The sequence below is a fragment of the Notolabrus celidotus genome, chromosome 1 (assembly GCF_009762535.1).
Source record: "Notolabrus celidotus isolate fNotCel1 chromosome 1, fNotCel1.pri, whole genome shotgun sequence".
NCBI classification, from domain to species: Eukaryota; Metazoa; Chordata; class Actinopteri; order Labriformes; family Labridae; genus Notolabrus; species Notolabrus celidotus.
In genome coordinates, this window is record NC_048272.1 from 42021524 (window position 1) to 42088843 (window position 67320).

Genomic DNA, 67320 nt, shown 5'->3' on the forward strand with positions numbered 1-67320 from the left:
TAATCCTTGATCTCACAGCCCCCTTCATGAAGCTGCTCCTCATCTTCATCACTAGTTTTTAGGATCAACTGAAGTTTTATTTCCTAACATTTTGAGCTGCCATGAACGTAGAAAGATTTAAAGACCAGCTGAGGTACGTCTGCTCCACAGCTCCCGCTAAATGGGAGAGTCCACCTTTAATTACCAGGGGAGATTTAATTACCACTTTAAGGAGATTTAACACTTCAAGAGCTGTTCTCAGAATTACATTAATAAGTCTATATTTATATCAAAATCGGATATATGAGACACTATTTTTAAGGGAAACAGGAAAATAATGTAAAATTAGACATTGAGCACCCCCATGGTTTGAATGGAATGATCCACGTTTCGACGTCCCACGAGGGACTTCCGGTTGACCGGCACGCGAGTGATGTTGCTGTGAGAGAAGCTCCTCACAGAAAACCTTTATGTCTCGAAAAATTGAGCTAAATTATAGTTGAAAGATGTCAAGTTATTAAGTAAATTTGAGCGATGACATGAATCTGAGATCAGGAGCGCACATGCAAGAACTCCGGGGTAAAAACAAGACAAAGAAAACGCGCGTGACAAACAAATCACAGCAAGAAATGGAAGGGAGTATTCTCGAACAAAACCTCAAAATTATGCTGACGGACTTCAAAGATGATATCTCTAAGCAAATCGGCGAACTGCAGCTGGGTTTTGAAAACTTTTCGTTGGAATTAAAGCAAATACACAAGGATGTGAAAGAAATCCGCTCCAATTTAGGAGAGGCCGTCAGTAATATTGAAAAAGCTGAACGAAGAATCCACCAGCTGGAAGAGAGAGAGGTGACAAAAGAAGCGACTTTAAAACATATGCTGCAGGAGCAAGAAAGGATGAATGAAAAGTTGGAATTACTTGAAAACAAATCCCGACAGAACAATATACGGATATATCAGGTGAAAGAAGGAGCAGAAGGGGACAATGCAGAGGGCTTTATTAAATCACTACTTGTGGAAAAGCTCGGTATTCCTTCTGACATACTTCAGATCGTCGCAGCGCACCGCTCAACCACTAAAAAGCCGACAGGTGCAGACGCAACACCTCGGTCCTTTGTGGTCCGCTTCTTGCTATGGAACACCAGGCAAAAAGTTCTGCAAGCAGCTTGGTCGAGAAAAGAGATAAAATCAGGAGGTAATCGAATTTATTTCTCCCAGGACTTCTCTAGCAAGATCCAGAAGGAAAGGGGCAGGTATGCCCTTATAAGGAAACAGCTGAGAGGAAACAACGTGAAATCACATATAATATACCCAGCTAAACTGAGAGTCTTTGGAGATGGAGGATCCACTACATATGACACCCCAGAGGAGGCAGAAGAACATCTACAGGAGAAAGGACTGATCTCTCGCACGGAGTTGAGGCTACCTCAACACGAGCAGGTGCGCGAAGCAGAGGTCCACTCCACCGCTTTCCAAAGAGCGTAAGTCAGAAAGACTGCTGAGAGGACAATCATAGCCGAGCTCCTAAAGTAGCAGAAGGTATGGCTATAAAGTGAATTGTTATATCGTTTCAACTAATTTACACTTGAAGTCAGTGCTGTATTACTTTTGTTATTGTATCTTTTTTTTTTTTTGGTGGGTCTTTGTTTTGTTTGTTTGTTATCTATCGCGATATCCTACCAAAGGTATGGGATTTATATATATATTTTTTTAAATCACCCCCCACCCCCGCACGTTAATCAATCTGAGTTATCATTATTGGATTGAGTTCAAATGAATTAAAACACATGAACGGCGCGATGCTGAAATGAAATGAATATTCTAGTTATGTTAAGGTAAGAAGAAATGAGTTATGCTTGGGAACCTTTCTCCAGGTCTCCAACCTTTCTCAAACTTACGACATGAACTGAGTTAAGGGGGAAGTGTGAGGGGGGGAAAGTAAATAAATGAAATAGTCCAGATACGTTTTGTATTATGGTTTTTTTATTTTTGCATTACTTAACTGAAACGGTACCGAACGGAGTCCTTGGTTGGTTTCTTTATGTCCATGGGGCTTAAAGGCTATGTGTACTTCAAAGGAACACTATGTCCCGATGAACAATAGTGGTGTTTCATGAAGATGAGCAAAGAGGCAATGGGTTTATTTTGCCTTTTTAAATTATTATTATTATTATTATTATTATTATTATTATTATTATTATTATCATTGCCATTATCATTGTCATTATTATTATTATTATTATTATTATTATTATTATTATTATCATTATTATTATTATTATTATCGTCATTATCATTATTATAATTATTATTATTACTATTACTTATTATTATTTTGATTACTTTTTTAAAATTATTTTTATTTTCTCACAAAAGTCTCATGGGTCAGAAATGGAAACCAGAGGTAAAAGTGGGGAGGGGCAGAAAAGGAGAACGTTTATAAGAACTTCGATCTGACGACAAATTGGAACTTAGAGACAGAATACAAGGTTGTTTTGTTATCTACTCACTCGACAACGGTCCACCATGCAGATATGGGCATTTATTTTTCCTATATCAATAGCCGCATTTACCATCATGTGGCTGGGGTTACTAAATGGTAGCTCCTCCTTCCACACAATTTCAACAAGGTGGAAGCACTCTTGCAACCCTATAGGGGTTGCAAAACTTGGAAGTTCACCACTGGGTGTTTTTTATGGTTTAAATGTTCTTTTTTTGGGCAAAAGTGATGTTGAATACATCTTTTTTTCTTTCAGGGGCTTTAGATTTAAAGTGGAAAAAAGTCTACTAAAGTGGCACAATGGGGAAGCTTAAACTCATCTCACTTAATACAAATGGATTAAACAACCCAGTTAAAAGAAAGAGATTACTTCAAAAACTCAAGAAAGAAGGGGGGGGAATTATTTTCCTTCAGGAAACACATTTAAGTAAAGTAGAACATGCAAAATTAGAGAAATTAACTTCAGCCCAAGTTGTTTTCTCCTCCTATACATCAGCTAAAAGAGGAGTGGCAGTTCTTATCCAAAAGAATATCATGTTTAAAAAAGAAAAATGTATTAGAGATAAGGAAGGGAGGTATGTCTTTATTATTGGGGAAATAAATGAACAATACATAACCCTCGTTAATGTATATAACCCTCCGGGAAAAGAAACAGAACTCCTAGAAAAAATCTTATCCTTGATAATGACAGAGGCAAAGGGAATAATAATAATGGGTGGTGACTTAAACATAGTTATGAATCAGAAAATAGATACTCAAAGTATCATAAAGCATAAATCAGAGCAAGCAGCTAAGATGTTGAGGAAAGCCCAAATAGAGCTGGGGTTAATGGATGTATGGCGAAGTTTGCACCCCCAAGAGAAAGCCTACACTTTTTACTCTGAAGCACATAAGATATTTTCAAGACTAGATTATTTTTTTATGTTTAAAAATGACATCTCAATGGTTGAAAAATGTGAAATATTGCCTATTACGATAGCAGACCATGCACCACTCGTAATGGAAATAAACTTAAGAAGGGAACAGGGGGAAACATTGTGGAGACTAAATAATGCCTTGCTTTTTGACCAGAGTTTTAATGAAAAAATTAGACATAGTATGGAAATTTATCTTGAGATAAACGATAACGAAGAAGTAACACCCATTATACTTTGGGAAGCTGCGAAAGCAACTTTAAGAGGAGAAATAATAGCATTTTCATCCTGGAAAAAAAGGCAAAGAGAAAGTGAAAAGATAGCTTTGGAAAACAAAATTAAAAAACTACAAGTAGAACAAGAAAAAGGGATCAACAAGGATGTAAAGAAACAATTAAACACAGCTAAAAAGGCGTTAGAAACCATAGAAACACAAGAAGTGGAAAAGGATCTCATGCTCTGCAGGCAAACCTATCATGATAATAGCCCAAAAGTATTAAAAAAATTAGCGAATAAATTAAAGAAACAAAGGGAAAAAACTGCAATAGTTACAATTAAGGACGGAAACTCTATACACCAAAGGGGAAAATTGAAAATAGCGTCATGCTTTCACGATTATTATCAAGATCTCTACACCCCAGAAGGATTAGAGGCGAACACTCAGAAAATTAAAGAGTATCTGGATTTCCTAAATCTTCCCATAGTGACAGCTAAACAGAACCAAGACTTAGTACGATTAATAGAGGAAAAGGAAATACTAAAAACTATCCAGAAAGCGAAAACTGGAAAGAGTCCTGGAAGTGATGGATTTACTTACGAATTTTACAAAGAGTTTAAATATCTTGTTTCTCCTATACTGTGCCGAGCTTTCAATGCAGTCCTGCAGACTGGGAACTGGCCAGATACATGGAACACGGCTATTATTAGTGTTATACTTAAGGAAGGGAAAGACCCCACAGAATGTTCATCTTACAGACCAACATCTCTTCTGAACGTAGACCAAAAATTATTCTCATCAATTATAGCAGACAGGCTATCAAATATACTACCCAATTTAATCAACCTGGATCAAACAGGATTCCTAAAGGACCGGAACTTAAATGATAATGTACGGCGCACCCTTGATATAATTGATTATGCAATAAATACTAAGCAACATATGTTAACATTGACTTTAGACGCTGAGAAGGCTTTTGATAGGGTGTCATGGCCTTTCTTATATGAAATATGCGAGAAAGTTGGTTTCCATCAAACATTTATTAAACTGATCAAAGGAATATATAAAGAACCAAAAGCAAGAGTAAGAGTGAATGGAACACTTTCGAAAACATTTGCAATAAAAAGGGGAACAAAGCAAGGGGATCCATTATCCCCACAAATGTTTGCTTTATGCATAGAACCCTTAGCTGAGCGTATAAGGAACAATAAGATAATTAAAGGCCTCACATTAAAGGAAGAACATAAACTGGCATTATATGCAGACGATATTATAGTATACCTTACAGACATAAACAAATCTTTACCAGCGTTAATAGAAGAAATTGCAAACTATGGAGCTCTATCTGGCTATAAGCTAAACTCAAACAAAACTGAAGCTATGGAAGTTGGGAGCCATTTGAAGGAAGATTTTAAAAAACTTTATAACTTCAAATGGGGCCGAAATAAAATGAGATACCTAGGGGTAACCATACCTAACAATTTAAATAACTTGCATCATAGTAATTATGGAAAATTAGAAAGCTTAGTGAGGCAAGACCTGAGTAGGTGGAAAATATTACCACTCACTCTACTAGAAAAAATTAATATTATTAAAATGAATATTTTGCCTCGTTTCCTTTTTTTATTTCAGAACCTGCCACTCTATATAGCACCTACTTGTTTCAATGTATGGGAAGGGCTACTGAGAAAATTCATATGGGATGAAAAGAAACCAAGAGTAAAACTCAAAATACTACAGCAAAGGAAAGTAAAAGGGGGACTTGCATTACCTAACTTAACTCATTATTATTATGCAGCACAAATAAAATCAATCTTAGTGTGGATGAATAAAGATCTAAACCCTAAATGGAAACTCATTGAGACTGAACAGGTGAGTACATTGAGTACATTACTTTTCTCAGAGTTTAAAAAAATCCAGTTAAAATTAAATAATTTATTTACTGTAAATAATATATTCAAAATTTGGAGAAGGCTATGTAAAACACTACAGGTCAGTGAACAACAGATGACCTGCCTAAGAGAAATAGCGTGGGACCCAGAGTTTACCCCAAATACATTAGACAACGCTTTTAAGATATGGGACTCCAAAGGACTTGTAAGATTTTATCAAATGTATAATAAAGAAGGACTTAAAACTTTTGAAAACATCACAACACAATTTGGTTTAACCAGCAACTATTTCTATCGATATCTGCAAGTGAGGAGCTACTTGAGAGACAAGGTTCAAATTGGAACCCTGGGAGATCTACATCCCCTTCTGGTATGCATGGTAAACATACATCAAAGCCACAACTACAAAAATGTAATCAGACAAGTTTACAGAATTCTCCAGGAAAGTAGCTTTGAAAACTTAAACCATATTAAAGAAAAATGGGAAAAGGAGCTGGACAGGATTGTACCTGAAGAAGAGTGGAACCAGAGTTTTGAGGACTTTTATCATTATATAAGATCACCCTATTGGCAGGAATATGCATGGAAAATAAATGTAAGGTATTTTACAACACCATCTATAATATCAAAATATGCACAAAACAGTGGCAGTTGCTGGAGAGAATGTGGGGAAAATAATGCAGACCACACACATATATTTTTGACATGCAGAAAAATTCAAAGTTATTGGTCAGAAGTAATAAGCGAAATTGAACAGATGCTAGGCAAAAAGAGCAGCGTTGGAAAACAAAATATACTCCTGGGAACACGTCCTAAAGGACTAAAAAACCAGTTATACCTCTTCTGTGTATTGAGAATAACTGCGCTCAAGCAAATTACAAGAAACTGGAAAAAAAAGGAATCTCCAAGCGCATTCAAGTGGTTAGGAACAGTAGAGAACTTTTACTCAATGGAAAAAGTAACCTATAGAATAAATAAAAATGAAAAGTTACTTGAAAAAAGATGGCTACCTTTCAAAGCAAGGACAGGATATCAATGAATATAAAGTTATGTGCCTGTAAAAAAGAAAAGGTTGAAGCTTATGCCCCTTATATGTATGTATGTATGTATGTGCGTGTGTATGTGTATGTGTATGTACATATATGTATGTATATGCATATGTATGTGTATGTCTATGTATATATGTGTGTATATGTATATATATATGTATATTTATTTTATTCTACTGGGTTATTTATATATGAATTTATGTATTTTCAATTTTTGTGTTTTGATTATCTTTAGATAACCCTTATTATTTATTTTTCATTTCTATATAATTTACTTTCCAATTTTGTATGGGTGGAGGGTCACAATGTCAAAAAAAAAAAAAAAAAAAAAAAAAAGTGTTGTGTCCAAAAATGTTTGAACCTGTAAGAAATGTATATCATGTATATATAACATTGACACAATAAAGTATAAAAAAAAAGAAAAGTTAAGTTTAAGCTATTTAAGTAAAAAAATAATCCAACTTTAAATGTCAGATAATCATAATATACAGACCTTATGAAATACATGGTATTTTCAGAGTCTGTAGCAGTTACTTCTGTTGTTGGGAACTTCAAGTGCATTGCATACTTAACCCCAGAGGCCATGCAGTCAATATATTTTCTAGGGGTGAGCCCGACTAAGGATTTGCTTAGTTGAATCTGATCATCAGATTTTGCCCATAGTCGACGAATAGTGGAATGTTTGTTGTTTTTCCTTATTGACCCAAAGTCTGCATGATGGTGACCACATGACAATATTACACATAACCCTTTACAATTATGAGACTCATAGCTTAAAGTAAAAGGGACAACAGAATATTATAAGTATAAAACTTAGATTTTTTAAATCTATATTGCAAAAACAACGAGGTGATGAAGGAGAGAAAACTCAAATAAGGCCACCATCAGTTAAACATGGAACAACGCTCCACTATAGAATAAAGAATCAGGAGATATTTAAACAGTGTTCACACAGAGGAGAGCAGCACTGCAGAGGGTAGTTTGTCCAACTTAAGACTAAACATTTGTATAATGTTCAAAATCAAACCTGAACCAGCTAAAGGGTTTTTAAATCTCTTAACAGAACCTTTTAAAACAGTCTTTCATCACGTCTTTGTCCGCTTGAGTCTTTTCAAATTGTACGTGAGGAAAACCATCGTGTGTACGGGCAGAAGTGCGCTCCTGTCTTTGTTGACTGTAAATCCTGTCTTTGAGAATATCCTCTCTGATGGTGTGGAGGTGGATGGGATGCTGTGGATTGTTTTTGAGGCTTCAGACAGTTTTGGGTATCCCTCCTGGTTCTTTTGGCCCCGTACAGTTTTTGTGTGGTCCGGTAATCCTTGATCTCACAGCCCCCTTCATGAAGCTGCTCCTCATCTTCATCACTAGTTTTTAGGATCAACTGAAGTTTTATTTCCTAACATTTTGAGCTGCCATGAACGTAGAAAGATTTAAAGACCAGCTGAGGTACATCTGCTCCACAGCTCCCGCTAAATGGGAGAGTCCACCTTTAATTACCAGGGGAGATTTAATTACCACTTTAAGGAGATTTAACACTTCAAGAGCTGTTCTCAGAATTACATTAAATAAGTTTATATTTATATCAAAATCGGATATATGAGACACTATTTTTAAGGGAAACAGGAAAATAATGTAAAATTAGACATTGAGCACCCCCATGGTTTGAATGGAATGATCCACGTTTCATATGCAAATATTCCACTATGAGATTGGCAGTCGACTAAGGCTCGTTAGAACGAATCGTCCAATATTCGACTATTTGGGGTCACCCCTAAAAATAAGTAAAAATAAAAATAGATAAAAAAAGCTAGAATACAATTTAGATATATACAATGTTACAAATGGAATTTAAATTAAATAGAATGAATTACAGGCAGTATTAAAAAAATCACCATCATATAAAAAATAACTGTGATGTATTTTGATTGAGCGCTCGATTGTGTGTGTTTATTGTAATCAGATGTTGGCTCGTAATTGTTGTTGCCATGACTACCACCAAAATACCGGCAGTCTCTCTCTCTCTCTCTATATATATATATACATATATAATTAACATTAAATATCCATCATTCGGGAGTGAAATCACTACAAGAGGGTTCATATATAACAAACTACTACAAACTATAACTAAATGACTGTAAAATAGTTATCATGAAACAGACTTAAATGGACGTATTTTAATTTCATGTGTTGCATGTCATATGAAGTGAATCATCATTGATCCGACCTCTATCCTGTTTTGCTGTTCAAACAACAATGAATGTAAACACAGAGGTTGTGAGAGGACTGGAGCACAAATGAAACAATAGTGTCTCTCTGGAGGAAATGAAAACAGTCAAGATCATTACACTAAACAGAGGTGCCCACCAATGTTTGTCGTGTTATTGAAGACGTGTATTTTATACTTTGTTTTTTCAATGTAACACTATTGAGGAATCAGGTTAACCAAGTTAATCAAAACACAGAAACACTGAGAGGGGTCCAGCTGCAGACCTCCGCTCTCTTCATCCTGAAGTCACTGAATTCTGACGGTGTGAGTCGAGGTTGCAAGAGAGTCTGCTGAGAGTGGAGGTCTGCAGCTGGACTGTGTTTTTGTTTTTTGTCATTGAGTTTCAGTGTTCAAATAAAGTATTTTTCACTTTTATCTTTCAATGTTCACCAATTCAGAGTCAAAAATTTAATGTATAAAAATTCAAGTACTTATTTTCAATGTCCAAAATGCTAAGTCAAAATTCAGTGTTAAAAAAAATCACTGTAAAGAGCTGATTTACCAAGGGGAAAACAATCAGTCATCTCACATCGAACCCAACGGCCGGCCAATCAAGTCATGCTCCAGTGGTCATGTGATGACGACAGTAGGACATGAGTTGTGCTCTGCTTCAGTCACAACATTCTCCACACATTCACAAACAAAACAGCAATATTCAGGTCTTATCTCTAATCTACTGCAGCAAAGATGGTTGGATCAGTGAGCAGTACTTCACAGCTACTGACAAAAGTCATGGAATATGTAAACATAAAGTATTTACAGACACGGGACAAGTCAGATTTGATCCCAAGAGGGCAAAATGTGATCATTTAAACTCTGCGACTTCTAGCCACCAAGCATACAATGAATTGGTGTGTCAGACAGGTATCACTCATCTACATCATGATCCAGGTTACAGCCAGGGAACATTTTGGTTTGAGCTCATCTGAAATAACTGGTTCCCTTAAGTTCATGTTATTTTTTTTTTTTAGGGCCTCAAATGCAAATATCATTGTACATCCATGAAACAATGGCATACATGATACTGTATTCCATGTCATATCAGTCCCTCCAGGATTTCGCGGGATTTTTTTGTGATTGTTGCGGCCCAAAATGCCTGAATTTGCGACAGCTTATTGAAAACATTGCGGTGAAAGTTGCGATTTTTTTTTTTGCTTTTGTCCCCCAATAACATCTCAGGGGCAAGTAAATATGATAAATTACAGATGTTTTTAGAAAACATTCTTGATGTGGCCACTGGCTGTATTTTGATTCTCTTGATTCACAGAAAAATGCCATGAAAGGGCTGTATTGCACATTTACGACAGTCCCTGAATGCACCTCGCACTGACAGAGGCACTTGACAGGCAGTTCACGCACTCTGAAGTGAATCTGCATCTTTGATGACGAGGAGTTGATCCAAACTTACTAAATGTGTCTGATGTTTCACCAAACTGGATTAAATCAAGCTGTAGATGCAGAGCTTTTTACGGTGAGAGCGGCAACAACGTCAAACCTCAAACAGTAAACAGACGTCCCCCGGTTGTGTCTGTGTCACTAACGCACACCGGGGGTAAAAATCATCAATGAAGATGAGACAGATGCATGGAGGTGAGGAGAGCTGGTTCATAAAGCACACCTGCTGCAGGTAGAGACCAAGCTAACACTGAGCCCCTCAATCTATAAATAACAACGTTGTCATGGTCACTTGTCCTGCCTGCTGTCCCCTCTCTTCACCCGTTCTCTGTGCGTGTTTTGTTGTTGAAAAGTGCCGATCAAGTGAGGACTTACGTTTATGTTCCTAGGAAGTGAAATTGATGACAAACCCGATGGCGTACAGGGGATGAGATTAAGGTAATTGGTCAAAGTTGCGGGAAAGTTGCGGTGATTGTATAAAATTCATATCATGGCACTTATACATACAGTCCAATTATTTTCAGAAATAAAAGCTATCATTTTATTTAAGGTGTTTTATTTTGACACTTTCCTCTACAAGTTTTGATTTTCCTGTTCCTGTTTATATTCCTCTCAGGAGCTAGTCACCAAATGAATGTCTGTGTACATTCAGACTTCAGGTGAGGGAACCTATCAGTGTGCTCGTTTCAGTTCGCTGTGTCGTGATTGGTCAGCAGCGCAGCTTATATAACCCAAGTTCACGGTCTACCCAACAACCCTCTTACAGGACCTACAGCTGCATACCCCAGAGTGAGCCTAATAGCCAGCATTGTTGCTAGCTACCGCGTGACCCCTTCTGAGATACACAGAGATTTCCCCTCCATTTTCTACAGACTTTCCACTTTCCAATGACTTTGTGCACCTTTATAGCTTCTCTTGGACGTTTCGGGACAAACAGTGAGTAAAAGAGGGGGGGGGGGGGGTAGCTTGAATCAATGGGAAAATGGAAGATGAGTTACTGCCCGCTTTTCAGATCCAGTCTACCTCAAAGCAGCAGTGTTGGATCCAGCCTTTTCACTACTTCAGAGGTCATGTGGGTGTGGTCAAGTTGAAAGCTGACCAATCATCAGAGGGTCAGTGCGTCACTTGGTCTCCGCCTCCAATATGTCAAAGGTAGTTTGACTTGCGCGAGCAGAACTCAGCTTTGAGAGCAGAGCAATGCCTGCGCGTACGCCTATGCCTCGCTGCGCTCTCTCGGACAGAAACTTTCCTCACAGAGCTGATTTGTGCTCGAGCAAATTGTTGTTCACAAGCAAGTGTCACTCCCTCCCTCCGTCCCTGTGCTTTTATGCACGCCTGCATCTGCCTAAATACCTCCCGGTTGTTGAATTTCCTCGCGAGGAGCACATGTGAAATATTATTATCTTCTTGTGTATATGTTTTTACGAGCTGGCCCATTTTGGCATAAATCTAAAGCCTTACTACATGCCACAAAGTGGAGCACCATCAAAGAGCAAATAAGTTCCACACTTTTAGCAGACAAAGTTTAAACCAAACAGGTAAACTAAATTAAAAAAGAAAAAAAACTATCAAAATAGTTTTAAAAACAATACTTATAGCAGTGGATTATTATAATTGTTGTTTGTATTATCCTAAATCTGTGTAATATATTAAATAAACTTAGATGTAGCAAGCTTTGTCATTTTTACTCTCCTTGTGTAGTTTTTGTGGCTTTTAAAGTTGACATATGCAAAATGGACTTTTTAATGGTTCTCTACCTGAAATATGTGTCCCTGTCTACAAACCCCCCGAAAATAAAAAGAATCCATTCTGCCCCTGTTCTGATTTCTCCACCTTTCTGTAAATGTGTGCTGAAACCAGCCGTTTCAGTTTTCAGTGTTTTTCATACGTCACAATGACATCCGGTCTGTAACAGAGTCAGAGCTCAGAGCTTGTTCAGTCCATAGACTGTAAAAAATACAACTCAACCCCTCCTCTGTTTTTCATTCCCTGCACACATGTGTGCTAACAAGGAGCTTAGGAGGGAGGCATGCTAGTTATAGTCTGTCTTAATAAACACAAAGGTCGGTTTTACTCCCCACGTCTGCAGATTTGAAGATCTAGTGGATGATTTTTATTTTTCAAGGAAAAGTGCTAGCGCTAGTTAGCATGGCTACATAGCTACATGTCGTAGCTGTGTACCAAGACACACGTCTACATACTGACAAATAAAACAATAAGAAACACTAAATCTGTGACCAATGGTTCAGAAAGGTCCTGCTGCAGGCGCCTCTCCGTCAGGATCAGATTCTGGATCAGATTCAGAGGGTTGAAGTAACACGGGTCTGTGAGCAGCCGTGTATATTCAGCCAACATGTAAACATTAGATCAACCTGCTGGAGAGCCGAGGGCACATCCACTTCCTGAGGGGGCGTGGTCACAGAGCTCATTCTCATTTAAAGACACAGAAAACAGCCTGTTCTGAGCAGGGCTGAAAAAGAGGGGTTTTCAGGCAGACCAAAATCTGATTTCAAAGTGTTTTTTTGAGCAGTAAACTTTAAAGACATGTTTTGGGGACCTCTTAGACCAATATATTTCAATGAAATAGAGCGGAATATGTTACCTTTAACACTCTGAAAATGAACTGTATTCCCAAAATTAACTATCTTCTCCAACCTCTCCCGATAAATATTCCTATAAAGTATTTTAAACAGTTTGATCGATTATGTAACAAATTTCTTTGGAATGGGAAACGACCAAGGAGTTAGAAAAATTTCAACTCCCAGTAGACAGATGTGGTCCGGGACTTCCTAAATTATTATTCTATCACTATGCATTTAGCCTCCGACACAGAGCTCAGTGGTCTATTCCACCAGAGGGGGCTCCTCCATGGTCTAGCATCGAAAGGGAGGTGTGTTCACCCCTCACCCCATTAGCATGTTTGTCCACCTAACTGTTGAAAGAGAGAAGTCCCACTCAGTCATCTCTCATTTGCAGAACGTATGGAAAAAGGTTGCCAAGATATATATATATATGTATATATATATATATCCTCTATATGTATATATATATATATATATATAGATATAGAGGATATATATATATATAATCTGCTTGCTGACTGAAGCAGATACACAATTGTTTCCTGTTTTGTGGGTTTATGAATATCTGTAAATGTATGAATGTTGCAAAAAGATGAAAAAAGAAATACAATTGAAAATCATAAAAAAACTAATAATTACATTTGAAATAACATTAATACCTCAGAGGAAACCCATGCTTGTTCACAGCTTCATTCAGTCAGAGAACATTACAGTAACATGAAGGCTGAATCTATGTGTAACATTAAAGCACACTGGACTTTACATTTTCTGTTTACGCTGCATGTAATGTTAAACATACCTGCACAGTTCTTCCATTGAACATTTTGTGTTTAATTTATAATATTATTTTATCTATTTTCTAAAATGATCTATTTGTATGTTGATTGTTTAGCACAGAAGAACACCAAGTCAAATTCCTTGTATGTGTAAATGTAAATGACAATAAATACATTCTCAATCTTTCAATGCATAACAGGAAGCTCATGAAAACTCAGACAAGTCTCATGGCATGAGAAATCCTGAAAGCAGCAGTTCAGCACTGATAAACTGAAAACCTGTGAAGAATAGTTGCAGGTCAAATCTCACTGAAAAGGATAGCTTTCACTTGAAGTTATTGAGGGAGTTGTTGAAGGTCACAAGCACAGCCTGAATGTACATATAGGATGTGTTACAGATGGAGGTAGTCTGTGACCTCCAGGGCTCCTAACGAGCCCATCATTGAGAGCACCTGCCCTCATTGTACCCAGCTTGAGCTCATCAGCCTGGCTGCTCAATAAAAGGAGCTCCTTTCCCTCAGTTAGGTGTGTGCAACAGAGAAGACAACACCTTCAGTTGTTTTCTCTGGGTTTGTTTGGAAGAGTGTGTTGTGAGAGAGTGTGTATGTTTGTGGATGTATTGTGGAGGGAAGGAGGGTAACTAAAGGATCATTAAAAAGAGGATTGATCTCTCAGGAGAGTTTTTTTCAGATTACAGTTGGTTTAGGCCTGTTCCTTAGTTTGTCTACTCTTTATAGTATTAGTGGGTGGCTGTGGAGCTTTGCACCTCCACTCCACCTTTTAAACCCCAAAGGCCTTACATCTGTTTGTATTTGAGGGTTTGAAGTTTCTTTTTGTTAGTGTCCCTGTCCATGACCTCTGACCTTCATGTCATGCTACTTGCAGACACGTAACAGAGGGGAAAGGCACTACTGCCATACTGTCAATAAAGGTTGAGAGAAGCAAAAGAGGTAAAATGTCACTAATTCAAATGTATATTATTTACCTGAGGACCACCACCATTGTGTAGAAATTCAAGTGAAACCTATAAGGAGGAAAGTATACTACCTGCTTTAAAGGTTGCTTGTGTGAGTGACTGCTCCTATCAAAACTACATTATTAATCTTACATACACTTTGACGTCATTTTAATAAATAAATAAATGCATACATACAATAGATACATGATTCACATGAGCACACCTCCAAACTGCAGCGTGTCCCCTGCCACAGAGCAGAGGACCTGTTTAAAATACCAAACCTGCTGGAAGGAGTCCAGATCTCCTGTCGCCTTGTAATACTTAAAGTCAATCAGGAGTCTGGACTTCATCACACACACACACACACACACACACACACACACACACACACACACACACACACACACACACACACACACACACACACACACACACACACACACACACACACACACACACACACACACTCTCAGTCTGTGGAGCAGAGGCTCCAGGGCCAGTGAATACAACATCCCAGAGAGAGAGCAGCACTGCCTCACCCCTCTCTGGATCCCAAATGGAGCACAGAGCCTGCCATTAATTTTCAGAACACTCGCGATGTCACTATAGGGAGCCTGGATCATGGCTATGAAACCAGGGCTGAACCCAAAAGCAGCCAGAGTCTGCCACAGGTACTGGTGTTCAACCCGGTCAAAAGCCTTTTCCTGGTCTATTGAAATCAGACCAGTCTCTACAGCCAATGAACCGGAGAGCTCCAAAACGTCTCGAATCAAAGTGACGTTGTCACTGATGAACCGGCCGGGCACACAGTAAGTCTGGTCAGGGTGGACGTAGGACGCCATCACCTCCCTCAGTCTAAGGGCCAGAGCTTTGGACAGGATCTTGTAATCCGTGCACAGCAGCGAGACCAGCCTCCAGTTTTTCATCTCCTGCAGGTCCCCCTTCTTTGGCAGCAGGGTGATGACGGCCCTCCTGCAGCTCAGAGGCAGTCTGCCGGTCCTCAGACTGTCTGTGACCACCCCGAACAAGTCTGGTCCTAAAGTGGACCAGAAGGAATTATAGAAGTCTGCAGGAAGGCCGTCCATCCCCGGAGCTCTGCCGCTCTGCAGGCTCATGGTGGCAGTGTGGAGCTCCTGCAGAGTGATCTCCACTGCTAGCTCCCTGTTGTCTGCTTCGCTATCCTGAGGGAGACCCGCGAGGAAACTGCTGAGCACATCTGGATGACTTGACCATTCACTCTTATAGAGGTCTCTATAGAAACTGGCAGCATACTTCCTGATCTCAGAGGATTCTGAGACTTCGGAGCCGCCACCCGTACGTAAGCTGTGAATGATCTTCCTTTGTCCGGTTTTGCGCTCCAGCCCACGTGGGCCACGTTCATAAACCTGGACCTGACCAGAGCTCCCTATGCCGAGACGCCCAGCAGGTTGGCTATGGCTGACTTTTTGGACTTGAGGGACTCCAAATGCCCTCGATTTGCCGTAGAGTCTGCTAGAACTTGCAGCTCTATCACCTGCGTCTCCAGATCCCTCATAGACCGGGCCAAGTCTGTAGTGACACCTCAAGTGAACTGCTGGCAGAGCTGTCTAATCTGGGTCTTCCCAACATCCCACCACTGCTGTATGTTAGTGAAGGCAGGCCTGCTCTCTCTGTGGGATGACCCAAAACAGTTCAAAGCATTTCTAAAAGCCTGGTCGGTTAAAAGGGCTGTGTTAAAATGCCAATAGGCACTCTTTAAACGAATACTCTTGATAAAAACACGACAGGAGACTAAGCAGTGATCACTAAAACCCACAGGCTGAATAAAACACTGTTTAAAAATATTTAAGTGGTGTTTAAAACAATAAAAGCGGTCCAGTCTGGCCTGAGATAAAACCCTGTCCCTACTGTGGCTCCAGGTGAACTGTCTGTGCTGACTGTTAAAAACCTCCACACGTCAGACTGCTCCTGACTCTCCGTGAGCTGCCTGAATGTGTGGGATGAAGGCGGGTGTGGCTCAGGATGGTTTCTGTCCAGGGTTGGGACCTCTGTGCAATTAAAATCCCCCCCAAACAACATAAAACCATCATCCTCTGTTTCCAACACACTTGTTTAAAATGTTTAAAAATGCCACCCTTTCCACCCCATTGGTGGGAGCATAGACATTTAAAAACACAAGTCTGACATTCTCGAACACAGCTTTCACTTTGATTAAAGCACCTGGAACAACTTCCTCTACAGTGAAAGAAAAAGGTAAGAAACTCCTGGAGAATAAAATCCCCACCCCCCCACTCAGACTGGACCTGTGGCTTAAAATCACCTCCCCATTAAAAGCCCTCTTCCAGTCACTCTCATTGTCTGAGGTGCTGTGGGTCTCCTGTAAAAACAGAATATCAACATGCTTAGTCTCCATCAGTTTAAAAAGAGCGGCGCGTTTAAAATCAGACCTGGCCCCGTTCAGGTTCAGGGTACTGATAATAAAATCCCCCATGGGTACAAAATAAAAAACAACACTAAGAGCGGTCAGTAAAAAGCACCTAACAGTCTTCATCATCATCATCATCATCATCATCATCATCATCATCATCATCATCATAACCAATCTGAGCTTTCACCCTACCAATGTGCTTCTTGAGTCTGTAATCTTCCCTCTCTGAGAGCACCTTCACGCCTTTCCTGGTCAGGGGCTGGGCTGACCTGATAAAATGCCTCAGGTCGGGGAAGTTCCTCCCAACCTTAGGCAGCCTGGACCCTTTGGTCCGTATAAGGAAGGACTTAATGTCGGCCGGGGGGTAGGCGGGCCGAGAGTCCTCCTGAGTCAGTGAGAAGTCGCTCTCTGAGTCAAATGACACCCTTCTGTTTCTGCTCACTTTTTTTGAGGTTTTTGTTTTTCCTTTGGTCTCAAGATTTTTCCTTTTTTGGGAAACTTTCGTCAGATCTTCATCTGACATGTCCTCATCCCCCATGCTTTCTAACGTGCTCCTGGCACACTCGTCAGTGCTTACCGTGGCCTGATCTTCGAGCATCACAGCCATTACTTGAACCCCCCGCACCTGAGAAACCGGCGCCACGGAAGATCTCTGCAAGCAGAACTCCCTGAGGCAGCCGGAGCCCCCGAAGCCGCTGAGCCCATCGCCACCGGCGGGTACCCCCGGTAGCCGCCGGCAGTGCAGTGGTCATGGTTCAGTACGCCCTATGAACCGAACGATACGCAATTTTATATTTATTTGATCAACTTCTGACGAGGCGCTCCGTGCTTAAAGTTCAGAGGATCTGTGCTCGACTCCTCTGGGCTGCATTGTCAAGCAGTCCACTGAACTGCGCGCTCCTCCCACATTCATTCATTCAGGCTGGTCACATTTGTTTTAACTGTGCTTCATATGGAAATATAGATTTCACCACACGACGGTCTGCTGGGTTCATATGTTCACGTATGTGTGTGTGAGCGCCCGCACGAGAGGGAAGCAGAGCAGAGTTGTTCCGTGGTCCTGTAGTGATGCTAGTCTGGATGACATGTTTTTAAAGTGCGTTTATGCATTACTTGTGGTCTTATACTGCATGCTCTGTAGACTTCAGCCTGATACCGGACAGTGTTTTCCTGCCGTTACATCGGGGGCGCACCCGTCGGGTCCCGCGCCCCTTGGAAGTCAAAGCAGAAGTGCTTTAAGGTTCCCTCTCTCATAGATCAGGTCTATACCTTGTTCTTTTATTTAACAGTGTACAGTCACAGTAGACAAAATAATGCTACACTATACTTCCATCAGCAAGGAGTATCAGTCCCTCTGTGTCCTCATCAAAGTAGGACATCAGCAGCTTGATGACACGGAGGGTGATCTCCACATCCTCCCCCTCGGATACGACAGACTGTTCCTCTTTTTTCTTTGACTTTGTCCTGAAATACTTCTCTATTCTTTGTCCACATTCTGATATGGATAACTCCAAGGCCCGCAATACGCTAATGTCGGTAAGTTTCTCAAAGTGACAGTAGATACCCCTTTGGGTGAAAAGGTAAGGCCACTGGATTCTAAAATCTTCAATGGTAGGTGCTGGAGACTGATTGATTTGGTTACACTGAAGACAGAATGTTTTTTTCATGAGGTCTATCACTTCTGCCCTCTCACCACCCTGAATACCTTCCTGCCTGTAGATGTTCACCAATTGTTGATGCTTCTGATCCACTGTATCACTGGTTTCTTCTAGTGGCAGTTCCGGCTGAAATTGTTTGCATCCGTAAGAATCACTTGGCTTCAGCAGTTGTCCAGACGGTCTGTATGATCTGTGTCGTTTGAATGTGCCTGCACGGTTCAAGTTCTCAATTCTTGTTTGGACTTGAGAAAGAAGTGAAGTAAAACCACCGCTAATGATGACACCTCCTGGTGTCATATCGGCAAAACTATTGGGTTACTGTTTAACGATGTTTCGGCAGATGATGAGACATTCATTGCGTGTGGGGTTAGCCTCATGCTTTCTTATTTCATCCACAAGGATTCTAATCATCTGGCGTCGCTTGTCAGGAGCAGGTCTCTTGCTGTTGGCAATGGCTGACTGCACTGCATCTGGCATTTTATCCCACAGGATTTCATTTGTCTTGCCATGTACTGGCTGATTGTCTTATCCTGCTCGAAGAACAAGGTGATGATGCTCGTGAAGAGCTCGACAGTGAAGATGAAGAGGAACAAGGCAAAGGACTGGAGAGCGAAGACAGACTTGGATGTGTTTTATCAACTGGCAAAACTTCAAGATCAAGTGTGACTGTGGTAGTTTCTTATAGCTCTAACATATCGTCCCTGTTTCCTCTACTGGTCTTCCTTCCATTTCTCAACTCCAACTTTGTATTTCTACATGAAGAAACAACATTTATTAATGGATTTATTCATTTAGCGTGAGTATTGGAGCACACATGGACCAAAAAAAGGAGTGGGATAGAAGAAAATAAAGCGTCATTGACATTTTTTGTAACCTTTTTTTTTACCATGTTCCACTGTATCAAAAAACTCAAACTAAAACGCTGTATAGGTGAAACATTACTTTCTTGATTAGTCATTGGCTAGATTCTGGTTGTGAATTTTTTTTTGCATTTCCTGACTTCATATCCTACATTTCACTTTTCACCCTGGTCATTTCAACTTTGGCCAGGGTGTTAATATGGAAGGTGGCAAATATTTGTAGAGCACTGATGCACAGATGTGAGAGTGCGATACAAAGACAATTTGCTGAAAGTACGTAGTCCTTTTCTCAACATCTGAACATCTTTAAACATTTTCAGCTATATGTTTGATTTAACATTCTGACAAAAACTCACTTTTTTGTTCAATTAGAATAATACATTACTATCATAGCCTTACACTTAAAAAAATAAACATGCTGTCAATTTTATTTTATATGTAATGATGAGACTCCAGAGGATTGATGTTAAGGAATGATTACAAAATTCTACAAAAATCTCAAAAATAGTCATTACATCTTTTATAATATTATCAATTAAATGTTCAAACCTTCTGTTTTTGCACTCTTTTGGAGTCCTCAAACTCCAATAGGAGGGCATTGTGGGACTTCTGGTACTGGACCACAAAATGGTCCAGTCTTGTGAGCCTGTGGGAACTGACTGAAACGTATCTGTTTCAGGTCTCACTGGCTCTTCTCCATTATTCCCTGAGTGTTGTTGTCCTGTGTAATGTTCTGGGAAGATAATTACACTTTCAGAGTTATTTGGAATCTTAAGAAACAGTAAAGCACTATAAGAATAATATAAAAGTACACTTAGGAATCAAAATTTCCAATTACTTGTCTTGTGAGCTTTCTCAGGGCATCATGTTTGCGCGTGTTCTCTTTGTACGCCTTTCCTTTTCCATGTCGTCCAAGGTTCCCTAAGTATTGGAATGATTATTGATCTGTTTTATTAATTTTTCATCAGACATGCATGTCATTTTGGTAATGCTGAAAAGAGATGTTCTGCTTTTTTAAATACTACTTACCAAGCATTATCCCGCTCCACAGGGCTGCGTAGGGCAGAAGGTAGGTTGTCATGTGAGCCACAAGTCCTTCACAATAAAAGACATGAGGCTCACCAGTGACGTCCAGCGGGGCTGTTGTTACAACTTTGCAGTGAAGTTTTGCAAAGTTGTTTGATCCCTTGATTGTTTCCTAAATTCAAGAATGAAATTTCATTAGTGGTTTGTTTGGAATTGTTAAGTGTCAGAGAGCTAATACACAGAAAACAATGGACAATGTGGTATCAATGTGGTTGTTTTGGGTTTTACTTCGTGTGACTTTGTGGGTGTGTGGTTTTCTACAAAGAAAAAGGGACAACAAATATGTCTTAAAAATATGTAAAGCAATATGGCACACTTCTTTATACTATAGCTTAGCTTAGCAAGAGAGTCTGCAAATCTACGAAATGAACACATGGAGAACATCTACACTCTAAAAGGGGACTCAATAACAGTTTACAGTGCAACATCAAATTAAATCAACTCTCCTATTACAATTATCCTTTAGATTAATACTCACTCTTTCATTCACGCACATCCAGCTTCTTGTCACTTGTCTGTCACTGCACCAGCTCTCATCACCGCATGGCCTCACTCACTCACAGTCAAACACTAGCTGGGGAAGCCCCTCCCACATTGAAAGTGAAAGCATAACTTAAACATAACTGAAATCAAACAGGATTTAACATAACTTTGGAGCCTTTTCTACACACTGATCATATCAGTATTTTCAGTGAGTGTAATTAACTAAATAAATAAGGTGTAATATCAAATAAATTAAGTGTTTATGTATCTTTACTAATGCATTGAGCAGTTATTCTAAAATACAATGCACTAAATCATAGCTGCATTCATTTTTATTATGCATAATTAGAAATACAAATATAACTGTACTATCACTACCTCAAAAAGCATTTACCTTTAAGTCTTCAGTGCTTTTTTCTGACTTGTCAGACTCCTCCACTGGTAAGGTAGCTCTCTGCAGCCACAACTGAAGGTTTTGAAAATGTTTTTCAACATTTTCCCCACTTGATGGACTAGAAAACACGACTGCTGTACTTTCTACCAACCCATCAAGTACCTCCAAGGAGGTGGCAGTAGTCAGGAGCCCAAGAACATGCATTGTGAGATGGTAGTGTTTTGGTGCACTGGGGGTTTTAACCAAATAAAATAATGTTAGATGATTCAGAAATGTTCTGTTTGAACAGCAATGCCAATAATTCCAGTGTCCTTTTAATACCTGTTAATATATTAACACTAATTAAACTATGTAAGGGTTTTAATACATACTTTATAAAAGGTAAAAACATTTGCCCTGTTAATCAATGCTTTTGTTGCAGTGACTTAATACAAAGTAGGAACACTTTCTTGTACAGTTTTATGATATATTTGGGGTACTGTGACCAAAAATAGATATTTTTCACAACTTGTAATATATGAAGCCACCCACATGCAAATACACACACACGAGTTGAGCTGTTGTTACTATTTTTTTTATTTTTTTTTATTTAACCTTTATTTAACCAGATAAGTCCCATTGAGATCAAGACCTCATTTTCAAGGGCGACCTGGCCAAGAGGTCAGCAGCACACGTCAGAATAAATGGCACAACTCAACAACATGGAACATATATGCAGACAGTATGTAGAAGCAAACAATAATAATTTAAAAGTGCAACTTATTTTCAAGTAAAGTGCAGATTATGATTACAAAACAGCATTTAAAAACACAGGCACTGTTCTGGGGTCTGTCTTTCATTTAAGATAGACTTAAAGGTGTCCAGAGAGATGAGATCCGACAGATTCAAGTCCTTCTGGAGTTTATTCCAAGCAGTAGGAGCAGCAAAACTGAACGCTCTCTTACCGAACTCTGTCCGAACACGGGGAACACACATCCGCAAAGTGTCGCAGGAGCGCAAGGCATAGTGACTTCCTGATCTCTGAAGATAAACACATAAATACATTGGGATCAAGCCAAGTAGACATTTGTAAATTAGATGAAGCCAATGTGTTTGCCTGCGCACACTCAGGGATGGCCAGTCGGCTCTGACATAAAGCTCACAGTGGTGAGTGAGGCGTTTGCAACCTGTGACAAACCTCAGAGCACAGTGATATACACTATTTAAAGACAACAAACATTTAGCCGAGGCTCCCAAGTACAAGACATCACCATAATCAATAAGAGGCAAGAATGTTGCAGAGACTAAAAGTTTCCTCGCTCTGAGGGAGAAACAGGATTTATTCCTGTACAGGAAACCTAGTTTCACCCTAAGTTTGGAGACCAGGCTGGATATATGAGTTTTAAATGAAAGCTCCCTATCCAAAATAAAACCCAAGTATTTGTAATTAGCGACAAGTTCTACGGGTTTCCCTTGTGAGGTTACGATCAAGGGGACGTTTTCTTGGGACTCATTTGAAGTAGAAAAAAGCATCAGTTTGGTTTTGTCTGCATTCAGGACTAGTTTTAGTTTCAGCAGACGAGACTGAATAATATCAAAGGCAGACTGTAAAAACTCAAAAGCTTGAGTAATTGATGACGAACAACAGTAAATAATGGTATCATCAGCATACAAGTGATACCAGGCATTTGACAAGTTATCACACAGGTCATTTACATAAATTGATTATAAATTAGGTCCTAAAACGGAACCTTGGGGCACGCCCTTTAGGAGCTCTAAGGAGGAAGAAGAGCTGGCTCCAGCCACCTGTACACACTGTGTTCTGTTTGACAGGTAATTGGCAAACCAGGATGCTGCACAATTTGATATGCCAATGCGTTGGAGGGCATTAATCAGTAACCCATGGTCCACTGTGTCAAATGTCTTTGACAAATCAATAAACAGAGCTATACAGTGTTTTTTACTGTCAAGAGCCTCAGTTACATCGTTTAAAACCTTAAGTGCCGCTGTAATAGTGCTGTGTTGTTTTCTAAAACCAGATTGATATTTGGATAAAATATTATTTAGGTCTAGAAAGTTCTTTAACTGGTCGCTGATTATCCTTTCAAACACCTTTGCCAGGACACACAGTTTAGAGATCAGCATGTAGTTATTTACATCTGAGGGGTCGTCTCCCTTTAACAGGGGAACGACAAACGCAGCTTTCCAGACTTTAGGGATCTCATTACTAACAAGACTCAAATTGAAAATTTGCGACAGTGGCTCAGCAATAAAATCAGCAGCTAGTTTGATAAAGAACGGACAGAGTTTATCAGGACCAGCTGCTTTCTTAGAGTCCAACTTCTTTAATGCTCTTTGGACCTCGATGGAAGACACCGGCATAAAATGAAAAAGACTATGACTGGGTCTACTGATATCCGGAGATGCCTGAATGACTGTTTGACTATTAGTCATATCAGGGTGCAAAGAATCAAATAGGAAGCCTGCCGTAGTAAAGTGTTCATTGAAATAATTTAGCATGGCTGTTTTATCAGTCAGGGTACAAGAGTCTTTAACTAAGGAGTCTGGAAGATCACTGGTGGACACATGACCAGAAGAGGACTTTACAACTTTCCAAAACTTCTTTGGGTCGTTTAGATTTTTAGTAGTTTCAGACAGATAATAATCTGATTTGGCTCTCTTAAATAGGGAAGTACATTTGTTTCACAACTGTCGAAAGGAGAGATTGTCTCCCTCTGTTTTAGACTTTCTTGCCCTGGACCAAGCGTCATCCCTTTCTTTAAGAAGATTGCCGATCACAGGGGTAAACCAAGGATTGTTTCTTCCTTTCACCCTGAATCTACGAAAAGGAGCATGTTTATCAATTAAGCCCAACAATCCATCATAAAAATAGTTCCAGGCCATCTCTACATCATGAAAGAGAGAAACTCTGGTCCAATCAAAACGAGCTACATCATGCAGGAAAGCCTGCTCATGGAAATGTTTAAAATCTCGTTTGACCAGCAGTCGAGGCTTACTCTTTGGGAGTTTGGTGCCTCTAATAGCTGCAATAGCACAATGATCGCTCAAGTCATTTGCAAAAACGCCAATATCAGTGTACTTATGGGGGCATTTGTTAATATTAGGTCAAGAAGGGAGGATCTTGTGGGTTGTTTAGTGTTTGGCCGAGTCGGACTATTAATTAATTGTGTTAGGTTAAGCGAATCACAGACAATTTTGAGGCTGTCTGATGATGGGGTCAACCAGTCACAATTCAGGTCCCCAACCAGGAGTAGCTCACTTGAATTTAACCCATCGATACACTTGGAGAGGGAGGCAAATGCCTCATTGCAGGCTGAGGGTGGTCTGTAGCATCCTACGACTGTAAGAGACTGGCCCTGACAGAATTCAAGCTTCAGGGCAAGAAGTTCGAACTGCCTGCTGAGAGACACAGAGGATAACATGGAGGCGTGATACTTGTTTTTAATATAGATAGCGATGCCTCCACCTTTCTTAGGACGATCACAACGAAAGACGTTGTATCCTTTAATGGAGATACCTCTATCTGAAACAGCCTTCTTAAGCCATGTTTCAGACAGAAACAGAATATCAGTGTCAGTTGCCTGAATCCAGATTTTAACTAAATCTAATTTTGGGAGCAGGCTTCGAACATTTAAATGAATGATACCAAGACCAGATCTACCCCTAAAATCATTGGGTGTATCAATAATATTCAAAACAGGACCTGGATTCGGTTGTACAATAACCACATATAATGTTACAAGGACTCCATCGCCAGCACCAAAACCCACCACTACTCCAGTTTAATCACCGCAAATAATGGAAACACCAAGTCACTATTCTCTCTGCTTAACAATATCACCCAACCCAAGGACTCTCTCCCCGCTCACTTGTACACAACCTCCTTCTGCAACTCCATTATGTCCTTCTTCAACTCAAAAATCAAGAATCTCCACCAGCACCTTGGCTTTCACCCCCACCTCAGCATCTCAGCCGACTTTCACGCATCCACACACTCATTCTCCTCCTTCCAGCTCCCCACTCTCTCTGAAATCACAGAACTCGTCCAGAAATCCAAGCCATCCACCTGTCAACTGGACCCCCTCCCCACACAACTTGTTAAAGCTCCATCCCCTCCCTGGTCCCCCTCATCTCTGCCATCATCCACTCCTCTCTCACCACTGGAGCTGTCCCTACATCCTTCAAAACCGCTGCCATTACCCCAATCCTGAAAAAAACTGGCGCCGATTGGCTGTCTGTCTGTAATGGTCAATGAAATGGTCAGCAAGAAGCAGGGCGCCTTTGTAACGCAAGATAACTTTTGAAAATGAAGTTAATTATGACTGGAGCAAAAGTTTGAATTTCTGCGTTTCCAAGAGACGCTGGAATTAAAGCGCTTTAGTGCCCAGTGAGTATTTTATCACTCAAACTGTGAAACCAGCCACGGATTAATGCGGAGCGCTTTATGAAGAAAGTTGTCTAACAGTTAGCATGAACAAGGAGGCTGTGCTGTACGGGTGGAGGACGGGTTTCAAAGATTTAAAACATCTTTCTGACTGAAAAGACCTTAAAGACCTTGATACCAATGGGGTTGCCTTACCTAATGGACAGAAATGCAAAGGGATTTTGCAAGGCATTGCTGGAGACGACCTGGGCTCGCACAACATTGGAGGCTTTCTGGAAAATTTCAGTGGGAAGTACTTCTGTCGCTACTGTGAAATTGAAAGAGATGCTTTTCAGGCAGATCCTCTCTCCAGAGGCAACACTCGCACACCAGAGTCATACAAAGAGCATGTTCAGAACCTTGGTGAAGATACAGTTCATAGTGGAGGTATCAAATTGGACTCATTGTTCAACAACCTGTCTTGCTTTCATGTATGCCAGCCTGGGCTTCCTCCTTGTCTTGGGCAGGATTTGTTTGAAGGTGTTGTTGCCTTGGATCTTGCTATGTATGTCCACCGTCTTTCACTGTTGACAAACAGTTTACTTACCTTGAACTGAATCACAGAATCAATCAGTTCAAATATCTAGGTAACAATACAGAACACAAACCCTGTGAGGTAACCCCAGGAAGAGATAGACTGAGTGGCCATGCTGTACAGAACTGGTGGTTCCTGAGACTATTGCCTGTATTGATTGGAGAGAAGGTTACCTCTCTCTGAAAATGAGATATGGCAACTAGTTTTACAGCTAAGAGAAATTGTGGCGTTTATTTGCGAACCTGCCATTTCCACTGGCCAGATAGGGTATCTAAGAGTCCTTATCGATGAAAATTTGCATTCCCGCAAACAAGCCTTTCGCCATGATCAACTAAAACCAAAGCATCATTTTATCCATTATCCATCATTTGAGCCATTATCCTGAGCACATCATTCAGTTTGGGCCACTTGTTGGTTTGTGGACTTTGAGGTTTGAAAGTAAGCACACATGCTTCAAACAATGTGCAATAAAACTGCATAACTTCAGAAATGTGTACTCAAGTATCAGCTTCTGCAAACATATCTTGGTACTGGCAATCTTTTCCCACCTACAATCGTTGTAGAAAAAACAACTGAGTTTTTAAAGAGGACTACAATGATGGCATCAAGGATTCGGTCAGAAGTTATTATTTTCAATCCACAAATATTCTGATTGCTCATGAAGCAGCTGTAAAAGGAACAAAATACAAAAAAAAACATGTTATTGGCAAGGGTGAGGATGGACTTGAGGTTGGCAAGATTATCACTATACTGATCCACAATAATTCAGCAGTATATTTCATCACAGAAAAGCATATGGCTTTGTGTCTGCATGATGTAGGTGTTTATTCCCTCACACCAATCAGGAGCTGTTACTACTGTGGTAATCAGGGGGACCTACTAGATTATTACCCTCTCCCCGAGTACACAATTTGTGACATGGCACTAATAGTTCTTCACCATTCTTCCCCCTCACTGTAGTGCAATCAGTGCAGTGGATGAAGAGCTGAGGATTATCATCCTCAGAGCTTTGCCAACCATTTCTAAAGACATCCAACAGGAATTAATATACAAGATAAAAAGCTGTGGATTGGAATCCATAGAAGACCTGAAATATGTTACAAAGGAAGATATTGTCGACATACTGCCTGCCATTCATCTCCGGAAAAATACTGGAAGTATTTCAAAATGGTAATACTGAAGTAAAAGTTAAATCTGCGTTGCATTCCACTGTAAATTCTTAAATAATGGTGTGGCAAGGTGGAGGGGGGGCAGCACTAAGAGTTTGACATAAAAGAGAGAAAGAAAAATGTAACTGATCCGTCAACGCCACCTGGGGAATTTCACCCCAGGAAATAAACAAACACTTTAAAAAATAAAAATAAAAGGCAACACAGGTTCAATAACTGAAGTGAGACAAAAACAGTCAAAAGAAAATGTAAATGTATTGAGAATTTAAAAGGGGAGTGGGAAGTGAGGGGAGGCAGCAGAGGGGAGGCAGCCTACACTGATAGAAATAACTCTTAAGATTTACTTAATAAAATCCTCGCACTCACTTAAATTCGCATCAATCTAGTCGTAGTCGCGTATCGCTTCAAACGCGTCGCCCGGCGCGAATTCGCGTCTACACATTGACTTTCCATGGGAGTTGCTCGCGCAACGCGACAAAATCACGTTTGGTGTGAACGCACCATCAGGCTCGCTCTGAAACACGCAGCTGTAGGTCCTGTAAAGGATGAGCGGTCAGAGACGTGACGCTGTTTTATATACCGGCGCTGCTCACGCAGCAAAATAAAACGAGCAAGCTGATAGGCTCCCTCACCTGAAGTCTGTTACACAGACATTCATTTGGTGAAGCTCCTGAGAGGAAACAGAAACAGGAAACTCGAAACTTGAAGAGGAAAATGTCAAAATAAAACACCCGAAATAAAATAATACCTTTTATTTCTGAAAAGAATTGGACTTATTGACAAAATGACAAAAGTGTGATTAGTATTATCATATAATATGAAATTAGGGCATGAAATACAGTATTGTGTACGCTGTGGTTTCATTAATGTACAATGATATATGCATTATGCCACTATAAAAAATAATAACTATTAAAAATATATAAATAATAATAATAATAATAATAATAATAATAATAATAATACAAAACAGAAATTAAACATGTCTATCCCAGTTCCTGCATTAACTCATCTCTATAAACATTTGCTCATATGAATAGTGTCAGAAAATTACATGTCCTAGAGTTTTTCTCCAATCAACTCCTTCATCGCTCAGCATAAAGTAGTCTCATTGGAGATGAACATTTGTCAAAGAAATCTTCCTAAGTCAATGGCTGTGGGTGTGGCAGAGTGAGGTTTTTTTGCACAAGTACCCCAGCCTGAACATCTCTATATGCAAATATTCACCTATATGTTATAGCGCCCCCTACTGGCCACAGGAAGTCACGTCTTACTTTATGGTGTATAGCTCTCAGACTGTGACCTGTCGTTGAAGGGTGTCTCTCTGCTCGATCAAAATACATCAGTTATTTTTTATATGATGGTGATTAACATGAAGCTTAATAAAGTTCAAAGCTAATTTATCTTATGCTATATCTAAACAGTCAAGACGTTGTTTTATGACAGGAAGGCATATTTTATCATGTGCAGTTATTGTGAATGTTCTATGCATTCCCTTATCATTCAAATAGTGCTGTACCCTGTTCAAATGAGAATTAAAAAACCAATGGTTTCTGTCCGAGGATAGAGGAGGAACTGTAGGTGGAGGAGCCTGTCAGACGGATGGCACCGCAAAGGAGGATTAGATGTACATCACTTCCGTCCTACGATGGAGGGTAGCTTCAGCTTAAAGTTGGAGGAGCCATTAACAGGCTGAGAGTGGAGATCTACTGCTGGGCCCCTCTCAAAAATTCTGATACATAATTTCAATGCATAAAAAAATTCTGAAACATAATTTCATTATTCAAAGGCTTAAAAAATGTAAAATCTGATGTAAGTGATTTACTTCTATGCTCAACACTCCAATATTTTCTACCTTAAATGTTGTCAAATATGACCTACTCTCACCCTTCAATTTGAATAATGTACATTACAATTCCTTTAAAATAAAAAAGGACATACAACCAACATAGAATTAACACTTTTTTATTGTAAATTTAACATAATAATTGAAATAGACAAACAAAAAAAAACCTTTTAACAAAAAACAAACAAAACAGTCGATTAACAAAAACAACAATCCCTTGAAAAAAAAAAAAATAAAACAATCACTCTGCCTCCATAATTTCCTCTGCCTGCTCCACCTGCTCCACCTGCTCCACCTGCTCCACCGGTTCTGACTCTAGGTCAAAGTCTGAAAACACAAAAACATAAATATTTTCAATGCACATTCATTCATAATCAATCTATCACACACTAGGACCTAATACAGCAAGAAAATCACGATACTCCTATCAAAAAGAAAAACATAAACTTATTCAAATTTATACTTAACTCTTTTCTTGTTATCATTATATCCATTTCAATATCAAGATTTTGAATTTGTAAACACTTACTTTACTCTAATTCAGTTTAATATCTTTTACTAATACCAGGGGACTCTAAAGTGATGCCCTACTAAAAGCAGATTTGCAACTGTCAATACACTATTCAAAAATAAATCAATACACTCTCTAAATGGACAACTTTAAACAATATTTTAAAACACATTCATCATTTTTTTCTTTGAAGGAGGACCAATACCCAGAATGTCACAATAATTTAAAATGAACTGTTAATATTGACATGTTAATATGAAAACCATTTATCTAAAAATGTTGATAAAAGTTTACATTTGCAAGACATTCAAGATATTACAAAGCAGGGGAAAACATGTAACAAATGGTCATGGCCAAAACTCAAACCAGCAACCACAGTGAAAAAATGATAGCCACTGTATGTGAACACTTACTTCAACTACTGGATCAAATACATCACTGTAATGCTCAAAATGTATACTGATTTAAAAAGAAAAACACCTGACATGTTATTCCAAAGCACTACTTGTACTCACTTTTTATTTATCATGTTTCAAGAAAAAGACTATGTGATGACCTCTTCATTATTATTGTTATATCACATCCTTATTCTCATGACCCAAGAAAATAAGCTCAAACAATTACTCACCATCTCCCATCATTGACAAATTGGCCGTCAGGCTCTCTATCTGTTCCTGAGAGGAGGCCAGGTCCCTCTTCAGTTTTGAGATGAGGAGATCCCTCTCAATGATTTTGGCCTCTGCTGCCCTCCTCTGCCTGCGGGCTCCCAGCAGGTCCACGACTGCCTGCTGAGACCATTCCAAGGCCTTCTCATATAAAACAGGCCTTGGAATGGCCTCATCCAAGCACTGGTACTGAAATAACAACAAAATAATACATCAGTGAATACTTTAAAAAAAAAATCAATCACAGAAAAGTACTTAAATCAAATACCCATTATACATTTAATACCTACTTATGTTGTAACAGCTGTAACGTTTAAGATGTATCTTCAATAATAAAATGTATAAATGATTCAAAATACAAATAGATTAAAAATGATCCCTCTCAACAATTTTTTCACATTTCAATCTATACATGTCAATCCTTTCACCACCAGTCTTACACAGAATAACTGGCAGTTTCTCCTCAGCTCTGCCTCCTCAGGGTCAGAACTTTTTGGAATTTTCTCAGGTGATTGTTCCATTTTCTGAAAAATAAATGAAACTACAAATCAGAATACACAATCAACTGCTACACAGAACATTGCCTTTGGTGTTTTAAATACTGCACACCACACATGTAAAAGTAACAAAAAATAAAACTTTAACTATTACTTGACTTAATGCCTCTAAAATACAAATACAATTCCTGTATTTCCCATCTTCTTACTTTCTTAATCTCTTTCTTCTTAAAAAAAAAATCCATTATGTAATTTAACATCATGACATGTTTAGTAGACATTTTGAAATGCACTTTTAAAGTAACGTGTATTTTCGGCTTTGCTATCGTTTCAAAGTCCCACGTGGCATCTGGTGAATTCAAGCCAAACGGTACAAATTCTTTATTAAGCTTCAAAAAGAAAAAACACTTAATGCCTAGAGGACACACTTATCTTTACTTATCAATTCAAATTGTTCCACGATACAAAATGACTTGAGTGGGAATAAAGCATGATGCTAGCTTGTTAATAGTCCTTCTTAAATATAACATGCAGTCCATTTTACATAAAGACGTCGATGAAGACTTCGACGCAGCGTTGATTTATTTAGAATATTAGACATCATTAACATCATAAACTTAAGTCACATTTGTAACATCGTTATGCTCCTCACCACTCCTTCACGTTCTCTCAACATGGTGAACGTGATGACCGCGCAGAATACATTTACCCACAAGCGTTTGCACGTACACGTGATGACGTTGTTCCAAAAATTAAAAAAAAATCTGCAGACATTACTTCAACTAATAATAAATAAATGAAAATAAAACATTATTTCAGCCATATTTGGCTTTGCTTTGTAGCGTTTGAAATGTATATTTTGTCTTAACATGTTTGTTTCTCTAGTACACAAGTGTCCCTGGGTGTGGTAATATCGTATCTTCTCCAACATGCGCTCTGTGCGCAATCGAGCTGTTTATCTGAGACAACAGAAATGTTTTAACACACACTCCAGTATGCAACGATATCCTTACACTCTGCTCCTAAATTGAGTTTGGCAAAGTTTGGCTCTGAAAGATGACCAAATTATTACTGTTTTTGCTTTATTCCTGAGGCACATACTACGAGGCAAATTCAACATATCCCAGGCAGATTTTCCTGATCTGGCTTCACTGAACCTTACAAAGGAGACCGCACTAAACTGTCACATGAAGCTGGTTATCACGAGCTGAGTCAATCTAGAGCATATGTGTCAAATTCAAGGCCCGCGGGCCAAGTCCGGCCCGTGGCATAATTATCTAACAGAGGAACATGCCTGTGCCTAACAGAGGAACTTTTGGGATTTAGATCAATGCATGGCACAAATACGGGGAAAGATCTCTATGAAGAGGTATCCAGATGTGTAAATGAAACGAGGCTGCCTTAGGATAAACCTGTGGGACTGACGACGGATGGAGCGTACTATGTTTAGCCTACTTATTTCAATAAGTGTCCGCGTTACACACTCGGTATTTTACCTTGTCCAGTTGTGTGCGTGTGTGTATGTGTGTGAGTGCGTGCGTGTGTGCTAGCTTGAAACGAACAATGCTAAACAACATAATCTGTGTGTGTTATGAGGCTAACCAGGCCCGTGTTTGTGTTTCTTCGTAGGCTCAAGTGTGTGGTTGTGAGATCGTCTCGAAATCCTTTCAACACTTTTTTTTATTATTTAAGTGTCCTCCCTGTTGAGAGCAATCGAATCAACGTGACTCTTTCGCATGCCCACTGACCAGATTGATTTTTCCAAAGAATTGCCCTTGGTATTGCTACCTGCCAACTGAAAACTTCTTTAAATACATTAACAACTCTTTTCCTAATTCATCATTGTACCTTTTTGTGTAATTCTGTTCATGTACAGGTGTTTGCAGAGTTCCACCGAATCAACAACGTTAACCTGCGCAATCAATTCTACAAGGAGCTGGACAGACACACGCCTAAACTCATCACTTTGTTCAGAGACAAGGCCACAAAGACTGGCAAGATAGCGGAGCAGCTAGCCAAGCTTATGAGGATTTCTGACCTTCAGGTGAATTTTTTACTTTGCATGATTCAGAAACAGATTATTAACAGATTGTTTGAAGGCAGTTGTAAGAAGCCATAGTGTGATTTGCCTTGACCGTGCCCTGACATTAAGTGATTATGCCATAAACACAACATTGTCATCTCATCAAAGATACCATCTTGACAAGATGTATTCCATCAGAAAGAGTTACCTTAAAAAGATACTTTATTAGCTTTAATTGGAAGAAGTCCAAATAACAAATAATAATATAAAAACAATTTTTACTGAGGGAATGGTGACCCAAAATACTGAATCTACCATCTATAGCAATGACCACCATCAGAATATGGAGCTATTTAACACTTTGATTTTTTTTTAAAGTGTTTGCCTTTGTGTCATAACTATTGTAATGGATATTTTTTGTCTATCTAGGAACAACCTGATGTAAATATGAGACGGGCCCTCGTCCTTTATGCACTTCCTGTGTACCTGCGTGAAGATGCCTCCAAGTTCTTCAGGACCTGTAATGTAAGTGTACTGGCCTCACTATCAATCCCTGTGCCTAGCCATTCAGTCAGCTTAAACATATGACATCACTCAAAGAACTCTAGGAGAACCAGGGTTATGTGAAAACTCAGAGTGAACCCTGAGATTAGGGAAACTGTGAGTTATCAATTCCAGGGGGGTATTCCAGAAAGGAGGTTCAGCAAACCCTTAGCCTAACACTGGACTCTGAGTTGACTGACCCTTTGAAGTGAAACTGTTTTCAGTTCCAGAACAGCTGATCTGAGTTAGGTAAGTCCTGGAAAGTGACTGACCAATTTCCCAGTCATGGGAAACATATGGAAAATGAGAAAAAAGGTCAAAGTAAGTTATCCTGGAAAATTATCATCCTTTAATATTTTTTTCCTATCCCTTTATCATTTTAAAAAATGATTAAAAAAGGTTAAACAAAATTTTCCAAAGGATAAAAAATGATTAAAGACGATACAAAGGATAAAAAATGATTAAAGACGATAAAAAGGATAATAAAAGGATAAAAATGATTAAAAAAGGAAACAAAGGGTAAAAGAGGATAAAGAAAAAATAGAGGATAATAAAGGGATACAAATAATACAAAAAAAGATTGAAAATGGGATAAAATGGGAAAAAATTAATAAAAAGATTTTTAAAAAGTATACAGAGGATAAAAAAAATAATTAAGAGGATAATTAATAAAAAGATTATAATAAAGATTAAAAATGTAAAATGTTTAAAAAAAAGGTATAAAAAAGATTAACAGATGGATGCAGAGAATAAAATATAAGAAAAGTGATGAGAGGGGAATAGAGAAATTCAAAAAGTATAGCAGAAGAATAAAAGATGGATGCAGTGTATAAAATATGAATAAAAAATAAAATATGAACAAAATGATTAAAAAAGATGTATATATATTAAAAAGAAAAAAAACTGATAAAGCAGAGAAAAGGATCTGGGTAAATGCAAGTCATAGCTGTAGAAAAACAACACCTTTAAAGAATAAGGGGGACTGGGGAATGTATTAGCGTACAATGTAGGAACTTGTCTCTGTAGTGACTGAAAAGTCCTGGAAAATAATTTCAGGGAAAGAATTGGACTCCTGCATGGCTGAGGCTGTAATAAAAATCACTGACAGAGTTTTAAATGCGGTCGTCTTTTCATTATGAATTTAACGTCACTTTCTTTTACAGTAGCCTTTAAGGAAGTGTTTGAATGTTGTTTTATTTTATTAGCATGATTTGTATCATTGAGAGGCTGAACTCATTCTTGTATTATTTGTGTTTTGGAGTCAGCAGATGGTCCAGACCTCACTGAGACTCCGGTGGCTCTCCTGACAGTCGTCACAGATGACACTGCTGATGCGGCCCTCTTCAGCCCTGAGAGCATCTCTATCGTCGTGGAGGATGAAATACTTGTGAGTGGTCCCACAAATCTGGCTGACTCCTTTCTCCTGCTATTTGGGTACGTCTATGCACTAGACCTACAGTACCCAAAGAACCTTGAGCTTACATTCACATTTATCCAGAAAGTTGTGATGTGTCTTGAGGACAACAAACCACTGAAAGGGCGTCTACTGACGCTGAAGACTGATCTGTTCAATGTGTGAATCACTCAGAATGGACTATTTGTTGAGCCGAGTATAGAGGAAGTTTTTTGTTTTTTCCCCTCCTTTACAAAATGCTATCATTTGCCTCTTCTACCTCAGATTGAAGATGTGCCTACTGTTCAATTCATGCACTGTACATGTGTTATGTTCTGTTGCCTAATGCCTTTTTGATGCACTACCTGCTATTGCCAGTTGAAGTACGGCACAGTACAAAGCAGCACTTTATTTGAATGTTTTATTTTTTTTTAAAAAGTGAGTTGCAGACTATTTGTTAAACTGAGTGTTGAGGAAGGGTTTCTCCCCCCCCACTCTTGACATATTTAACAATTTGCCTCTTCAACCTCAGATTTAAGATGTGGCACAGTTTGCCTCTTCTACCTCAGATGTAACCCATTGATTGCTAATACATAAATATCACAACATTGATATATTGCCTAGCACAAGTTTATGCACTGAATAGCGTCTGTTAAATTCATGCACGTCACATGTTCAATGTTCTGTTGCCAAATGCCTACCTTGATGCACTACTTTGATGTTGCCAGTTGAAGTACAGCACAGTAGAAACAAGTACTTTTTTGATTTGTTTTAGTTTGAAAAAGTGAGTTGCAGCCTTCAAGGTACAGTAGGTGCCAAAATGTTTTTACAGTGTTACATTTCTCCACATTCTAATAGTTGTCATTGCTGTTGAGGGTGGATTATACTTAAAATTTTATTGAATTTTATCATGAATCCTTAGTGAGTTTTTATCATAATCTTTACTTGATAATATGAGATGGAGACCTGAAATATTGAATCTACCCTTTGTAGCAATGACCACTATCAGAGTATGGAACTATTAACACTTACTGTACTTTAAAACACATTTTGTTTGGCTAGAGTCATTTCCTTTTCCTTTTTTTTTAATTTATGATAAGCACTTTGTTTTGACTGAGCTCCTTTGATTCGTGCATTTTAAAAAGCACATTGTGTTGAATAAAAAAGTTGTTAAATTGTCACTGTGGTCACTTTCATGTTTTCTAACATTATTAGCTGATTATAATTGTGTAGTATGCAGACATCAGTATTTAAGTTTATAATTAATTTTGAGTACACGATTATGAGTTGAAGAATATTGAAAATTTTGAGTGTATTTCCCCTCATTATGAGTTGAAAAATATTGAAAATTTTAAGTGTATTTCCCACATTATATGAGTCGAAATATATTGGAAATTTTGAGTGAATTACTCCCTAATTATAAGTTGAGGAATATTAATATTTATAAGATAACATTGAGATAATTTAAGGCAACTCCAAATGTAATTTTTATTTTATGTAAACTCAAAACATTTAAAAACATCACTAAAATATTTTTGTGTAATCTGTTACAAAATAATTTTTGAGTTCTGTGAACTTATTAGGGTTTACAGTGTATGAACATATGTAATACTAATAGTCTTTGGTTTTCTAATCAACAGTTTTGCTCAAATGGTCACAGTCTCTGGAAATGGAACTCCCAGCCTCTGCTCAAATTTGGGATGCAGTCCGGAGACTTCATGTTGTCTACAAACATCTTTCTCTCTGGAAACAATTACACATAGATCGCCCTACTATTCAAATACATGAATATTGGAATGGTGGTCAATACAACATTCCACTCAATCCAGGACACATACTGTGTGGACTCCATAAAGAACTTCTGGAAGGGGAAACTGCTAAAGGACAAGGACAGTGTGACTGTACTCGGTGAGTTTTTTCAGAATGTAAATATTATTTTTTAAATGATTGTGGTTGTCTCTATACTATCAACACCTATAAGTTTATATTTGAGTAAAGCTATGGCAGTTCTCTTTGCTTCTACAGTATATGAAATAACCGATTTTCAAACATTTTCCATTGTGCCCAGGTGATGGCAGGATGGATTCACCAGGTATGTATACACAGTAATCCATAGCCTTTTAGTCAAATGTTCATTCAGGCAAAATGACATAAATGTATTGTGTTACTTTTTTTGTGAAGGGCACTGTGCGCAATATTGCACATACACTACAATAGAACTCGAGTCCAGAGACATCATCCACATTGAAAACATAGACAAAAGGGAGACAAATCGAAACTCCGTGGTGATGGAGAAGGAAGGCTTCATCAGAACACTGGATGCTCTGCTGCTGGAAATCCCTGTTAAAGAAGTGGTAACAGATGTTCACAGACAGATCTCAGCCTTACTAGGTTAATACATGTCCTCACCTAAAAAACTGATGTGACCAATGTTAGGAATTTTGAATCTGTGTACTCAACTGTAAATCTTTTACAGATCCAACATGAGGAAAATACAAAGACTGGGGTCTGACACACTCTCTGGACATCTGGCAAGCAGCAAAGAACCTGGCCAAAAAATTGCATGCTGTAAGGCTTTAGATTTTCAAATTGCTCACTACACAAACAACAATCAACAATTACAGTTTACTAACACTCTTGTTTCTAAAAATAAAATTCTCTCAATGTCTGTCTTACTAGGCTGGCTCTGTCAAACTACAGTCAGGGATCCATCAGTGGATGAGACATATTGTCAATCACTTCTGGTACTGCTGTAAACATGCAGTAACAGAGGAGAAATTCAAAGTAAGATTTAGTGACACAGTACACTACATAAGCAGCTGTAGTGATTCAGCAGATTTTTTTTTTCAATGAATCAATGTTCCTCTTGTTAATGTTTCCCTGTGACGTCTCCTCAGATAATGTGGCATGGAGTCCTCCACCATGTAAGAGACAAGAACAGCTGGTCTTTTGGGAGCTGTGACCACGGGCCACTTGATGAGAACACCAGAGATAAGCCATGGATGGTGCAAGGTAAGTTGTCAGACTATATTATCATGTTCTCAATCTGTACACTGAAGTCTCAAATACTGAGCTGATGATTTCCTCCTTCAATGTTCTCCGTTATGTTTCACACAGGCTCTCCCTTACATCAGGCTCTTGTGACCATCGTCCCTGATAAACGCTGGCTGAAGGATGTGAAGAAGTTTACCAACTTTCAGTAATAAAACTGTAATTCAACACAAAATCATTGAGTGATGAACTGTCTCTTCTTTTACAGCACAACATCAGACCTGGAATCCTTCCAGAATCACATCCTTATGTATGCAGGAAAGCGCTTTTCATTCAGCTCACCAGTACGCACCCTTCTAGCAGCAACTGACTACAACTACCACAACAACAGGCCTGCAGCTCAGGACGCTGATGGCAATAAAATGTGAGTGATGGCATTAATACATATAGTTTCCGTATTATGTGCATTCATAACCTCACAATATTACTGAAATATTATCTATGTACTTGTGTGGAATTTTAAAACATAGGAGGAAAAAGAAGTCTTCTTCAACACTAATGTTGAATTATAATTTCTGTATTGTGACAGGAACAAAAGGTGCTACAACAAGACCACCAAAACATGGAGCGTCCACACACTGAAGGTCCAAAAAGACTACAGCTACATCCCTCAACTTCAGAAAGAAATCCTTGGGAGACGTTTAAACTCTGGAAAGGGACTTCCAAAAACAAGACCAATGAGACCTGATGACCCAAGGAGACTTGGACATGTTGCTGGGATTCCTCCACCACCTACAGCAGAACTACTACAAGCTCGCATCACACAAGGAGACGTTTGTACACATATGCATATTTTTCTTTGATCATTTACATGACAGACACTAGGTATGACATATCTCATATCTGTGTATCATAGTTTGGTTATTGATAAAGCAGTATAACTGACCACACAATAATAATAACTAGTGTTCATCACACACAGCACAATCCTACTTTTAGAATCAGTTATGACACATTTAATCAGTCAGCATCTTTTTCTTTGTCTGCTAACCATCACTATATATCTTCTCTTTCACTCTTACAGAACCTGCCTGTGTGATTCATAGGGAAAAAGTCTGATGTTCATATTGTATACATATCTGGAACATGGTGTATAAATGTCAACTGTAAATATTGTGTATTGAAAATTAAACAAAAGACTGTTAAAGACAAGAAAACTTTATTTTCATTCACTCATAAATACAAAATAAATATTTCTATAGCAATTTGTTTTGTCAATGTGACTATACAATTATTGCTATATAAAAAAAAGAAAGTCAATGTGCAGTTTTATTGACATGTAGCAGCAGATCAGAGATAGTTGTTGTACCCTTTATTGTTTACTTTAATTTAGCCTACGAGGTATAAACCCAGTGTAGTGTCCCTGAGCGTCTGGAAAAGTATCCCTAATTTTCCACACAATGCAGCTAGGAATAACCACTCTGTTGCCCTCCCCTAAACGTCCATGCTGCCACAACACATACTGTCTGTATGCTGTGTGCCTGTACTGCCTTTGTTCCACGCCTGGCTCCTGGGCTTCATCGACAGCAAAGATGTCATTCCAAGCTGTGCGGGCCAAGCGCAGAACTCCTTCATCAAGGACATACAGGTCCATGTAGGCAGACCTGCTGATGCAGTTCTCTGGCCTCTGTCTGCAGCATTTCCGCTCCAAGTCTGAGGGCATTTCTCTGCAATAACTGCAAAGACACCAGTGTGGCTGTGCTCCGCTGTTGGTCTCAGGGTTTGGATCAGGCTCAAACAAATCCAACAGGTCAAACATAAGCCCCGGAAGCCTCAACATGACCTTCTCCAGCAGCTGGTCCTTTTGGTTGGATGTCAAGGATGCCACTTTATCCTGAAAATGAAAATAATTCATTTAAGAAAATTGTTCTTGTTTGCAAAAAGCAATTATTTTTCTGTATGTTCAGAAATATAGGAAGAAAGTTAAAAATTGCCTTCATTGCAGAGGTTCTGGCCTCCTGAAGATGTGTCATTCTCTGACGGTCTTCCAGGCTAATGTCAGTTGTCCTCCCTCTGCCACCTTGGACACCGACACCTCTCCCCCTACCTCTAGCTCTCCCCCTCCCCCGTCCTCTGCCCACTCCTGAAGGCCCAGGTTCAGATGAGCTGGAGGAGTGTGTTGTCCCCTCTGGCTCAAAGCTGAGGTCTTCCAGTGAGATAGTCTGTGAATGAATGCAGATAAATGTTAGATCATTTACATTAGAAGTTGAATTAAATAATATTAATAAACAATAAGGGAACCCTTTGCCTATGGCTCTAAAATTGAACCAGAACATATAATGCAGATTACTCCAGGTATGTCACACAGGTTTAAAAATGGCTATTATTTCAAACATCTAGCTATACTATGAATAACACAAATGTAATACTATGAATATAGTACTGATAAAAAAGGTCTGCTGCTACTATAGATGTCATCCATACTACTAAGGTATAATAACGATGTAGTGCTAACATGGTATGATGCTGTCAAGCATTGTTTTAGACATACACTCCACAACCAGGGCTTTTCAAGGTAAGAGTAAGATGGCAATGAACGGTATATAGGTATTATGTCTGCTTGTGAATGCTTCGCCACTCATTGAGGACTATAGCATTATATGTGTGCACATTTACATTATTCGGACGCTTACTGGAGCACCGGGGCTGTTGGGAGAAACTCTAAACAGATAGTATGATCACCTATTGTAAACTAAACGACAGTACAAAGTTAGTTTACAAAGTTTATTTTTTCGTACGTTATAAACAGTAGCCGTAAATACAAATACATTACCTCGTCGCTTTGCATCCTGAGAATAGTTGTGTTTGATGAAGAACAAAAGTGTAAAACGGAGATCCGTGCTTCATACAATTGCTTCCAAAACAAATGCGCGTCTTGGTAAGAGTCGCATCTTCACGACAGTGGGCGAGGGTGCTCATGGGAAATGGAGTCTTCATGCCTGAAAAACACTACCGATTCCGCCGAAAGGTGTCACTGCAAACAACGCCGGACGGAAAGTCCTCATAGCCCCTTTAAACTAATCAGTGACACAAGATGGAATGAATGTGTGTCTTCACAGGCTCTCAGGAACCTCAGTGAGGCTAAATGGAATGCTCCACAACTACTTCCTTTTGCTGAAGATGTTAAAAAAATGCACAAGCGTCTCGAGGTACAAAGGAAGGATTGCCAAACAAAACTCCAACAAGAACCAAATAAGAAGCACTGGGCAGAACTTGCAAAAATGACACTTTGTGAGGTGATACTTTTTAATCACAGAAGAGAAGGAGAAGTATCAAAGATGCCCCTTAATGCTTTCATATTAAGAGATACCTCCACTACTCATCCAGATGATGAGCTTGCTTTGTCAGACTTTGAGAAAAAGCTTTGTAAGCACTTCCAGTGTATAGAGATAAAGGGGAAACGCAGACGAAAGGTCCCCATCCTTCTCACTTCAGATATGATGGCGTCCATGGACTTGCTTGTCAAGACTCGCCAGAACTGGGATGTGCCTGATGAGAATCCCTTCCTGTTTGGGAGACCACAGGCACTCAGTCACTTCAGAGGATCAGATGTTATCCGTCACATTGCTCAAAGCTGTGGAGCGAGTCACCCAGAAGCGTTGTCCTCTACCAAACTCAGAAAGCACATGGCTACTATGTCCAATGTCCTCAACCTCAAAGACAATGAAATGGATGACCTTGCTGACTTCCTTGGGCATGACATCAGAATACACCGCCAGTATTACAGGCTGCCCGAAGGCACATTACAGCTTGGCAAAGTGAGTAAAGTCCTCATGGCCATGGAGCAAGGACGACTGGCTGAATTTAAAGGAAGGAATCTGGATGAAATCAACATTGATCCACAAGGTTAGTAGGCCTATATAAATAATTACATACATTCATTTACACACAGGCATTTACCATTTTTAGAAATGTCATCCATTTAAAAAATTCTACTAGTAGATTGAATTCTCGAATGCAGTATTTTGACCAGCAGATAGCACATGATGGCAGGGAGCTTCCATTGGTGGATAATTGCAGGAACATTCTACCCTCTAGCATCTAATAGAGAAAGATGTAGGACCTTTCCCTCTGCCCTTTTTGTGCAATGTTGCCTTCCTAAAAGGGTTAATCTGCTGTCTAATAGTTTCATCCATATGGTTGAAGTTTCCCAGAGACAATGGCTGTGGACATCGATGCATCAGTTTTGGAGGAGGATGACATGACTGGGAAGGATGCTGCGTCTTCTACTTCATCTTCACCTTGATCATCAGGTATTAAGGCAACTATTGAGAGGGATCATGGTAAAACTAGAAAAGGCTAAGCATCCAGAAGAAAAAAATGTGTGCATTTATTGAAATTTGGGAGCTCCAGTTGCTTGTATTAGCTAGTACTATACTGTTAGGTAGTGTTAGGTTTGACATAACACATCTACATCTATACATCTTCTCTGCCTGCTGCGGTCAATTGAACATGAAACTGTCCACATTCAGCGCCTCCTTCTCTGAGCTCTGTGGTTCACACACCTTTAAAGGGGACATATCACGCTTTTTTCATCAATATATATTGGTCTAAGAGGTCCCCAAAACATGTCTTTAAAGTTTATGCTCAAAAAAACACTTTGAAATCAGATTTTGGTCTGCCTGAAGAGTCCTCTTCTTCATTCTTCATCAGAACACTCTGTTTTCCCTCTGACCACGCCCCCTCCGGAAGTGGATGTGCCTCGGCTCTCCAGCACGTTGATGTAATGTTTACATGTTGGCTGAATATACACGGCTGCTCAGAGATCGCGTTACTTCAGCCCTCTGAATCTGATCCTGACGGAGAGGCGCCTGTAGCAGGACCTTTCTGAAGGATTGGTCATAGATTTAGTGTTTCTTGTTGTTTTATTTATCAGTATGTAGACGTGTGTCTTGGTACACAGCTACGAACATGTAGCTATGTGGCTATGCTAACTAGCGCTAGCACTCATCCATGACAAATAAAAATCATCCACTAGATCTTCAAATCTGCAGACGTGGGGAGTAAAACCGACCTCTGCCAGAAAGGCAGCAGGACCTTTCATGAAGGATTGGTCACATATTTAGTGTTTCTTGTTGTTTTATTTGTCAGTATGTAGACGTGTGTCTTGGTACACAGCTACAGCTACAGCTATGAACATGTAGCTATGTGGCTATGCTAACTAGCGCTAGCACTTATCCATGATAAATAAAAATCATCCACTAGATCTTCAAATCTGCAGACGTGGGGAGTAAAACCGACCTCTGCCAGAAAGGCAGCGGGACCTTTCTGAAGGATTGGTCACAGATTCTGTGTTTCTTGTTGTTTTATTTGTCAGTATGTCGACGTGTGTCTTGGTACACAGCTACAGCTACGACATGTAGCTATGTAGCTATGCTAACTAGCGCTAGCACTTATCCATGATAAATAAAAATCATCCACTAGATCTTCAAATCTGCAGACGTGGGGAGTAAAACCGACCTTTGTGTTTATTAAGACAGCCTACAACTAACATGCCTCCCTCCTAAGCTCCTTGTTAGCACACATTTGTGCAGGTAATGAAAAACAGAGGAGGGATTCAGTATTATTTTATACAGTCTATGGGCTGAACAAGCTCCGAGCTCTGACTCCGTGACAGACCGGATATTGTTGTTACGTAACAAAAACACGGAAGTCTGAAACGGCTCGTTTCACACACATTTACAGAAAGGTGGAGAAATCAAAACAGGGGCAGAATGGATTTTTTTCATTCTCGGGGGGGTTTATAGACATGCCAGGGACACATATTTCAGGTAAAGAACCATTAAAAAGTCAATTTTGCATGATATGTCACCTTTAAAAAAAAACGAGGCAAATGTCACAAACTTAGTCTGAACCCTGCTGCCATCATCACCACCAGTTAAACCAGTTTGGTCTTCATAACCAAGGTTCTTGCTATGTCTGTGTATGTATATGACTGATGTCCAGTTAAACCAGTTTGGTCCTCATAACCAAGGTTCTTGCTATGTCTGTGTATGTATATGACTGATGTCCAGTTAAACCAGTTTGGTCCTCATAACCAAGGTTCTTGCTATGTCTGTGTATGTATATGACTGATGTCCAGTTAAACCAGTTTGGTCTTCATAACAAAGGTTCTTGCTATGTCTGTGTATGTATATGACTGATGTCCAGTTAAACCAATTTGGTCTTCATAACAAAGGTTCTTGTTATGTCTGTGTATGTCTATGACTGATGTCCAGTTAAACCAGTTTGGTCTTCATAACAAAGGTTCTTGTTATGTCTGTGTATGTCTATGACTGATGTCCAGTTAAACCAGTTTGGTCTTCATAACAAAGGTTCTTGTTATGTCTGTGTATGTATATGACTGATGTCCAGTTAAACCAGTTTGGTCTTCATAACAAAGGTTCTTGTTATGTCTGTGTATGTCTATGACTGATGTCCAGTTAAACCAGTTTGGTCTTCATAACAAAGGTTCTTGTTATGTCTGTGTATGTCTATGACTGATGTCCAGTTAAACCAGTTTGGTCTTCATAACAAAGGTTCTTGTTATGTCTGTGTATGTATATGACTGATGTCCAGTTAAACCAGTTTGGTCTTCATAACAAAGGTTCTTGTTATGTCTGTGTATGTATATGACTGATGTCCAGTTAAACCAGTTTGGTCTTCATAACAAAGGTTCTTGTTATGTCTGTGTATGTATATGACTGATGTCCAGTTAAACCAGTTTGGTCTTCATAACAAAGGTTCTTGTTATGTCTGTGTATGTCTATGACTGATGTCCAGTTAAACCAGTTTGGTCTTCATAACAAAGGTTCTTGTTATGTCTGTGTATGTCTATGACTGATGTCCAGTTAAACCAGTTTGGTCTTCATAACAAAGGTTCTTGCTATGTCTGTGTATGTCTATGACTGATGTCCAGTTAAACCAGTTTGGTCTTCATAACAAAGGTTCTTGTTATGTCTGTGTATGTCTATGACTGATGTCCAGTTAAACCAGTTTGGTCTTCATAACAAAGGTTCTTGTTATGTCTGTGTATGTCTATGACTGATGTCCAGTTAAGAACCTTTGTTATGAAGACCAAACTGGTTTGTTATGTCTGTGTATGTATATGACTGATGTCCAGTTAAACCAGTTTGGTCTTCATAACAAAGGTTCTTGTTATGTCTGTGTATGTCTATGACTGATGTCCAGTTAAACCAGTTTGGTCTTCATAACAAAGGTTCTTGTTATGTCTGTGTATGTCTTTGACTGATGTCCAGTTAAACCAGTTTGGTCTTCATAACAAAGGTTCTTGTTATGTCTGTGTATGTCTATGACTGATGTCCCCATAAAACAGGGGTTCCCATAAGTAAGTACTGTGTTAGGGAACGCCCACTCCCACTCCCACCCCTGTCCCTGTTATCCTTTGGAATGTCAGGTTTTTCTTTCTCAATTCTCTTTCATTTTAGTTTAATTCTGAGTAGACAGAGTTGTCCCTAAGATCATAAGAAACTGTTTGATGTTTCTCTGGTCTCATTAGGACAAAGGGAAAGGTGGGTCCCCATAAACCATGGTTTAACTGGTTTGAAAAAAGTGTCCCTGTAAATGCCAGAAACCTCTGTGTGTGTGTGTGTGTGTGTGTGTGTGTGTGTCTGTGTCTGTGTCTGTCTGCCTGACTGTGAGTGTGAGCGAGAGAGGAGGAGAGCAGTCTGCTCAAATAAAAAGGACCTGTCTTTCCGTCACTTCGTGTATCTCTTCAATAATGCAAAGTTTTCTTATGCAATATTTCAGTAATATCGATATTATAGAGACAAGAAATAACATAATAGGGTTTAAATCAATTTTCCATTTCAACAGAAGAGGTGAGGCGCAGCAGTAAATATGCACTAAAATGAGGAAATAAATAAACACATCATTCTATATCAGCATAACACATTGAGAAGGTAGCCAATCATGTTCTGTTCTTTTTTATATACATGATACATTGTTTATTCTTTCATAATGTATTGTAACTACATAAAAAATGCATTCTTTATGTGCTTCTAGTCACTGAGGATGCAAATTCTCACAACAGTCTGACAGACCGGTGGTGGCGCTATAGGGGGGCACTGGAATGTTGGCGGTCCTAGTGTTAATTCATTTATACTAGTTGATGTCAAATATATAGTTGTATCATCTGCAAATAATGTAGCACTACATTTTTTTTAACATATAAGGTAAGTCATTAGTAAATATAAAGAATAGTAATGGCCCAAGGCAACTCCCTGGGGCACTCCACACTGAATATTTAGGGCAGGACAAACTACCATTGAAGAACACATACTGTGTCCTATTGGATAAATAACTATTCATCCAGTTGATTGTTGTCAGACTGAACCCATATAAAGTTAGCTTATTTAGTAATAACGGATGATCCACGATATCAAATGCTGAGCCAAAGTCAAGTAGTACAGTTCAACCATCATCTTATTATCAATACAAGTCAACCATTGGTCTATCATATCTGTCAGTGCTGTGCACGTAGAGTGATCTGCTTTATATGCATGCTGAAAATGAGAATTTAAATCAATAAGTGATAAATAGAATATTATTTGATCAAGAACATTTTTCTCCATTAGCTTACTCAACACTGGAAGAATACTTATAGGTCTGCTATTGACAGCTGAGAAACTCTCCCGTTTGTTTTTCTGAAGGGGTAAAATCTTGGCAGATTTCTAAACCTGGAGGAATTACCCCTCCTTCAGACTAAGATTGAAAATATGACATATACACTACCGTTCAAAAGTTTGGGGTCACCCAGACAATTTTGTGTTTTCCTTGAAAACTAACGCTTTTATTTATCAAATGAAAATGAATAGAAAATAAAGTCAAGACATTGAGAATGTTAGAAATAATGATTTTTATTTGAAATAATAATTTTGTCCTTCAAACTTTGCTTTCATCAAAGAATGCTCCCTTTGCAGCAATTACAGCATTGCAGACCTTTGGCATTCTAGCTGTTTATTTGTTGAGGGAAACTGAGGAAATTTCCCCCCACGCTTCCTGAAGCACCTCCCACAAGTTGGATTGGCTTGATGGGCACTTCTTGCGTACCATACGGTCAAGCTGCTCCCACAACAGCTCAATGGGGTTGAGATCTGGTGACTGTGCTGTCCACTCCATTACAGACAGGATACCAGCTGCCTGCTTCTTCCCTAAATAGTTCTTGCATAATTTTGAAGTGTGCTTTGGGTCATTGTCCTGTTGTAGGAGGAAATTGGCTCCAATCAAGCGCTGTCCACAGGGAATGGCATAGTGTTGCAAAATTGAGTGCATGGTCCATTTTCAAGGCTTTGCCACACAGTGATTCCTGGTGTATGATGCAGTGATAACCTGTCAGCTCACCTGCGCTGTTTTCCTCCCGCATCTTCTCCCGGTTCTGCCCACTAATTCACTGTTTTGCCTGCACTTTGCGGGCGCTCCATCCGTCGTCAGTCCCACAGGTTTATCCCAAGGCAGCCTCGTTTCATTTACACATCTGGATACCTCTTCATAGAGATCTTTCCCCGTATTTGTGCCATGCATTGATCTTAATCCCAAAAGTTCCTCTGTTGCGCACAGGCATGTTCCTCTGTTAGATAATTACGCCGCGGGCCGGACTTGGCCCGCGGGCCTTGAATTTGACACATATGCTCTAGATTGACTCAGCTCGTGATAACCAGCTTGATGTGACAGTTTAGTGCGGTCTCCTTTGTAAGGTTCAGTGAAGCCAGATCAGGAAAATCTGCCTGGGATATGTTGAATTTGCCTCGTAGTATGTGCCTCAGGAATAAAGCAAAAACAGTAATAATTTGGTCATCTCTCATAGCCAAACTTTGCCAAACTCAATTTAGGAGCAGAGTGTAAGGATATCGTTGCATACTGGAGTGTGTGTTAAAACATTTCTGTTGTCTCAGATGAACAGCTGGATTGCGCACAGAGCGCATGTTGGAGAAGATCCGATATTACCACACCCAGGGACACTTGTGTACTAGAGAAAAAAACATGTTAAGACAAAATATACATTTCAAACACTACAAAGCAAAGCCAAATATGGCTGAAATAATGTTTTATTTTCATTTATTTATTATTAGTTGAAGTAATGTCTGCAGATTTTTTTTAATTTTTGGAACAACGTCATCACGTGTACGTGCAAACGCTTGTGGGTAAATGTATTCTGCGCGGTCATCACGTTCACCATGTTGAGAGAACGTGAAGGAGTGGTGAGTAGCATAAAGATGTTACAAATGTGACTTAAGTTTATGATGTTAATGATGTCTAATATTCTAAATAAATCAACGCTGCGTCGAAGTCTTCATCGACGTCTTTATGTAAAATGGACTGCATGTTATATTTAAGAAGGACTATTAACAAGCTAGCATCATGCTTTATTCCCACTCAAGTCATTTTGTATCGTGGAACAATTTGAATTGATAAGTAAAGATAAGTGTGTCCTCTAGGCATTAAGTGTTTTTTTTTTTGAAGCTTAATAAAGAATTTGTACCGTTTGGCTTGAATTCACCAGATGCCACGTGGGACTTTGAAACATAGCAAAGCCGAAAATACACGTTACTTTAAAAGTGCATTTCAAAATGTCTACTAAACATGTCATGATGTTAAATTATATAATGGATTTTTTTTTTAAGAAGAAAGAGATTAAGAAAGTAAGAATATGGGAAATACAGGAATTGTATTTGTGTTTTAGAGGCATTAAGTCAAGTAATAGTTCAAGTTTTATTTTTTGTTACTTTTACATGTGTGGTGTGCAGTATTTAAAACACCAAAGGCAATATTCTGTGTAGCAGTTGATTGTTTATTCTGATTTGTAGTTTCATTTATTTTTCAGAAAATGGAACAATCTCCTGAAAAAATCCCCAAAAGTTCTGACCCTGAGGAGGCAGAGCTGAGGAGAAACTGCCAGTTATTCTGTGTAAGACTGGTGGTGAAAGGATTGACATGTATAGATTGAAATGTGAAAAAAATGTTGTGAGGGATCATTTTTAATCTATTTGTATTTTGAATCATTTCTACATTTTATTATTGAAGATACATCTTAAACGTTACAGCTGTTACAACATAAGTAGGTATTAAATGTATAATGGGTATTTGATTTAAGTACTTTTCTGTGATTGATTTTTTTTTTTAAGTATTTACTGATGTATTATTTTGTTGTTATTTCAGTACCAGTGCTTGGATGAGGCCATTCCAAGGCCTGTTTTATATGAGAAGGCCTTGGAATGGTCTCAGCAGGCAGTCGTGGACCTGCTGAGATCCCGCAGGCAGAGGAGGGCAGCAGAGGCCAAAGTCATTGAGAGGGAGCTCCTGGTATCAAAACTAAAGAGGGACCTGGCCTCCTCTAAGGAACAGATAGAGAGCCTGACGGCCAATTTGTCCATGATGGGAGATGGTGAGTAATTGTTTGAGCTTATTTTCTTGGGTCATGAGAATAAGGATGTGATATAACAATAATAATGAAGAGGTCATCACATAGTCTTTTTCTTGAAACATGATAAATAAAAAGTGAGTACAAGTAGTGGTTTGGAATAACATGTCAGGTGTTTTTTCTTTTTAAATCAGTATACATTTTGAGCATTACAGTGATGTATTTGATCCAGTAGTTGAAGTAAGTGTTCACATACAGTGGCTATCATTTTTTCACTGTGGTTGCTGGTTTGAGTTTTGGCCATGACCATTTGTTACCTGCTTTGTAATATCTTGAAGGTCTTGCAAATGTAAACTTTTATCAACATTTTTAGATAAATGGTTTTCATATTAACATGTCAATATTAACAGTTAATTTTCAATTATTGTGACATTCTGGGTATTGGTCCTCCTTCAAAGAAAAAAATGATGAATGTGTTTTAAAATATTGTTTAAAGTTGTCCATTTAGAGAGTGTATTGAATTATTTTTGAATAGTGTATTGACAGTTGCAAATCTGCTTTTAGTAGGGCATCACTTTAGAGTCCCCTGGTATTAGTAAAAGATATTAAACTGAATTAGAGTAAAGTAAGTGTTTACAAATTCAAAATCTTGATGTTGAAATGGATATAATGATAACAAGAAAAGAGTTAAGTATAAATTTGAATAAGTTAATGTTTTTCTTTTTGATAGAAGTATCGTGATTTTCTTGCTGTATTAGGTCCTAGTGTGTGATAGATTGATTATGAATGAATGTGCATTGAAAATATTTATGTTTTTGTGTTTTCAGATTTTGACCTAGAGTCAGAACCGGTGGAGCAGGTGGAGCAGGTGGAGCAGGTGGAGCAGGTGGAGCAGGTGGAGCAGGCAGAGCAGGCAGAGCAGGCAGAGCAGGCAGAGCAGGCAGAGCAGGCAGAGCAGGCAGAGGAAATAATGGAGGCAGAGTGATTGTTTTGTTTTTTTCAAGGAATTGTTGTTTTTGTTTATCGACTGTTTTGTTTGTTTTTTGTTAAAAGGTTTTTTTTTGTTTGTCTATTTAAATTATTATGTTGAAATTACAATAAAAAAGTGTTAATTCTATGTTGGTTGTATGTCCTTTTTTATTTTAAAGGAATTGTAATGTACATTATTCAAATTGAAGGGTGAGAGTAGGTCATATTTGCCAACATTTAAGGTAGAAAATATTGGAGTGTTGAGCATAGAAGTAAATCACTTACATCAGATTTGACATTTTTTAAGCCTTTGAATAATGAAATTATGTTTCTGAATTTTTTTATGCATTGAAATTATGCATCAGAATTTTTGAGAGGGGCTCAGCAGTAGACCTCCACTCTCAGCCTGTTAATGGCTACTCCAACTTTAAGCTGAAGCTACCCTTCATCGTAGGACGGAAGTGATGTACATCTAATCCTCCTTTGCGGTGCCATCCGTCTGACAGGCTCCTCCACCTACAGTTCCTCCTCTATCCTCGGACAGAAACCATTGGTTTTTTAATTCTCATTTGAACAGGGTACAGCACTATTTGAATGATAAGGGAATGCATAGAACATTCACAATAATTGCACATGATAAAATATGCCTTCCTGTCATAAAACAACGTCTTGACTGTTTAGATATAGCATAAGATAAATTAGCTTTGAACTTTATTAAGCTTCATGTTAATCACCATCATATAAAAAATAACTGATGTATTTTGATCGAGCAGAGAGACACCCTTCAACGACAGGACACAGTCTGAGAGCTATACACCATAAAGTAAGACGTGACTTCCTGTGGCCAGTAGGGGGCGCTATAACATATAGGTGAATATTTGCATATAGAGATGTTCAGGCTGGGGCACTTGTGCAAAAAAAACTCACTCTGCCACACCCACAGCCATTGACTTAGGAAGATTTCTTTGACAAATGTTCATCTCCAATGTGACTACTTTATGCTGAGCGATGTAGGAGTTGATTGGAGAAAAACTCTAGGACATGTAATTTTCTGACACTATTCATATGAGCAAATGTTTATAGAGATGAGTTAATGCAGGAACGGGGATAGACATGTTTAATTTCTGTTTTGTGTTATTATCATTATTATTATTATTTATATATTTTTAATAATTATTATTTTTTATAGTGGCACAAATGCATATATCATTGTACATTAATGAAACCACAGCGTACACAATACTGTATTTCATGCCCTAATTTCATATTATATGATAATACTAATCACACTTTTGTCATTTTGTCAATAAGTCCAATTCTTTTCAGAAATAAAAGGTATTATTTTATTTCGGGTGTTTTATTTTGACATTTTCCTCTTCAAGTTTTGAGTTTCCTGTTTCTGTTTCCTCTCAGGAGCTTCACCAAATGAATGTCTGTGTAACAGACTTCAGGTGAGGGAGCCTATCAGCTTGCTCCTTTTATTTTGCTGCGTGAGCAGCGCCGGTATATAAAACAGCGTCACGTCTCTGACCGGTCATCCTTTACAGGACCTACAGCTGCGTGTTTCAGAGCGAGCCTGATGGTGCGTTCACACCAAACGCAATTTTGTCGCGTCGCGCGAGCAACTCCCATGGAAAGTCAATGTGTAGACGCGAATTCGCGGCGGGCGACGCGTTTGAAGCGATACGCGACTAGATTGATGCGAATTTAAGTGAGTACGAGGATTTTATCAAGTAAATCTTAAGAGTTATTTCTATCAGTGTAGGCTGCCTCCCCTCACTTCCCACTCCCCTTTTAAATTCTCAATACATTTACATTTTCTTTTGACTGTTTTTGTCTCACTTCAGTTATTGAACCTGTGTTGCCTTTTATTTTTATTTTTTAAAGTGTTTGTTTATTTCCTGGGGTGCAATTCCCCAGGTGGCGTTGACGGATCAGTTACATTTTTCTTTCTTTCTTTTATGTCAAACTCTTAGTGCCGCCCCCCTCCACCTTGCCACACCATTATTTAAGAATTTACAGTGGAATGCAACGCAGATTTAACTTTTACTTCAGTATTACCATTTTGAAATACTTCCAGTATTTTCCGGAGATGAATGGCAGGCAGTATGTCGACAATATCTTCCTTTGTAACATATTTCAGGTCTTCTATGGATTCCAAGCCACAGCTTTTTATCTTGTATATTAATTCCTGTTGGATGTCTTTAGAAATGGTTGGCAAAGCTCTGAGGATGATAATCCTCAGCTCTTCATCCACTGCACTGATTGCACTACAATGAGGGGGAAGAATGGTGAAGAACTATTAGTGCCATGTCACAAATTGTGTACTCGGGGAGAGGGTAATAATCTAGTAGGTCCCCCTGATTACCACAGTAGTAACAGCTCCTGATTGGTGTGAGGGAATAAACACCTACATCATGCAGACACAAAGCCATATGCTTTTCTGTGATGAAATATACTGCTGAATTATTGTGGATCAGTATAGTGATAATCTTGCCAACCTCAAGTCCATCCTCACCCTTGCCAATAACAACATACATGTTTTTTTTTTGTATTTTGTTCCTTTTACAGCTGCTTCATGAGCAATCAGAATATTTGTGGATTGAAAATAATAACTTCTGACTGAATCCTTGATGCCATCATTGTAGTCCACTTTAAAAAACTCAGTTGTTTTTTCTACAACGATTGTAGGTGGGAAAAGATTGCCAGTACCAAGATATGTTTGCAGAAGCTGATACTTGAGTACACATTTCTGAAGTTATGCAGTTTTATTGCACATTGTTTGAAGCATGTGTGCTTACTTTCAAACCTCAAAGTCCACAAACCAACAAGTGGCCCAAACTGAATGATGTGCTCAGGATAATGGCTCAAATGATGGATAATGGATAAAATGATGCTTTGGTTTTAGTTGATCATGGCGAAAGGCTTGTTTGCGGGAATGCAAATTTTCATCGATAAGGACTCTTAGATACCCTATCTGGCCAGTGGAAATGGCAGGTTCGCAAATAAACGCCACAATATGTCTTAGCTGTAAAACTAGTTGCCATATCTCATTTTCAGAGAGAGGTAACCTTCTCTCCAATCAATACAGGCAATAGTCTCAGGAACCACCAGTTCTGTACAGCATGGCCACTCAGTCTATCTCTTCCTGGGGTTACCTCACAGGGTTTGTGTTTTGTATTGTTACCTAGAAATTTGAATTGATTGATTCTGTGATTCAGTTCAAGGTTAGTAAACTGTTTGTCAACAGTGAAAGACGGTGGACATACATAGCAAGATCCAAGGCAACAACACCTTCAAACAAATCCTGCCCAAGACAAGGAGGAAGCCCAGGCTGGCATACATGAAAGCAAGACAGGTTGTTGAACAATGAGTCCAATTTGATACCTCCACTATGAACTGTATCTTCACCAAGGTTCTGAACATGCTCTTTGTATGACTCTGGTGTGCGAGTGTTGCCTCTGGAGAGAGGATCTGCCTGAAAAGCATCTCTTTCAATTTCACAGTAGCGACAGAAGTACTTGCCACTGAAATTTTCCAGAAAGCCTCCCATGTTGTGCGAGCCCAGGTTGTCTCCAGCAATGCCTTGCAAAATCCCTTTGCATTTCTGTCCATTAGGTAAGACAACCCCATTGGTATCAAGGTCTTTTCAGTCAGAAAGATGTTTTAAATCTTTGAAACCCGTCCTCCACCCGTACAGCACAGCCTCCTTGTTCATGCTAACTGTTAGACAACTTTCTTCGTAAAGCGCTCCGCATTAATCCGCGGCTGGTTTCACAGTTTGAGTGATGAAATACTCACTGGGCACTAAAGCGCTTTAATTCCAGCATCTCTTGGAAACACAGAAATTCAAACTTTTGCTCCAGTCATAATTAACTTCATTTTCAAAAGTTATCTTGCGTTACAAAGGCGTCCTGCTTCTTGCTGACCATTTCATTGACCATTACAGACAGACAGCCAATCGGCGCCATTTTCCTTCAGGATTGGGGTAATGGCAGCGGTTTTGAAGGATGTAGGGACAGTTCCAGTGGTGAGAGAGGAGTGGATGATGGCAGAGATGAGGGGGACCAGGGAGGGGAGGGAGCTTTAACAAGTTGTGTGGGGAGGGGGTCCAGTTGACAGGTGGATGGCTTGGATTTCTGGACGAGTTCTGTGATTTCAGAGAGAGTGGGGAGCTGGAAGGAGGAGAATAGTGTGTGGATGCGTGAAAGTCGGCTGAGATGCTGAGGTGGGGGTGAAAGCCAAGGTGCTGGTGGAGATTCTTGATTTTTGAGTTGAAGAAGGACATAATGGAGTTGCAGAAGGAGGTTGTGTACAAGTGAGCGGGGAGAGAGTCCTTGGGTTGGGTGATATTGTTAAGCAGAGAGAATAGTGACTTGGTGTTTCCATTATTTGCAGTGATTAAACTGGAGTAGTGGTGGGTTTTGGTGCTGGCGATGGAGTCCTTGTAACATTATATGTGGTTATTGTACAACCGAATCCAGGTCCTGTTTTGAATATTATTGATACACCCAATGATTTTAGGGGTAGATCTGGTCTTGGTATCATTCATTTAAATGTTCGAAGCCTGCTTCCAAAATTAGATTTAGTTAAAATCTGGATTCAGGCAACTGACACTGATATTCTGTTTCTGTCTGAAACATGGCTTAAGAAGGCTGTTTCAGATAGAGATATCTCCATTAAAGGATACAACGTCTTTCGTTGTGATCGTCCTAGGAAAGGTGGAGGCATCGCTATCTATATTAAAAACAAGTATCACGCTTCCATGTTATCCTCTGTGTCTCTCAGCAGGCAGTTTGAACTTCTTGCCCTGAAGCTTGAATTCTGTCAGGGTCAGTCTCTTACAGTCATAAGATGCTACAGACCACCCACAGCCTGCAATGAGGCATTTGCCTCCCTCTCCAAGTGTATCGATGGGTTAAATTCAAGTGAGCTACTCCTGGTTGGGGACCTGAATTGTGACTGGTTGACCCCATCATCAGACAGCCTCAAAATTGTCTGTGATTCGCTTAACCTAACACAATTAAATAATAGTCCAACTCGGCCAAACACTAAACAACCCACAAGATCCTCCCTTCTTGACCTAATATTAACAAATGCCCCCCATAAGTACACTGATATTGGCGTTTTTGGAAATGACTTGAGCGATCATTGTGCTATTGCAGCTATTAGAGGCACCAAACTCCCAAAGAGTAAGCCTCGACTGCTGGTCAAACGAGATTTTAAACATTTCCATGAGCAGGCTTTCCTGCATGATGTAGCTCATTTTGATTGGACCAGAGTTTCTCTCTTTCATGATGTAGAGATGGCCTGGAACTATTTTTATGATGGATTGTTGGGCTTAATTGACAAACATGCTCCTTTTCGTAGATTCAGGGTGAAAGGAAGAAACAATCCTTGGTTTACCCCTGTGATCGTCAATCTTCTTAAAGAAAGGGATGACGCTTGGTCCAGGGCAAGAAAGTCTAAAACAGAGGGAGACAATCTCTCCTTTCGACAGTTGTGAAACAAATGTACTTCCCTAATTAAGAGAGCCAAATCAGATTATTATCTTTCTGAAACTACTAAAAATCGAATCGACCCAAAGAAATTTTGGAAAGTTGTAAAGTCCTCTTCGGGTCATGTGTCCACCAATGATCTTCCAGACTCCTTAGTTAAAGACTCTTGTACCCTGACTGATAAAACAGCCATGCTAAATTATTTCAATGAACACTTTACTACGGCAGGCTTCCTGTTTGATTCTTTGCACCCTGATATGACTAATAGTCAAACAGTCATTCAGGCATCTCCGGATATCAGTAGACCCAGTCATAGTCTTTTTCATTTTATGCCGGTGTCTTCCATCGAGGTCCAAAGAGCATTAAAGAAGTTGGACTCTAAGAAAGCAGCTGGTCCTGATAAACTTTGTCCGTACTTTATCAAACTGGCTGCTGATTTTATTGCTGAGCCACTGTTGCAAATTTTCAATTTGAGTCTTGTTAGTAATGAGATCCCTAAAGTCTGGAAATCTGCGTTTGTCATTCCCCTGTTAAAAGGAGGCGACCCCTCAGATGCAAATAATTACAGGCCAATCTCTAAACTGTGTGTCCTGGCAAAGGTGTTTGAAAGGATAATCAGCGACCAGTTAAAGGACTTTCTAGACCTAAATAATATTTTATCCAAATATCAATCTGGTTTTAGAAAACAACACAGCACTGTTACAGCAGCACTTAAGGTTTTAAAAGATGTAACTGAGGCTCTTGACAGTAAAAAACACTGTATAGCTCTGTTTATTGATTTGTCAAAGGCATTTGACACAGTGGACCATGGGTTACTGATTAATGCCCTCCAATGCATTGGCATATCAAATTGTGCAGCATCCTGGTCTGCCAATTACCTGTCAAACAGAACACAGTGTGTACAGGTGGCTGGAGCCAGCTCTTCTTCCTCTTTAGAGGTCTTAAAGGGTGTGCCCCAAGGTTCCGTTTTAGGACCTATTTTATTCTCAATTTATGTAAATGACCTGTGTGATAACTTGTCAGATGCCTGGTATCACTCGTATGCTGATGATACCATTATTTACTGTTGTTCGTCATCAATTACTCAAGCTTTTGAGTTTTTACAGTCTGCCTTTGATATTATTCAGTCTCGTCTGCTGAAACTAAAACTGGTCCTGAATGCAGACAAAACCAAATTGATGCTTTTTTCTACTTCAAATGAGTCCCAAGAAAACGTCCCCTCAATCATAACCTCACAAGGGAAACCCATAGAACTTGTCGCTAATTACAAATACTTGGGTTTTATTCTCGATAGGGAGCTTTCATTTAAAACTCATATATCCAACCTGGTCTCCAAACTTAGGGTGAAACTAGGTTTCCTTTACAGGAATAAATCCTGTTTCTCCCTCAGAGCGAGGAAACTTTTAGTCTCTGCAACATTCTTGCCTCTTATTGATTATGGTGATGTCTTGTACTTGGGAGCCTCGGCTAAATGTTTGTTGTCTTTAAATAGTGTATATCACTGCGTGCTGAGGTTTGTCACAGGTTGCAAACGCCTCACTCACCACTGTGAGCTTTATGTCAGAGCCGACTGGCCATCCCTGAGTGTGCGCAGGCAAACACATTGGCTTCATCTAATTTACAAATGTCTACTTGGCTTGGTCCCAATGTATTTATGTGTTTATCTTCAGAGATCAGGAAGTCACTATGCCTTGCGCTCCTGCGACACCTTGCGGATGTGTGTTCCCCGTGTTCAGACAGAGTTTGGGAAGAGAGCGTTCAGTTGTGCTGCTCCTACTGCTTGAAATAAACTCCAGAAGGACTTGAATCTGTCGGATCTCATCTCTCTGGACACCTTTAAGTCTATCTTAAATGAAAGACAGACCCCAGAACAGTGCCTGTGTTTTTAAATGCTGTTTTGTAATCATAAACTGCACTTTACTTGAAAATAAGTTGCACTTTTAAATTATTATTGTTTGCTTCTACATACTGTCTGCATATATGTTCCATGTTGTTGAGTTGTGCCATTTATTCTGACGTGTGCTGCTGACCTCTTGGCCAGGTCGCCCTTGAAAATGAGGTCTTGATCTCAATGGGACTTATCTGGTTAAATAAAGGTTAAAAAATTAAAAAAAAAAAAATAGTAACAACAGCTCAACTCGTGTGTGTATTTGCATGTGGGTGGCTTCATATATTACAAGTTGTGAAAAATATCTATTTTTGGTCACAGTACCCCAAATATACCATAAAACTGTACAAGACAGTGTTCCTACTTTGTATTAAGTCACTGCAACAAAAGCACTGATTAACAGGGCAAATGTTTTTACCTTCATAAAGTATGTATTAAAACCCTTACATAGTTAGATTAGTGTTAGTATAATAACAGGTATTAAAAGGACACTATGGAATTATTGGCATTGCTGTTCAAACTGAACATTTCTCAATCATCTAACATTAATTTATTTGGTTAAAACCCCCAGTGCACCAAAACACTACCATCTCACAATGCATGTTCTTGGGCTCCTGACTACTGCCACCTCCTTGGAGGTACTTGATGGATTGTTAGAAAGTACAGCAGTCATGTTTTCTAGTCCATCAAGTGGGAAAAATGTTGAAAAACATTTTCAAAACCTTCAGTTGTGGCTGCAGAGAGCTACCTTACCAGTGGAGGAGTCTGACAAGTCAGAAAAAAGCACTGAAGACTTAAAGGTAACAGCTTTTTGAGGTAGTGATAGTACAGTTATATTTGTATTTCTAATTATGCATAATAAAAATGAATGCAGCTATGATTTAGTGCATTGTATTTTAGAATAACAGCTCAGTGCATTAGTAAAGATACAACAACACTTAATTTATTTGATATTACACCTTATTTATTTTGTTAATTACACTCACTGAAAATACTGACATGATCAGTGTCTAACGTGTTAAGTTTAAGTCTGTTTGTCATTTTGTTTTGTTTTTACATTCATAATATGATGTCAGAATTTGCCATATTATTGTTACTTCAATTATCCATCATAGAGAACAAACTGATACCACATTGTCTATTGTTTTCTGTGTATTAGCTCTCTGAGACTTAACAATTCCAAACAAACCACTAATGAAATTTCATTCTTGAATTTAGGAAACAATCAAGGGATCAAACAACTTTGCAAAACTTTACTGCAAAGTTGTAACAACAGCCCCGCTGGACGTCACTGGTGAGCCTCATGTCTTTTATTGTGAAGGACTTGTGGCTCACATGACAACCTACCTTCTGCCCTACACAGCCCTGTGCAGCGGGATAATGCTTGGTAAGTAGTATTTAAAAAAGCAGAACATCTCTTTTCAGCATTACCAAAATGACATGCGTGTCTCATGAAAAATTAATAAGAGATCAATAATCATTCCAATACTTAGGGAACCTTGGACGACATGGAAAAGGAAAGGCGTACAAAGAGAACACGCGCAAACATGAAGCCCTGAGAAAGCTCACAAGACAAGTAATTGGAATGTTTGATTCCTAAGTGTACTTTTATATTATTCTTATAGTGCTTTACTGTTTCTTAAGATTCCAAATAACTCTGAAAATGTAATTATCTTCCCAGAACATTACACAGGACAACAACACTCAGGGAATAATGGAGAAGAGCCAGTGGGACCTGAAACATATACGTTTCAGTCAGTTCCCGCAGGCTCATAAGACTGGACCATTGTTGTGGTCCAGTACCAGAAGTCCCACAACGCCCTCCTATTGGAGTTTGAGGACTCCAACAGAGTGCAAAAACAGAAGGTTTGAACTTTTAATTGATAATTTCATAAAAGATGTAATGACTATTTTTGAGATTTTTGTGGAATTTTGTAAACATTCCTTAACATCAATCCTCTGGAGTCTCATCATTACATATAAAATAAACTTGACAGCATGTTTATTTTTTAAGTGTAAGGCTATAATATTCACGTATTATTCTAATTGAACAAAAAAGGAGAGTTTTTGTCAGAATGTTAAATCAAACATATAGCTGAAAATGTTTTAAGATGTTCAGATGTTGAGAAAAGGACTACGTACTCTACGTATGGTAAAAAAAAAAGGTTACAAAAAATGTCAATGACGCTTCATTTTCTTCTATCCCACTCCTTTTTTTGGTCCATGTGTGCTCCAATACTCACACTAAATGAATAAATCTATTAATAAATGTTGTTTCTTCATGTAGAAATACAAAGTTGAAGTTGAGAAATGGAAGGAACACCAGTAGAGGAAACAGGGACGATATGTTGGAGCTATAAGAAAGCCGTTCCCCTTCAGAAGATCTGATAAGAAGGTATACCATCAATGAAAGAGTTTGCAAGACAACAGTGCCTTTTCTAGAGAATGTCTCTAAAATGTCTTGGCAGGAGAAATGGTGTCATATTTTTTGTGTTGATTTATCGCCACAGCTTTTAAATATGAAATCCTAATGTTTGGATATGAATGTGTGTTGTGGTTGCTTATTTTAAATGTGAATAGATTCTCAGCTTCTCGTCAGTTATGCACAGTTAAGAAGATGTAGAAGATTTTACATGGGATATTCTGGGAAAGATTCATTATGTATTATGTTTGTTATATTCATGCTATGCTCACCTGTTAAGCACAAGAATAATGTTTTGCTTGTTACAGCTTGTCATTAAGAATGAATAGTTTAAAATATATATATATATTGTTTGCTGTCTCTCTGAATTTAAAAGAACATATTTAAGAAATTGTTTTTTATAAGTTATGATACTGATATTGTAAATTTAAAATGCAGTGTTCAAATTTCTATTTTACAGTAAAAACACAATGACCATGAAAGCATTACAGCATTTGGAAACACTATTACTGTGACCAAAAATACAATACTTTAATAGTACACTGTAACAAATTGCTGTGAAAATACAGCAAATTTGATACGGTAACATAGCATTCTTCATATATACCACTGACTACTGTAAATCTCCATGCCTGTGAGGAAAAAAATACTAACGGTAAGCTACTGTGCAATCTTACGGTTTAATACAGTATTTTTTGAAGAGAAAGAATTGAAGAAGAGAATTCCCATAGGAAAATAAATTTAGAGAGGAGATCTCAAAAGTGTTTCATTTCTGTCTCCTAGACAACAATGAGATCTGTTTGAAAGCAAAATGAGACTATAGCTTATGTCTCCTGTTTCTCATTCTTGCCTCCAGAAAAAAAGTTGTAAAAAGTCTCAGCTTAGTCTCCCTTTCAGTTCAAAAGGAGATCTGGTCAGAATCTGAAATGATTCTCAGGTATTTCTCAAGTGTTGTGACTCCTTTTGAGCTCAGGTGGAGAAATCAGGGAGCTCTCTCAACTGTCTCAATCTAACCTCATCCATTTGTTTCAGTCAGACTCAGTTTTTGTGTCTCAAGTTGAGCTCAGATGGAGCAAAGAAAGAGCCTGAGCTCATCTTTTCATGAACATTTATAGTGCCCTGCAAAATTAAGATTTCAATGTAATTGTGCACAAACTTACAATTCTCATTAAAACATTTGAACCACTTCAAGATCAGCTATTTAGATGTGAAATGATCTCTTCTTTGACTTCACAGTCTGGTCCTTCCTTTACAAGTCTGTTTGGAACAAAACAACTTCACAAAGATTTAGTGGATTTGAGAGAAATTGCAAAAGATAGAGATTTCATATCTCCAGGTATGACAGACCATTTATTTAAAATATGGGCCGCAAAAAGGGCTGACCAGATTTATCCAGATTGTTACAATTCAAGAGATTGATTGGCAGAAGTGCTGGTCGCCTAGTGGTCTACGCAGCTCACATACAGAGGCTACAGTCCTCGTTGCAGGGGTTGCCGGTTCGATTCCTGGCCGGTCAACCATCTCCTGCATGTCTTCCCCCGCTCACTACTCCCCACATTTCCTGTCTCTCTTCAGCTGTCCTGTCAAATAAAGGCAAAAAATATATTTAAAAAAAGAGAAGAAAATGAGCCATTAATGAGATCTCTCATTTAAGTCTCAAATAAGACTCATGTCATGGTCTCAACTATTTCTCCTAGTGAATTTTAGGAGAAACTAATGAGAGCAATTTGAAACTTGAATGAGGCTGAAGTGAGAATCTCAATTTGGTCTCCGGAGACTTAGAAGAGAAAGCCTTGAGCAGGAACATTTCCCTCTGGGTTTTCATCCGGAGTCGTTGACAGAGCCACCTGCTGCTTTCTTCCTCATCCATCCAGCTCTTAACAAGGTAATTCTAATATTATCAACGTTATAGCGTTATCCTGTTGTGTTGTTTTATTGAATTTACATTGTATTGACTGTTATTATGCCAAAATGATATAAGCCTAACAAAGTCAAAAGTACAGCTTGACGTTACTGTGCGTGTAACCCGCATGTTGCAGTGAACGTTATCCCACATTATTAGCACCAGACTTGAACTGATTAGACCTCTTCTTTGTCGTCCGTATTTTCCATGCATGTCTCTCCCCCCTCAGCCATTTCGACGCCAACTAGCTCCATGTGCTTTACTGTCTCAGCTGTTAGCGTGCGGGCAGTGAATGGGCAGATAGGAAAGGCTTTACCTGATTGGCCAAATACATTGTCATGCATAGGGTGAATGCATGGCACATGGAGTGTAATTTATCGCCTTTTGAGCAGTCATTTGCAGTATATCTATTGCGAATGTTGATATTGCGATGACAGTAAATTTGCAATATATATTGTGCAGCCTGAATCTCCATGCATGGTAATAATTCTATCATCAATAGCATTAACTATACACACATTGATATAGTAAATCAAGCAGTCAGACAAACAAAAACTCTCTGTAGCATTGCATTTCTACGTTTGAGAAACACAAGAGCTGCACACCTGACTTGCTGCAGGTAAATGAGGTATGCAGCAAATATTGTATCATTCTTAGCTTCTCCCGCTCGCTATCATCAACACACAGTCACTTGCTCACTGGGTGCGGTGTGATTGACTGGGGTCACCACGCCTTCTCTCTGCCCAGAAACATCCCGAATCAACCAAAACACCAACATACAGGCAGAGGAGGAGGTTTGGGCAGACACAGACACTGACACATAGATAAGAGGCCCAGAGATGAACATTGAGCAGGATTATTCCCACAAAAGTTGACATTTTATTTTTTAGACTAATATGGCCTTTAAGATGTATCATGTACAATAGCTCTCTGTCACAGCACCCCAAATTGAATTCAGGCCTGGGCTGATGTTCCTCTTTTTCATCCTTTTTGTCTTCATGCTATCCTCTTCTAGAAGACATTCTCATTTCAAAATGTTGTGTTTTGCAGGCCGTAAGTCGTCATATTCGTCGCCTGAAGCATCTCAGAGCACACCATGATGCCTGTGAGACACGCTATAACAAAGCGCACACAGACCGGTCAAAAATCAATGAGGACACCAAGTTGGTTTTACACAACAACCAGAACACAATGGTAAGTTAAAAAGCAAATTTTACATACATAACATAATGTTATAGGAGTGAGATAACTATTTCCTTGAGGCCTGATAACACCTGGTATGTTGACCGAATGATTTCACCATGAGTGTCCTTGATTCAGGTTTAGTTCAGCTGGTATAGTACACACTCCATGAAAAGAAGCAGAGTCCTCAACTCATCAGCCCCAGATGTAACTCCAGCCCTTGCTCTTTTGCTGCATGTCATCCCCACCTTCTCTACGCTGCTGTTCTTTGAAATCCAATTCTACATCACTATTCAAACACAAATATGTTCTGGGCCAAAGTGAAAGATAGCCAACAGTGATCGAAGGAAGCAATTAGGTGTCACGTTATCTTTAATTCTCTCTTTTCTGGTACATCAGCCAGTTCTTACTGAAGACAAAGCGTTCATTCTGAAGATCTGGACGCTGCTGCCTTTAACCCTGAAAGTGTTAAATAAAGCACCTTATGAGATTTGAACTATAAACAAACTGTCAGATTTTCCAAATCCGTGCCATCCTCCACTCTCATTTATCACTCCCACTCTTGCAGTCCCTTGACCACTCACTCTGCCCGACCCTGAAAAATAGCAAAAATGGATCTTTTGATAAAGAGGGAACGTTGCAGAGCACTGTAATAACCCAAATCTGAGTAAATGATGTTATCCCAGACATGCATCTTTAATGGGTGAATGAGGGAAAAGAAAAGCGCGGGATGAAAATTCCTCTTAAGCAATCAGCTAAGGAGTTGTAGAGTGATGTTCTGAGTGAATTACCTCCCTCTTTCACATTGTCAACATCATGATGTGACTACTAAGAGCATCGAGATGAAACATAAAATCGTGCTGCCCTGCTAAAAAAACATTCTCTTACCATAAAGGTAGACTGATATATTTTCACCAAAGATACAGTCATAAGTCCTCAACACAACAAGATGCCTAAACAGTAATCTGTTCTGGCAGAAAACTGCCACAGTGATATTTAGTGCTTCTAATTTTTCTTCTTGTCCCCCCCCAACAGAAAGCTGATGAGTGTTCAAGTGACAGTGATGATACCATTGACCCCACGCCACCTGATGTAGACAAGGACAGTGAGGACAGGGACAAGGATGGCGTACCTGAGCTGCAAAGAACTGAGAGTGTTTTTGTAGGTTTAACTGCCATGGCTTTTGTCAGTTTACTCCATGATACTCCTACCGCCGATAAAATGGATAATGATACATTTTTTGGGCTTATTACTTTACAGGTGATCTGTGTAGTTTTAGTGGAGAAATGTACAGAAAGTGTACAGATTCTGTGGTGTATGTTCATGACTACACACAAACTGTCCTCAGAGGAAAATTTGGTTTTTGAAGATAAAAAAATTGTATTATTTGTAATTTGATTTGGCAGTATACATTAAAAACCCTGGCAATCATAGGGTCAAGGTCATATATGTACTGGACTCATCATCCCCCTCAGCACCACCTCTGAACACAGCCTTTAAAAATGCCTTCTGTCTGTACATTTCTGATGTAAAAATAATTAGAATTAGACATTTTACCTAAGAATCAAAACTTCAAAACACTAAACTATTTTCATCTTTTTAGCTGACCAGAAAAATGCTGGGGATCAAAGACTTTTCTCTGCCAAGTTCTGGGAGCAGTGAAGAGTTGTATGTTCCTGATTCTGCTGACGAAACTGATGACAAATGTTCAGAAGAAGAAGGAGACAGTTCTGAAGTCGAACAGCACAAGTACAAGAAAAGAAAAGCCAAGAAAAAGCATTCAACAAACACTCAGGCAGTCCAACCACACAAACGACAACGTAAGACACATAGAGAATCCTCCTCCAATGACAGCTCTGACGTGACAGTGATGATGCTGCAGAAAAAAACGAATGGTGACAGACTGTACAATAAAAAGTATCACTGTGTGTTTTGCTTAAAGGCTTACAATAAAATTGCCCGCCATTTGGAATCTAAACACAGAGACAAACAGGAGGTGGCAAGAGCAATGACATATCCAAAGGGGTCAAAAGAGAGAAGAATACAGCTCAGCTTACTGAGAAACCAAGGGAATCGTCTACACAATAATAAGGTGCTGAGAGAAGGAAAAGTAGTGTTAGTTCCCAGTCAGCAGTCCAGCACTGATGTTGCAGCCAGAGATTACATGCACTGTATAAACTGTGAAGCTTACCTCAAGAGGAAAACACTGTGGAGGCATATGCAGAGATGTCAACTTCGCAAGAAGATTGAGGGATTAAAGCCTGGAAAAACCAGAGTCCAGGCTCTTTGTCAATATGCTCAGCCAGTGCCAGCAGATGTTAATGAACGCTTTTGGAAAATGGTGCTAAACATGCACATGGATGAGGTTACTAATGCTGTTCGCAAAGAGAAAAACATTCTGAAATTTGGAGAACACCTCTTCAGCAAACATGGACACGATGCAACCAAACACGAATATATCAGACAAGATGAGGGAGGCAGGGCCACTTGTTGTGCAAGGACACAAACATGGGAAGTTGAAGCAGTTATCAGACTTTTTTGTACCAGCTAATTTCCCTCATGTGATACGGGCCGTTAAGGACGTAGCGGGCTTGAATGAGGAGACGAACACATACAAAACACCTTCTCTGGCGCTTAAGTTAGGCCACAACCTCAAAAAGATTGCAAGCATCATCGAATGTGAAGCCATGATTGCAGGTGAAGAGGATGTCGTCCACAATGTTCAAATGTTCAAACAAATATGTGACACAAAATGGAATGAGTGTGTGTCAGCACAGGCCTTAAGAAATCTGGATGAAGCTAAATGGAATGCCCCACAGCTTCTTCCATTTGCTGAGGATGTAAAAAAGATGCATCAGTATCTCGAAAGACAAAGACAGGACTTCAAAAAAAAACCTGACCACAAACCAACGAAGAAGGACTGGGCAGAACTTGCAAGAATAACCCTCTGTGAGATTATTCTGTTCAACCGCAGAAGAGAGGGAGAAGTATCGAAGATGCCATTGAATGCTTTTACATTGAGAGACACCTCATCGACTCATCCTGATATTGAGTTGTCTCTGTCTGAGCTGGAGAGGAAGCTGTGCAAACACCTCCAGAGGATAGAAATAAGGGGAAAACGAGGACGAAAGGTCCCCATCCTTCTCACGCCTGATGTGCTTGCTTCTGTGGAGTTACTCGTCAAGACTCGTCGCACCTGTGAAGTCCCTGATGAAAACCAGTTCATGTTTGGCAGACCACAAGCACTCTCCTACTTCAGAGGATCAGATGTTATTCGTCAGGTAGCTCGCAGTTGTGGGGCAAACCACCCAGAAGCTTTGTCTTCCACCAAGTTAAGGAAGCACTTGGCAACCATGTCCAAAATTCTTAACCTGAAGGACAACGAGATGGATGACCTCGCTGAGTTCCTGGGCCATGACATAAGGGTGCATCGCCAGTATTATAGACTTCCGGAGGGCACGTTACAGCTCGCAAAAATCAGTAAGGTCCTCATGGCACTGGAACGAGGTCAGCTGTCGCAGTTTCAAGGAAAGAATCTTGATCAGATCAACATGGATCCACAAGGTAATCAGGCATGTAAATTGTACAATAAATGTATTTATTCAGCACGGTTCCATCTGTAGATTTAGATTTCTTTTGCCTGCCAGAGAGATTCCCTCTCAAATAACTGCAGCTTAACTCTGCAATGTAACATTAATGGAGATTGGTGAATGATGGTGGAATTTAAGGTGTTATGATTTATCAACGGGTTTGTTTTGTTGAGCAAGTGTTCATACTATTGTTTTTTACTTCATTTCCAGAGAAAATGCCAGTGTACAGTGACCCTTCTGACAGTGAAGCAGATGATGACATGAGAGAGGAAGATGCAGCTCCTTTTTCACCTTCACCTTCACCTACACCTTCACCTTCACCTTCACCTTCTGCCTCATCATCATCAGGTATGAAGATTAATATTTGACGGAAACATTTCAAAGTATTCTGCAATGTGTTCAACACTAAAATGAACTTAGCGGGTTAAAGGT

The 67320-nt window shown here is 39.1% G+C and overlaps 4 protein-coding genes and 4 long non-coding RNA genes across 10 annotated transcripts in view; 6 read left to right on the forward strand and 2 right to left on the reverse strand.

Moving 5' to 3' along the window:
* Positions 1-18235: 18235 nt before the first annotated feature.
* LOC117822036 lies at positions 18236-18903 on the reverse strand. Its single transcript, XM_034696640.1, has one exon. It carries the CDS (start codon positions 18893-18895, stop codon positions 18257-18259), a length of 639 nt encoding a protein of 212 aa, XP_034552531.1. The 5' UTR covers positions 18896-18903; the 3' UTR covers positions 18236-18256.
* A 21-nt stretch (positions 18904-18924) lies between these two features.
* On the reverse strand, positions 18925-20620 carry LOC117822476. The gene is made up of 4 exons (XR_004633185.1): positions 20488-20620; positions 20297-20379; positions 20008-20191; positions 18925-19350 (listed from the first exon to the last, which is right to left on the reverse strand). It is a non-coding gene; the product is annotated as an uncharacterized LOC117822476 (long non-coding RNA).
* An 11842-nt stretch (positions 20621-32462) lies between these two features.
* On the forward strand, positions 32463-36205 carry LOC117822041. The gene is made up of 4 exons (XM_034696652.1): positions 32463-32845; positions 32944-33111; positions 33520-33615; positions 34895-36205. Exons 1-4 carry the CDS (start codon positions 32804-32806, stop codon positions 35210-35212), a joined length of 624 nt encoding a protein of 207 aa, XP_034552543.1. The 5' UTR covers positions 32463-32803; the 3' UTR covers positions 35213-36205.
* A 699-nt stretch (positions 36206-36904) lies between these two features.
* Positions 36905-37375, forward strand: LOC117822610. The gene is made up of 3 exons (XR_004633223.1): positions 36905-36934; positions 37095-37118; positions 37208-37375. It is a non-coding gene; the product is annotated as an uncharacterized LOC117822610 (long non-coding RNA).
* Positions 37376-37495: 120 nt separating this feature from the next.
* On the forward strand, positions 37496-39215 carry LOC117821977. 3 transcript variants are annotated; one of them, XM_034696577.1, is made up of 7 exons: positions 37496-37594; positions 37706-37810; positions 37924-38038; positions 38144-38225; positions 38286-38441; positions 38607-38850; positions 39102-39215. In XM_034696577.1, the coding sequence occupies exons 2-7, from the start codon at positions 37745-37747 to the stop codon at positions 39114-39116; spliced, it is 678 nt and encodes a 225-aa protein (XP_034552468.1). In that variant the 5' UTR covers positions 37496-37594; positions 37706-37744; the 3' UTR covers positions 39117-39215. The 3 variants fall into 3 exon arrangements, with proteins under 3 accessions (XP_034552468.1, XP_034552473.1, XP_034552460.1); XM_034696582.1 differs by having other exon boundaries at positions 38607-38854; positions 39102-39162; XM_034696569.1 differs by lacking the exon at positions 39102-39215 and having other exon boundaries at positions 38607-39037.
* A 2140-nt stretch (positions 39216-41355) lies between these two features.
* LOC117814322 lies at positions 41356-42330 on the forward strand. Its single transcript, XM_034685623.1, has 2 exons — positions 41356-41923; positions 42232-42330. The coding sequence occupies exons 1-2, from the start codon at positions 41356-41358 to the stop codon at positions 42321-42323; spliced, it is 660 nt and encodes a 219-aa protein (XP_034541514.1). The 3' UTR covers positions 42324-42330.
* Positions 42331-58914: 16584 nt separating this feature from the next.
* On the forward strand, positions 58915-59562 carry LOC117822553. The gene is made up of 3 exons (XR_004633210.1): positions 58915-59178; positions 59285-59367; positions 59473-59562. It is a non-coding gene; the product is annotated as an uncharacterized LOC117822553 (long non-coding RNA).
* A 7628-nt stretch (positions 59563-67190) lies between these two features.
* The window catches only part of LOC117822428, a 2143-nt gene continuing 2013 nt past the window's right edge, over positions 67191-67320 (forward strand). Inside the window, exon 1 of the long non-coding RNA XR_004633171.1 lies at positions 67191-67236. This is a non-coding gene — a long non-coding RNA (uncharacterized LOC117822428). The remainder of the gene's footprint in view (positions 67237-67320) is intronic.

What these genes read in the sequence shown, in the direction of transcription:
- LOC117822036 (XM_034696640.1), bottom strand. Translation starts at nt 18,895, where the DNA reads ATGACACCAGGAGGTGTCATCATTAGCGGTGGTTTTACTTCACTTCTT.
- LOC117822041 (XM_034696652.1), top strand. Translation starts at nt 32,804, where the DNA reads ATGCCCACTGACCAGATTGATTTTTCCAAAGAATTGCCCTTG. An exon ending in TTTCCAAAGAATTGCCCTTG is followed by an intron (nt 32,846 to 32,943) that starts GTATTGCTACCT and finishes GTTCATGTACAG; the next exon opens with GTGTTTGCAGAGTTCCACCG. An exon ending in AGTTCTTCAGGACCTGTAAT is followed by an intron (nt 33,616 to 34,894) that starts GTAAGTGTACTG and finishes TGTGTTTTGGAG; the next exon opens with TCAGCAGATGGTCCAGACCT.
- LOC117821977 (XM_034696569.1), top strand. Translation starts at nt 37,745, where the DNA reads ATGAGACATATTGTCAATCACTTCTGGTACTGCTGTAAACATGCAGTA. An exon ending in TAACAGAGGAGAAATTCAAA is followed by an intron (nt 37,811 to 37,923) that starts GTAAGATTTAGT and finishes ACGTCTCCTCAG; the next exon opens with ATAATGTGGCATGGAGTCCT. An exon ending in TAAGCCATGGATGGTGCAAG is followed by an intron (nt 38,039 to 38,143) that starts GTAAGTTGTCAG and finishes TGTTTCACACAG; the next exon opens with GCTCTCCCTTACATCAGGCT.
- LOC117814322 (XM_034685623.1), top strand. Translation starts at nt 41,356, where the DNA reads ATGCCCCTTAATGCTTTCATATTAAGAGATACCTCCACTACTCATCCA. An exon ending in AATCAACATTGATCCACAAG is followed by an intron (nt 41,924 to 42,231) that starts GTTAGTAGGCCT and finishes GAAGTTTCCCAG; the next exon opens with AGACAATGGCTGTGGACATC.